This window comes from Lithobates pipiens, unplaced genomic scaffold (assembly GCF_037356315.1).
Source record: "Lithobates pipiens isolate NorthernLeopardFrog02 unplaced genomic scaffold, aLitPip1_a1.2 Scaffold_25, whole genome shotgun sequence".
NCBI classification, from domain to species: domain Eukaryota; kingdom Metazoa; phylum Chordata; class Amphibia; order Anura; family Ranidae; genus Lithobates; species Lithobates pipiens.
This window is the reverse complement of record NW_027507787.1, coordinates 138,790,596-138,862,684: the sequence shown is the minus strand read 5'-3', so window position 1 is coordinate 138,862,684 and position 72,089 is coordinate 138,790,596.

The window sequence follows — 72,089 nt, the reverse complement described above, 5'->3', positions numbered from 1 at the left end:
TCCAAGAGCGAGATATTGCCCCTCGGTCCCCTCCCACCTCCGGCCTGGTCTCACAATTCCATCTTCTCGATAGCTAAATCACATATCACTTACCTGGGTATCAAAATAGGGAAACTCCCTTCCTCACTCTACCATCTGAACTACCCTCCCCTCTTTATCAAGATCACTCTGGAACTTGAAAACTGGATGGATCTGCCCCTCTCGCTCCTGGGAAGATGTCACTTGGTAAAAATGGTCAGTTTCGCACGCCTGCTATACCCTCTCCAAACGATACCTTTACTTATCAGACACAAGGACATTCAAATTTTGAACTCTGCAATATCAAAATTTCTTTGGCGAAACAAAAGACCACGCATTGCTTTCTCGAAACTTCATCTTCCCAGGACCGAAGGCGGTATTAGTCTTCCGAACATTAGACTGTATAATTTAGCATGTCTTTTGAGGGTGAGCCTAGACTGGATTACCCAAAAGTCCCAATGTTCCAACTTTCATCTGGAAACGGCAATGGTCCATCCCTATTCCCTTACTGCCCTTCTTCACTGCAAGTGGAAATCTCTATCAACTCCGCATCAACACAACCTCCTGCTGAGGGACACTGCCATTGCCTGGAGGGAGGTAAGGAAAAGTCTCCGTCTCTCTCCTTTCATCTCTAAATTCCTCCCAATACAAGGGAACCCAAATTTTACTCCGGGCTGGGAACGACAGCCTTATGATGAATGGCGCCAAAAGGGTCTTGTTACTTTTTTCTCCATGTGTGATCCGGATTCTGGCCGGGTGGCATCATTTAGATCTCTAGCCGCAAAATTTTCTCTTCCGGATGCCTCGAACTTCCATTATGGTCAATGTGTCAGCTTTCTTCAAAAAACCTGCAGGAACGAATCCGCCAGATTCGCTACATCGTTCATGGAAACACTCATTCAGAATGACACCTGCAAAATTTCTGACATATACAAACCTTTACTTTTGAAAACTACTCCCTCTCTAGCCTCGTCTTCAGTGCTGAATTGGGCAAAGGACTTTCCAGAAGAGGACATAGTAGACAAAACCCTGCAAGGCCTCAATTCTGTGTACAATCTGGTCCCTAATGAATCGTGGAGGGAAACCCAGCTGAAAATCACTCACCGCGCCCATATTCCTTTTCTTCCAACTCCCAACCATTCTTCAGCCTCTACCTCACCCCCACTGTGCCCAATGTGCCAGCAACCCAAACCTTCTCTCGTACACCGATTCTGGACTTGCACCTATATTGCTACTTTTTGGGATCAAGTTCTGGCTTATATCTTCCGGATTACGTTGTTGAAACTCCCCAAGAACCCGCTCCTCCTCATCTTTGGGCACTGGGACCACACACTACTCCCCTGGTCAACCGCTCCCAGCCCACCGGGGAAGGACTGGTCCTTGATCTGCCTCCTATTAGCCAGAAGGGCCATACTGGCCAACTGGACCTCTACATCCACGCCCTCCATTTCCCAGGTCGAAAGGGATCTCTTACAACTCCTTTTTCGGGACAAAATTAATGCCAACCTGGACCACCAGAAAGCCTCCAAACGCTTTCACGACAGATGGGACCTTTTTATTATGACGCAGCTCTCTCCACACGACCGTACGCTCCTTGATAAACACTCCTTTGTGTACAAAGATCCCCGTCGAACATGAACTTTTCTACTACTGGATGTTTCCCTTCAATAGAGTATTGGACCTAAGCCCCCCCCCCTTCTTTTTCCTCCCCCCCCCCTCTCCCATCCTCTCTTCTGTTTTTACCATATTTGGTTAGCTCCATGAGGTTAGTTTTAGAGCCTCCTGGCCATTAGATCCATCCAGTTATAGTCTCCTCATGTCTTTCTAGTCCTACTAGGGAGTGAATTAGTGTCCGCTCTCGTTTAAGTTTTAAGTCTTTTGTTTCTTTTTTCTTTTCTTGTATACGCCTTTAAGATGATGAGAGTCTCGTCTTGTTGTTATAGTCTGCTTTGTACACTGTACTTTACACAAAAAAAAAAAAGAAAACACTTGTATCTGCTGATGCTGACTTTATGTACTGTTCTAACATTTTTCAATAAAACTTTATTCAAAAAAAAAAAAAGACAGAGCCTGGTCTATGAACGAGGCGCATCTCACCAACCAATCCTTTTGTTTTTATATTCATTATTCACAGAATACCTGCAACACAATACCACTCCTGAGATCTCCCCGGTTCTTCTTTGGGAGGCACACAAACCCGTAATTCGGGGCAGCTGTACATCAATCGCTACTCACCTCAAGAGAGATAGACTACTCAGACAGCAACAACTTGAATCAGACTACCACCTACACTTCCTCCAATTCCAAAATTCACCTACAGAATCTCATAGACTAACCTTTGAAAAAACTAAACTTGAACTAGACCTTCTGTTGGCCGAGTCAGCAGATAAGGCTTTGCGCAGATCTAGCCACACAATTTACACCAAAGCCAATAAGCCAGATACCTTTATGGCTCTGCGTCTCCGACAGTCTGATAGGATCTGCAGACCCATTCGACTTAAACTGGCTAAGAACTTCTTTACCAGTAACCCCACTAAGATACTTTCTGAATTCCGTGAGAAACTAGCCAATCTGTATGCAGCTAAAACCCAGTTCTCCCCCCAACAGGCAGAGTCCTTATTTCAGGACCTGTCCATTCCTGAACTCACACAGTATGCCTGGGAATCTGTGGACAGCCTGATCACGGTTGCAGGAGGAATCACAGCCATAAAGTCCCTTAAACCCCGTAAGCGTCCGGGCCCGGACGGTTTGCCCGCCAGCTATTACAAGAAATTCTCTGATATATTAGCCCCACTCCTAGCGAGCTCATTCAATGCCCTACGGCGGCAGCAGGCCTTTGGCAGAGACACTCTGGCAGCCACCATAGCCATGATACCCAAACCTAATACTGATAACACCCTATGGTCTAATTTTCGCCCTATATCTCTGCTCAATGTGGATATAAAAATCTTGTCCAAAATTCTAGCGCTGCGACTTAACCCACTCATCGGCAAGCTAATCCACAAGGACCAAGTGGGGTTTATTCCTCATAGACAGGCTAGCGATAATATTCGCTGTGTTATCCTGTTACAGCACCTAGCAAAATCGCGCTCCATACCCATGCATCTTCTGTCCTTGGACATAAGAAAGGCTTTTGATACTGTCTCTTGGCCCTACCTACATTTTGTTGTGCAGCGCTGGGGTTTTGGACCACATTTCCTTCAATGGGTTACTTCGCTATATAATGACCCCCAGGCTTCAGTCAAATACTCCGGATTTAGCTCCCAGAGCTTCCCGATACGGAGGGGGACCCGGCAAGGTTGCCCTCTATCTCCACTGCTCTTTGCCTTGGCAATTGAGCCTTTGGCAGCATTAATTCGGGCAAACCCCGATATCCAGGGCCTGGAGATAGCGTCAGCTGCCCATAAACTATGTCTATTTGCAGATGACGCTTTGTTGTTCGTCACCTCACCCCACACCACTATCCCTAACCTACTTCATTTTCTAGACAAGTTTGCTCAGGTCTCCGGTCTGGAAGTCAACCAGACCAAATCAAGGGCTCTTAATGTGTCTCTGCCGAAGGATACTGTCGCTCTCCTCCAGGGAAACTTTCCATTTCTATGGTCTGATACCTCCATCCCGTATCTTGGCATTAAATTAACTAGCGACCCATTGGATCTGTTTCGCATGAATTATATCCCGATGTTGAAACACCTTTCCTCCCTACTTCATGACTGGTGTCCCCTTCGTATCTCCTGGTTGGGGCGTATCGCTGCTGTTAAAATGTCCCTACTCCCCAAGCTACTGTACCTTTATAGGGTTCTTCCCGTACCAGTGCCCTCCTATTTTCACTGTATTATCCAGAGTCGGGTTTTTAGCTATATCTGGGGACCCATTAGGCCTAGGATAACACGATCTGTGCTACTCCGTCATCACAAGAGGGGGGGGGACTGGGGGTTCCTAATTTCTGCCATTATTATCACGCAGCCCAACTGGCTCAAATGACCCTATACCATGCTAAATTCGAAACTCCTATGTGGGTGAGCCTTGAGGCAATAGATCTACACCCTACGCCCTTGGAAAATCTCTTATGGCTCCCCCATACGGCACGGGCCCCATAACTAACCCCTTAACCCAACACACACTGAAGCTCTGGGATAAATTACGCAGACAGTTCAAATTAATGTCCCCGCACTCCCCGCTTCTCTCCTTCCTGGGCCACGCACAATTTTATCCTGCTTATGCTGAGCCCGCCTCATTCCGGGCATGGGTTCAGGCGGGCTTAACTCGTATCTGTGACCTAGTGGCTGGTGGTGCCGTCAAAACGTTCCTGTCTCTCCAAGCCCAAGCCAAGCTTCCTAACAAGGAATGCTTTCGCTACCTTCAAATCTCTCATTTTGTGCAGGGGGTCATTGGCTCCGCTTCAAACTCAGACACACTCTCGCTATTCGAGAAAGTATGTGATTCGGACCCACACGCCCCTGGCATTATATCCCAACTTTATGTACATCTCACCTCCCAGTCTACGACGCTCCCAACTTATGCACAACAGTGGGCCAGAGACCTATCGCTAACCCTAGATGAGGAGGTCTGGTCTAGTGTTTGGCATAATACTAAAATTTCTTCACAAAATATTGTTGCCCTCGAATCGAGCTACAAGGTTCTCATGAGATGGTACCTAGTGCCAGACAAGATCACAAAATTCCTGCCATCCTACTCGCCAAACTGCTTCCGCAATTGCGGTGAAAAAGGTACCCATAAGCATATCTGGTGGACCTGCCCGGTAGTGCAAAGTTTCTGGGCAACAATATTTCAAATGCTATCCACTCTGACCCGGGAACCAATAGATCCAGACCCTACTCTAGCCCTTTTGAACTCCTACCCTAATTCCTACACTAGAGCGCAGATACGCCTCTCCCTACAACTCATTACGGCAGCCAAGCAAACGATAGCCAAAGCCTGGAAAACCTCAGCCCTGCATATTACCGAAGTGAAAAATCGGGTCACGCAAGCCATGATTCATAGCAGAATTGAAGCAACTGTTCTAGACACTATCCCCCGACACTCTAAAATATGGCAAACATGGATTGACCATTTCCTACCACCGAATTTTGATAGACACCTGTTAGATCCATAGGTACACATATTCCCCTGTACAGTCGCCGGGCGATGGTCCCTGTTTATTTGGTGTGAGTCGGCCGACCTCCCCCCCTTCCCTCCCTCTTATCCATCTCCCTCGCTCTCTTTCCCCTCTTCTTTCATCTAGTTCTTTATCCCTATCTCTTTCCCCGTTTTCCTCTTTCCCCCTGTCTCCCCACTCTCTCTCTCTACTGTTTTCTTGTTTGTGTATTCTCCTGCTACCTTTGATACCTACTGAGGTAACATATGACTTTACTAGCCACGGTTTGGCCCCCATGATGTCCTCTGTACTTTGAAACATAACTTACCTTGATTATTAAATGTGCCAAAGTCCCCGCCCCGCCACGCATTGCGCTTCTTTTGGAGCCCGTTGCGGTGCTGGGGCCTAATATCTGGTTGTTATCAGGAATATGTACTCTGTATCACTAGGCTAACATACTGTATTTTGATCGGTTCTGTTTTGTAGCACATTCTGCTCTCATTTCTTATATCCCACATGTGCTAAACTGTTGATACTTCTGTATTCTTTGCACTTGTTGCCAATAAATTTTTTTGAAAGAAAACAGAAGTGGAGCTGTACACCATATCAGGGGGGCAGGCCTTCTTTGACCTTTTTGGTTTTAGGCTTCTGCCATAAATATGTGAGTGGGCTGGATGGTAGTGGTCACCCCCAAATCACTGGGGAAGCGGAGAGAAACCAGACATACCTCTTATAGAGGTATTACTCAAGGCAGGTGCCTGCACAGAGACTGGAGCAGCAGCAGGGATGGTGTGCAACTCAGGTTGTACCAGAGCAGCCACAGTGGGAGATTCCAGGTAAGCCATGTGACTAGTGGACTGACTGTATCTTCTGAATTCATGGCCTTAGTCTACTGTCAGAAACTATGAAATCCAACTAAGACAGAAGTACATTAAATCACACTTGTTTAATAATAAAAGTAAATAAAACAAATGTAGTCAAAACATAGCCAGAGTTCAGGAACGGAATGGATAGCAAACAAGCCAAATGTCAGGGAAGCGGAGATGAGCGTAGCAAAACAGCAAGCAGGATCTGAAGCCAGAAGGGATGTCAGCCAAGCAAGTCTTAACAGGAATGCAGGAGAGTGTCTCTTTGATGTTGACTAAGGCAGAGCTCCTCTGGGCTAGACAGCTTAATTAGGTAGGACTGAAGAGCAGAATATCAGCAACAGCTGAGTAACTGTGGAGAGATAGGAGTTGGCAATTAGCTGACAGCTGAGCGGCCAGCTCAGAGAAGGAAGGGCTGAGCCCAGCCCTGGCACCCGAAAAGCAGGTGATCATTCTTACCCCCGCCTCTGGTTTAGGGTATTTCTTGCCATAAATGAGCTGAAGTCTATCTTGATATTTTGCTTGGTTGTAAGCCGTTTAAAGAGATTTCTTATTGTAGCCCCTTTCAAGTAGGCGCAGTTGTAGAGCCTTGGCCTCTTTTTCAAAATCAGCATCTCTGCTGCAATTTCGCCTTTTTCACCAAATTCGAAGGAATTGATCTATCCTCTTATTCTCTGTCCAGTGAACAAATCCAAGTATTAAGTTTAGGCTTAACTTTTTCCCCACTTGAAAATAGACCAATTCGTACTTCTCAAAGATCTTAACCTATGCTCACGGAAACAAATGTTCAAGGTTAACTATGATAAAATGCAAACAGCACCTTAACCTTTAGACAACCCTCTATGAAACAAAATCACAATCAATGGTATCAAAGCCCTTAATGTCCTAATGGAACTTTGGGAGGAGGGACATACCAATAAGACTGAGCCTTTTGGGGAATTCTCCATCCCAGTCGTTTGATGCTCCCCCTGCTTTCGCTCCATTTATTCCTTTCTTTGCCAAAGAATATAAGCCAAAGACCCAAACATTTCCTGCCCTCCAAGCCAATCCAAATATTTGGGCTTTTACAAAAAAAAAGTTACCAATAAAATACACCAAACAAAATGGAAAGGTATTTCCCTTTCAAACTTAACACCTCATCAACAGGAGGCTGTTCGCGAATTGGAAAGAGAACTCCAATTTGGTCATTAAACCCTCAAATAAAAGGGGGCAATTTAGTGGTAATGGATCAAACCCAATACGAAGCCATGGTTATGGATCTTCTTAATAACTGTGATTGGTATAAAAGGGTATTTATTAGACATTTGCACACTGAAATATTTTGTTTTGGAATTTAGTTTTAGTCTGAAAAATACATTTAGTTACTCCCGAAATGTGTTTTTATTCATTTAGTTTTTCGTAAAAAATTGCATTCGTCCAAAAATCTAAATTAATTAAGGTCAAATCTGTCATTGAAGGCTTATGGTGTCTGTCGAATGTTCAAAGAAGACTCGACGGAACAGCTAAACTGTATGACTCAATATACTTTAGCTGCTCCGTCGAATCTTCTTAGAACTTTCAACAGACACCATAAGCCAAAGATTTAATATTTGTATGTTTTTCGCTGCTTTGTCGAATCTTTGTCATTCATGTTGTCAACACTAGCAACACTAGTATCACAACAGGTTCACAACACTAACACTATAGCAGCAGATTATTATGAAAAAGTTAAGTTGAACTGTAGCTTGCTTAACTATTGTTCTCCTTCTGTGCTTATGCTTAATTGCTAAATAATTCAGACAAACGGACCAGCTAAGATTGACTGTCTTCTGAAATGATTGAGTGTGTGTCTCTCTCTCTGCTAGCAATCATAAGTGAAAGTAAGTTGGCTGTACTTGTGTACTTAGTTCTAGCTATTTTACTGTTCATCCTCTTTGGTTACAATCAGCCAATAATATTCATCATCATCATTATTTTTATTTTACTTCCCCCACCCAATTCCTGCAGCGATCTTTTCTCTCTCTGCCGAATCTTTTCTCTCTGTCGAATCTTTTCTCTGTGTCAAATATTTTCTCTCTATGTAGAATAATCCTGGACTAATAGAGTTAAGGTTAGGCACATTCGACCACAGGTTATATAGACACAGATTGTTATTGTCAGTGTCATGTCGAATCTCCTATCTATATCGAACTGTTGTCACAACGAAAACGAAAAAAATATTTTTTTTTTTATGCCGGATCTTTAATTTTTCGGATTCTGCACTTTCATTATCGTTTGTTAAGATGATAGCGAAAATACCTGAAATTTCGGATGAAAATGCATGCGGATGAAAACGAATGCACATGTCTAGTATTTATGGGCTTTGTTGAAAACATTGATATACAATACAGGAAACGAACAAGCTCTGCCTATCATGATGGCCTAATCAACAAAAAGACGTGGGAATTTCTGAATACCGTATATACTCGAGTATAAGCCGAGATTTTCAGCCTCTTTTTTGAGGCTGAAAGTGCCCCCCTCGGCTTATACTCGAGTCATCGCTGTCTGCCCGCTCGATCAGCGTGTCGAGCAGACAGACAGCGGCCATTCTATTCAAAAGCCGCGCCTCCGGCTCCGCCTTCGCCTGTGATAGGCGGAACACTGAATTTCCCAGCAGCCTGTGTTCCGCCTATCACGGACATCGTATCATCCTCGTACTACGGACGAGGATGATACGACGTCTGTGATAGGCGGAACACAGGCTGCTGGGAAATTCAGTGTTCCGCCTATCACAGGCGAAGGCGGCGGCGCAGCTTTTGAATTTTACAATGGCCGCCGACGAAGAGGGCACGGGACGGAGGCAAGGCAAGGCACGGCACGGCACGGGATGGGACGGGACGGGGGCAAGGCAAGGCACGACACGGGACGGATGCAAGGCAAGGCACGGCACGGGACGGAGGCAAGGAGGCAAGGCACGGGACGGAGGCTCGGGACAAAGGTAGGCTGGACACACACACACACACACACACACACACAGGGATGGATGGAGACACACACAGGGATGGATGGATGGATGGATGGATGGAGACACACACACAGGGATGGATGGATGGATGGATGGAGACACACACACACAGGGATGGATGGATGGATGGATGGAGACACACACACACAGGGATGGATGGATGGATGGACACACACACACACAGGGATGGATGGACGGACACACAGGGATGGACGGACACACAGGGATGGACGGACACACAGGGATGGACGGACACACAGGGATGGACGGACACACACACAGGGATGGACAGGCATGTCTCACCCTCGGCTTATACACGAGTCAATAAGTTTGCCAGTTTTTTGGGGGGTAAATTGGGGGCCTCGGCTTATATTCGGGTCGGCCTATACTCGAGTATATACGGTACTCAATCACCAAAAACACTGACACTTTATGCATTGCCCAAAATTCACAAGAGTTTAACCCACGCCCCGGGGGGGTGACCAATTGTCTCTGGGAATGGGTGTCTCACTGAGGCGGCTAGCCAGATGGCTATCTTCATTCCCATGTGGGGATGCTGACCTTCTACATTAACCAGTTAAGGACCGCCGCATTTAAATCTACATTGTCACAATGGCACGGACAGGCACAAGCATGTACCCGTACGTGCATGCCTTCCAGCGGGTGGGGGGTCCGATCGGAACCCCTCCCACTGGCTGCGGCTGTCCGTTTCACTTCAGTAGCGTTCTGGGATGAGCCAATGGCCAATGGCCATCCCCTCGCGATCGCTCCTGGCGAATGAGAAGCTTCCCTTGCCTGTGTAAGTGTAAACACAGGCAGGAGGAAGTGATGTCACTCTCCTCGTGGCGGTCTTTTTTGACCGGACGGCGAGGAGAGAAGACATCCAAGTACCACCAACAGTACACTGACACGTAGGTACATATAGGTACACAAATCACCCCAGTCACTCCCCCATCACCCCCCCGATCACCCCCTGCCCCCCCCCCAGTCACAGTGTCACTGATTGCAGTGATCATTTATTTACTGATCACTGCATTTAGTGTCAGTTGTGACTTTAAAAAGTGTCAGGGCAGTTAGTGTTAGGCCCCTTTAAGTCCAGGGCAGCTCCCTACCCCCCTAATAAATGTTTAACCCCTTGATTGCCCCACCCCAGTTAACCCTTTCACCCCCTTTTGCCAGTGTCACTAATGCTGCGTACACACGGGCGGACTGTATGGCGTACTTAGTTCGTCATACAATCCGACGGACAGTCCGTCGTACTTTCGACTGAACGGACTTGACCACACACGGATGCACAAACAGTCCGTCGAAAGCTTGCGCAATGACGTGTACAGCACGTACGACGGGACTAGAAATAGGAAGTCCAATACACAGCAAAGCACCCTTCCGCCGTGTAAATCCTTTCTGGGCATGCGCCATTCTTAGTCCGTCGAACTAGCCTACTGACGAGCGGATTGTCCACTGAAACCAAAGTACGACGGACAGAATTTTGAAAAATCCGAAATACTTAGTACGCCAGACTGCACGCTGAAAAAGTCAGCTGAAGCCCACACACGAGCGGACTGTCCGCTGAAATGTGTTTCGACGGACTAAGTATACCATACAGTCCGCCCGTGTGTACGCGGCATAAGCGATAGTTTTTCTGATCGCTGCATTAGTGTCACTGGTGCCGCTAGGTAGTTATTTTTTAGGTTTTTACAGTGTTAGGTACCCCCATATACAACCTAATAAAGGTTTTAACCCCCTGATTGCCCCTAGAGTTAACCCTTTCACCAGCGATCACCGTATAAGGGTCACTGGTGACGCTGGTTAGCCATTTAGGTTCCCCGTCAGGTTTTTATATAGCGTCAGGTACCCCTATATACTACCTAATAAAGGTTTTAACCCCCTGATTGCCCCTAGTTAACCCTTTCACCAGTGATCACCATATAAGTGTTACGGGTGACGCTGATTAGTTAGTTTGCTTTTTATAGCATCAGGTCCCCCGCCATTTATTCTCCAATATAGGTTTAACCCCCTGATCACCCGGCGGGTGATATCAATTAGGTTTTAGGGTCAGATAGGGTCTGCGTCGCCCCAGGCAGCGCTAGGTTAGTGCCATTACCGCTAACACCCACGCGCAAAGCATATACCTCCCTTAGTGGTATAGGATCTGAACAGATCAATATCTGATCAGATCTATACTAGCGTCCCAGCAGTTTAGGGTTCCAAAAAAACGCATTGTTAGTGGGATCAGTCCAGATACCTGCTAGCAGCTGCATTTTGCCCCTCCGCCCAGCCCAGCCCACCCAAGTGCAGTATCGATCGATCACTGTCACTTACAAAACACAACACACATAACTTCAGCGTTCGCAGAGTCAGGCTTGATCTCTGCGATCGCTAACAGTTTTTTTTGGTAGCGTTTTATACAGTCACTCACAGCCTAGGTGCTTTTTTACCTGTGAGTCTCACTAGTGTACCACTAAATTTAGAGCCCAAAATGGCAAAGCGAAGGCACACTAGTGAAGAGGCCTACACGTTTCTGAGCATGACAGATAGTGAAGAGGAAGTCACTTATCTGTCAGATTCAGGCTCAAAATACGATCCTGTAGAGGAACCAATTACAGTTTCCGAATTTAAGACCTTTCTGGGCCTTTCCCTCAACATGGGCACACATAAATTCATGACGTTGCGGACATATTGGTCAATGCATCCGACTGACCATATGCCCATGTTCTCTAACTCCATGTCCAGGAAACGATACAAGCAGATCTTGCGGTTCATGCACTTCAATGAGAATGAACTTTGTTGTCCTCGTGGAGACCCTGAATACGATCGGCTCTACAAAATTCGGCCCCTCATAAACCACTTCAAACAACATTTTGCAGCCTTGTTTATTCCCCATCAAGTTGTCTGCGTTGATGAGTCCCTGATTAAATTTTCTGACCGCTTGTCATTCAAAAAGTACATTCCCAACAAGCATTCCAGATACGGGGTCAAGCTCTATAAGTTCTGTGACAAGGGCAACAGGCTATACATGGAGCTTTACGGTTTATGAGGGAAAAGATAGTTACGTAGAGCCGGAGAACTGCCCTGACTACATAGGAAGCACTGGCAAGAAGGTGTGAAACTTGGTGTCACCCTTATTCAGAAAGGGGTACCACTTGTACGTGGACAATTATTACATGAGCGTGCCACTGTTTAGTCATTTATTTGATCATCAGATTGGAGCATGTGGCACCGTGCGACCTAATCGCCGGGGCATTCCCCAGGGGCTTGTAGATTCCCATCTTAGGCTAGGGGAGAGAGCCTGATTGCAGTTTAATAACTTGCTCGCTATGAAGTGGAGGCATAATAAGAATTTTTTCTTTCTTACCTCCCTTCATGCAGACACGGCGGTCCAAATTCCTACGGCAACTGGTGTTGTGGAGAAACCCCTCTGTGTGCACGAATATAACCAAAATATGGGAGGAGTGGACCTCAATGACCAGTTGTTGGCACTGTATCTAGTTGCGAACTCTGCCATTTTGGCACGGGACATGAAGGGACCCTCGAGCCCGGGGCGGTCGCGGATGGTCGCAGCCAGTGACTGCCAGCAACCACTTGGTCCCAGGCCGGCCCCGAGCGTAAGGCCAGACGCTGGTACAAAAAAGTGTCTGTTTACTTATTTCAATTGGCTTTGCTGAATGTTCATGTGCTATACAGAGCTTCAGGCGAGACTTTATCCTTTCTTTTTTTCCAGAGAGAGGTTGTCACAGACCTTCTGTAGCCAGACGGTTCTGCACCTCACCATTCCCAACCAAATGCAGTAAGCCGGCTGCATGAGAGGCATTTTCCGTGTGTCTTAGTGAGTACCCCTACCCAACGAACCCCCCAAAGAAGATGTCGTGTCTGTACCAAGCACGGATATAGGCGTGACACCCGTTGTTATTGTCCACGCTGTCCTCGCAATCCTGGTCTTCGCATTGGTGAATGTGTTCAACGCTACCACATACTAGTGAAGTTTTAGCGTAGGGTACAGCATTTCACAGGCTAGTACACACTAACACAGGGTCTCCCAAGATGCCATCGCATTTTGAGAGACCCGAACCGTTACATTTGTTACAGTTCAAAAAAAAAGTGTAAAAATAAAAAAAAAGTAAAAAAAAAAATAATAATAATATATATAAAATATAAAAACCAAAAATAGTTGTCGTTTTATTGTTCTCAGTCTCTCTCTCTCTCTCTCTCTCTCTCTCTCTCTCTCTCTCTCTCTATTGTTGCTCTTTTTTACTGTATTCTATTCTGCAATATTTTATTATGTTTTATCATGCTTGCTTTCCAAGTATGTCATTTTTTATACTTTACTGTTAGGGATGAGCCAAACACCCCCCTGTTCGGTTCGCACCAGAACCTGCGAACAGACCTAAACTTCGTGTGAACTTTAGAACCCTATTAAAGTCTATGGGACTCGAACGTTCACAATCTAAAGTGCTCATTTTAAAGGGTAATATGCAGGTTACTGTCCTAAAAAGTGTTTGGGGACCTGGGTCCTGCCCCAGGGGACAAGGATCAATGCAAAAAAAAGTTTTAAAAACGGCCGTTTTTTCAGGAGCAGTGATTTTAATAATGATTAAAGTGAAACAATAAAAGTGTAATATTCCTTTAAATTTCGTAGCTGGGGGGGTATCTATAGTATGCCTGTGAAGGGGCACATGTTTCTGGTGCTTAGAACTGTCCCTGCACAAAGTGTCATTTGTGCAGGAAAAAAAGTCTTTTAAAATCACTTGCGGCTAAATTGTCGGGTCTCCGTAATACAGAGAACACTCAATGAGTGTTCTCTGCATTAGCCGACAATTCATTCATTCATTGATTAAAAAAAAAAAAAAAAAAAAAGCGTGGGGGTTCCCCTGAATTCAATTACCAGGCCCTTCAGGTCTGACATGGATATTAAGGGGAACCCCGTGTCAAATTAAAAAAAAAAATTGACGTGGGGGTCCCCCCAAATATCAATACCAGACCCTTTATCCGAGCACGCAACCTGGCAGGCCGCAGGAAAAGAGGGGGGGACGAGAGAGTGGCCCCCTCCCTCCTGAACCGTACCAGGCCACATACCCTCAACATTGGGAGGATGCTTTGGGGGTCTGTGACCCCTCAAAGCACCTTGTCCCCATGTTGATAAGGACAAGGGCCTCATCCTCACAACCCTGGCCGTTGGTTGTGAGGGTCTGCGGGCGGGGGGCTTATCAGAATCTGGAAGCCCCCTTTAACAAGGGGACCCCCAGATCCCGGCCCCCCCCCCTGTTTGAAATGGTAAGGGGGTACAAAAGTACCCCTACCATTTCACAAAGAAAATGTCAAAATGGTTAAATAAGACAAACACACTTTTGAAAAATTCCTTTATTAAAAATGAAAAAAATAAAAAAAAGATTCCAGCGGTGCTAATCCACTCTTGCTATCCAGCGACGGATCTCCGGGGTCCAGCGATGGATGATCATATCCAGCGATGGGGATCTCTCAGTCCAGCGCTGTCCATACATCCTTCTTCTGTCTCCACTCCGGAGACACTGCAGAGAGCCCAACGCTGACGTTTCTTATATTAGGAGGGCGGGGCCACCCGTCACCTGACCCCGCCCCTCTGACGCTGGAGAGGGAAGCCAGGGGTTCCCCAGTGACGTGTGGGTGACCCCGCCCCCTCTGATGTAACGCAGGTTTCCGTTACATCAGAGGGGGCGGGGTCACCCACACGTCACTGGGGAACCCCTGGCTCCCTTCACCAGCGTCAGAGGGGGCGTGGTCAGGTGACGGGTGGCCCCGCCCTCCTAATATAAGAAACGTCAGCGCTGGGCTCTCTGCAGTGTCTCCGGAGTGGAGACAGAAGGATGTATGGACAGCGCTGGACTGAGAGATCCCCCGTCGCTGGATATGATCATCCATCGCTGGACCCCGGAGATCCGTCGCTGGATAGCAAGAGTGGATTAGCACCGCTGGAATCTTTTTTTTATTTTTTTCATTTTTAATAAAGGAATTTTTCAAAAGTGTGTTTGTCTTATTTAACCATTTTGACACTTTCTTTGTGAAATGGTAGGGGTACTTTTGTACCCCCTTACCATTTCAAACAGGGGGGGCCGGGATCTGGGGGTCCCCTTGTTAAAGGGGGCTTCCAGATTCTGATAAGCCCCCCGCCCGCAGACCCTCACAACCAACGGCCAGGGTTGTGAGGATGAGGCCCTTGTCCTTATCAACATGGGGACAAGGTGCTTTGAGGGGTCACAGACCCCCAAAGCATCCTCCCAATGTTGAGGGTATGTGGCCTGGTATGGTTCAGGAGGGAGGGGGGGCCGCTCTCTCGTCCCCCCCTCTTTTGCTGCAGCCTGCTAGGTTGCGTGCTCGGATAAAGGGTCTGATATGGATTTTTAGGGGGACCCCCACGTCAATTTTTTTTTTAATTTGATGCGGGGTTCCCCTTAATATCCATATCAGACCTGAAGGGTCTGGTATGGATATTTGGGGGGACCCCCACGTCAATTTTTTTTTTTAATTTGACGCGGGGTTCCCCTTAATATCCATGTCAGACCTGAAGGGCCTGGTAATTGAATTTAGGGGAACCCCCACGCTTTTTTTTTTTTTTTTTTTAATCAATGAATGAATGAATTGTCGGCTAATACAGAGAACACTCATTGAGTGTTCTCTGTATTACGGAGACCCGACAATTTAGCCGCAAGTGATTTTAAAAGACTTTTTTTCCTGCACAAATGACACTTTGTGCAGGGACAGTTCTAAGCACCAGAAACATGCGCCCCTTCACAGGCATACTATAGATACCCCCCAGCTACGAAATTTAAAGGAATATTACACTTTTATTGTTTCACTTTAATCATTATTAAAATCACGGCTCCTGAAAAAACAGCCGTTTTTAAAACTTTTTTTTGCATTGATCCATGTCCCCTGGGGCAGGACCCGGGTCCCCAAACACTTTTTAGGACAGTAACCTGCATATTACCCTTTAAAATGAGCACTTTAGATTTCTCCCATAGACTTGTATAGGGTGTTCCGGCTTTTCGAATTTGCTGCGAACAGCCCAAATTGTTCACTGTTCGCTGAACAGGCGAACAGGCAATGTTTGAGTAGAACATGAGTTCGACTCGAACTCGAAGCTCATCCCTATTTACTGTGTTTTATTGTTAACCATTTTTTTTTTGTTTTAAGGTGCGCCATTCAGCTGCAGCGCGGATTTATTTATCTTGACAGCAATAGCGTTTGCTCCCACGATACATAAAGCTGTGACTCCAGTGCTGTAGGATGTGATTTCACCACAGTTAAAAAAAAAAGAGCATATATGCCGAAGCATGGGGGCATCAGGGGCGGAGGAGCGATTTTGCTCCTAGTGCCGCGTACATACGGTCGAAATTCCAACGGAGGGCTTGCCCGTGGAAAACTTTGACCGTGTGTACGCGGCATAACTTTTTTGCGGGAGGACGCCCCCATGCTTCGGCATATATAAATTGTGCTTGTATGCCCATCATTAGAAGTGGGTGGATGAAGGGAGGTATTCTAATGGTGGGCATACCCACCGATCAATCTCTTTTTTTCGTTCAGCCAACAGGCTGCATGAAAAAAAAAAGGTTACTATAATAATAATATTTGTCCAACAAGGACCAATAATGTACTGGTATGTTGCTGGAATTTGAATGGTTATACCAGAATGATGCCTGTGGGTTTAGGTATCATCTTGGTATCATTCTTTTCAGCCAGTGATCGGCTTTCATGTAAAAGCAATCCTAGTGGCTAATTAGCCTCTAGACTGCCTTTACAAGCAGTGGAAGGGAATGTCCCCCCTCCCAGATATAAACAGTGCCATTGGGAAATTGGGAAAGCATTTTATCACACCGAACGGTGTAGTCAGATGCTTTGAGGGCAGATGAAAGATCTAGGGTCTAATAGACCCCAATTTTTTTTTAAAAAGAGTACCCGTCACTACCTATTGCTATCATAGGTGATATTTAAATTCCCTAAGATAACAATAAAATGATAAAAAAAAAAAAATGGAAGGAACTGTTTAAAAAAAAAAAAAAGCAAAAAAAAGAAAAGAAAAGCACCTCAAGAAACGAGATAGGCAGTCAAATTAAAAGCTGTGTAAATTACAGAAAATGTAGCTTGTAGACGCTATAACTTTTGCGCAAACCAATAAATATACGCTTATTGAGTTTATCCGATTTTTCTTATAACAAAAAGTAGAAAATATATTTTTTTTCTCAAAATTTTCGGTCTTTTTCCATTTATATCGCAAAAAATAAAAATCGCAGAGGCAATCAAATACCATCAAAAGAAAGCTCTATTTGTGGGAAGAAAAGGACGCACATTTTGTTTGGGTACAACATTGCATGACCGCGCAATTAACAGTTAAAGCAGTGCAGTGCGAAATTGTAAAAAGACCTCTGGTCCTTAGGCTGACAATTGGTCCGGGGCTTAAGTGGTTAAGGAAACTATGAATTGGTTGAGGGCTCTTGATGGAATGCATATCCCCAAGGGTGCCCTACTGATGGCTATTGATGTGGAGTTCCTCTACAGCTCCATCCCCCACAAGTGGGGGGTTGGGGTTGACGGGGGCTTTATCCAAGAATGAGACTGAACAGCAGGACCCTATAACAAATTCATCCCAGAGCTGGTACATTTAATTTAACCAATAATGTTTTTCTTTTTGAGCTCTCCCACTACCTCCAGGTGCAGGGGGTTGTGATGGGGACCAGATGTGTCTCTGTCAGGGCTGGCTTAGCCCTTCCTTCTCTGGGCTGGCCGCTCAGCTGTCGGCTAATTGCCAGCTCTCTTCTCTCTCCACAGTTACCAGCTGTTTCCGATGATGCTTGTCTGACTTGCCTACTTAAAGCCTTCCAGCTCACTTCACCTCTGCCTTCGCGTTGGTCACATCACAAGAAACCATCTCCTGCAGTTTGTTTCAAGACTGGCTTGCTGACATCCCTCCTGGCTCCTTATCCTGCTTGCAGTTGCTCTACTTGGATCCCTGACTTCAGACCTGGCTGATTACCCGATCTGGTTATTGAACTTTGGACTGGCTGAATACCCGATCTGGTTACTGGACTCTATGCTATTCTTGACTACGCTTTTTCTATTTACCTTTTTATTTTTATTAATAAACAAGTGTGATTTAATTGTACTTCTGTCTCAGTCTGATTCATGGTTTCTGACAGCCTCGTTGTATGCCAACCTGTACCTGGGGGGGTGGGAGCGTGAACTTTTTTTCATGGAGGATATGCAGTAATTTTTTAGCATTGTTCTAATATGGCATTATTTTATCAATTACATTTTCTTGATATGGACAGGAACAAAGAATGTGTTACTCACCTTCTTTGAAACCTTGAAATGTAACAACTTCAATTTAAAATTCACCATTAACTATCATGAACATATACTGAGTTTTCTAGGTGTTCGGATCTTTGTCAATTGCCTTGGCTCCACCTTATTTTGAAAATCCTCTGCAGAAAACTCAGTTTTACATGCCGACAGTTCCCATCCATCACCCTTAGTGATGAGTACAGTCAGTATTTAAGAATAAGGTGAAATTGCAGCAGAGATACTGATTTTGAAAAAGAGGCCAAGGCTCTACAACTCCAGCTATGTGAAAGGGGCTACAGTAAAAAAAAAAAATTAAAAAGGCTTACAACAAAGTGAAATATCAAGATAGAGTGCAGCTCATTTTGGCAAGAAATCCCCTAAACCAAAGGCACGGGGGTAAGAATGATCACCCGCTTTTCGGGAAAACAAAAACAAGTCCGTAGCATAATGCAAAAGTATTGATATCTGTTACTTGCAGATGAAACTATCTAAATATCTAAAAGCCTACCCTGAAATATTTTTCAGAAGATCAAGGTCTCTAATTGATAGTTTGGTCCATAGCCACCACCAAGTCAAGATGGCAGGTCATAACAAATGCAAGGGAACCTTTCCCTGCAAAAAATGCAACTTTTGTAGGTACCTCCATGGAGCCCAGCAGATGGACATATCTACAGACTGTGTTTTCTGGCCAATTGTCAATCAGTGGGGGTGGTTTATATAATGATATGCGACTGCGGCGCATATTATGTGGGGAAAACAGAGAGGCCCCTTTTCCATCTTATTCGTGACCATGTTAGTCTAGTCTCCAAATCCAAAACGGAAACACCCATTAGTAGACACATGGGTCTTTTCCATGGGTTCGACCTATCCAAAATGCATTTTTTTGCCTTGGAATATTTACCAGTAAGAGAGAGGAGGTGACATTGACAAGCTGTTCTTACAGTGAGAAGCTAGATGGATTCATATTCATATATCAGCCCTCAAACCCCCTGTGACTGAATTATGCTTTTAGCTATAAACCCTTTCTATTATTGATTTTATTGCTATAGAATTCAAATCCCTTCCTCTGGGGATACTGGTGTCACTTATCACCGTTCCCCCCGCTGAGGAGGAGAGGGGGCTTTTTTCATCTTCCACTTGCAAATGATTTGCCGGTGATGCCCATTTTCAACTGTTTTGCTCAGCTCCAGGGCGATTTGGGACCCCTGGCCCTCCCAAAACAGGGACATTGTTCTTTAAAGAGACCCCAATATAGGATGATACATATATATACTCTTTTGTTTTGTCTTTTTTTTGCCCTTTAGGATTACGCTGGTTGACTCTTTGGGAAAACAGATTCTTACAGCAGGACTGCTGTGAGCTCTTGTCTGGGCCTTTGTATAGCCCCACCAAGCATCATCTGCTGTTTTTCCTCATTGTCTATCCCAGCAGAAAACTGTATCCTTAATCAGGGGATCAAGGAACTCATTGGTTCTAGTTTTAAAATCTATCTATGAAAAGCCACTGTGATTAAGGTAAATTTGTTTTACCCAAAGTCAAATCTCAGACCATCCTTTTGACCAACACTCGATTAGTAATGACTATACAGTCAAACTGATATGTTAATTTTATGTATGAGAATACTGTCCTCTCCCTATGATTGTACATTTGCCCCTTTGACTTAGGCTCCAGAAGGAATCAAAATTGTTAAATTGATCCAAGTATTCTTGTGGTTTTAAAGCATCTTATAGGCATACATTCTCAGTTCATCATTTGTTGAAATGTTTGTAATTATGTTTAAATGCTACATTTATGTAATTCTCCTGACATGACTGTCACAATATCTTAAAATATATGTATTTACAAATATCTGTTTTTCTTGTAGTATCAACTTCATGCAGCACTTTCAATAGCTCCTGAGGAAGCTCTTATGACGGGCCCCGCCACCCCAAAGCACCTTTTCCCCATGTTGATGATGACAAGGGACTCTTCCCGACGACCCTGGCCGTTGGTTGCCAGGGTCTGCCGGGGGGGCTTATCGGAATCTGGGAGCCCCCTTTAATAAGGGGGCCCCCACATCCCGGCCCCCCACCCTATGTGAATAAGTATGGGGTACATCGTACCCCCACCCATTCACCTGGGAGAAAAATAAAAAAAACACACTAGACAGGTTTTTAAAGTAGTTTATTAGGCAGCTCCGGGGGTCTATTCCATTTTCGGGGGTCTCTTCTGACTCCTCCGCTCTCTCCGGCCTCTTCTCCCGGGCTCCTCCGCTATCATCTGCTCTTTTGCCGGCTCTTCCATCTTCTTCTTTCCTCTTCTCTTCTTCTGATGTTGACACAACGCTCTCTCCCGCTGTAATGCTATGTACACGGTGCGCTACGACTTATATAGGCATGGGGCGAGATCACCCGGTGACCCCGCCCCTTATCATGGCACAGCCCCAGCATGCCCCGGGCGGTGACATCATAAGGGGTGGGGTCCCGGGGCATGCTGGGACTGTGCCGTCATAAGGGGCAGGGTTACCAGGTGACATCACCAGATGACCCTGTCCCATGCCTATATAAGTCGTTGCACACTGTGTGCACAGCATTACAGCGGGAGAGAGCATAGTGTCAACATCAGAAGAAGAGAAGAGGGAAGAAGACGATGGAAGAGACTGGACCACTGCTAGGAAAAGAGAGGCAAAAAAGCAGAAGATAGTGAGAGGAGTCGGAAGAGACCCCGAAGACGGAAGAGACCCCGGAGCTGCCTAATAAACTACTTTAGAAACCTGTTTAGTGTGTTTTTTTATTGATTTTCTTTCCCCCAGGTGAATGGGTAGGGGTACGATGTACCCCATACTTATTCACATAGGGTGGGGGGCCAGGATCTGGGGGCCCTCTTATTAAAAAGGGCTTCTGGATTCCGTTAAGCCCCCCCGCCCGCAGACCCCGACAACCAATGGACAGGGTTGTCGGGAAGATGCCCTTGTCCTCATCAACATGGGAACAAGGTGCTTTGGGGTGGGGGGCCCGCAGATAGCCCCTTCCCCAAAGCACCCACTCCCCATGTTGAGGGCATGTGGCCTGGTACGGTTCGGTGGGGGGGGGCTCTCGCTCGTCCCCCTTTCCTGACCGGCCGGGCTGCGTGCTCAGATAAGGGTCTGGTATGGACCTTGGAGGGGACCCCCATGCCATTTTTTCGGCGTAGGGGGTTCCCCTTAAAATCCATACCAGACCTAAGGGACATTTTCACCTCTCTCTCGTTCTCGTGCTCACTGCAATAGGAAAATGTGTTTCTCCTATTGCAGTGAGCGTGAGATGTACAGTACCCTGCAGTGCCTTGTGTCGTATTTGGTCCGTCGGACCAGCATACAGACGAACGGGTTTCTCGCTAGGAACTGGGTCTGACGGAGTTCCGGTGGGAAGATTTAAAACATGTTCTATTTCTAAAGTCCATCAGATTTTTGGACAGCAAAGGTCCGATGGAGCCCACACACGATCGAATTGTCCCACGGATTTGTTTCATCGGACCTTTGCTGTCAAAAAGTCTGGTCATGTGTACGTGGCATAATACACATTTATTATGTGAATAGTTATATGTCTCCTACAGAGACATCAGAAAAGAATAATCACAAAACAAAAACAAAAGTGATGCTAAAATTACATTTACCCAAACCCTTTATACATACTTGCATTAAAGTGGTTGTAAACCCTTACAACCAACTTTGACCTGCAGGTAAGCCTAGATTAAGGTTTATCTGTAGGTCCAAGAAATATCTCCTAAACCTATACGGTTTAGGAGATATTTACCCGAAGACAGCCACCGCTGTCTACAGCGCATGCGCCGTAGACAGCGGCATGCAGGCGCACTGGGGTAGGCCACAGATCGCAGCGATATGCCGCGAGTGTCGGCTCCCGTGCGCATGCGCGGGAGTGACGTCATCGCGGCTCTGGTGAATCACAGTGTCGGAGCCGCGAGACCCGGAAGTCGCTCCGGGATCCATGGCAGCGGCGAAGAGGAAGACGGAGGACTGCTTCGGGGGCTTCATTCTCAGGTAAATTATTCATAATGAGCTAGTATGCTATGCATACTAGCTCATTATGCCTTTGCTTTACAGGGTGTGCTTTTTGAAAAAAAAAAGAAATTGCCTTTACTTCCTCTTTAAGGGTTTATGTATGAATAAGGTTTTGTCATTTAATGATTATATCACTTTGCCTTGAAAAAGGGAACCTGCAAAATTACAAAGTGGTGATTGGTGATAATACTTCTCTGAGGTCTCAGTAAAAGACCAATACCTTTACAAATAAATAAAGGTGTACTTGTGAGAATTTTTCACATGTTTAACAGACGGATGGCGCCAAAATTCCTGTTCACTTTAGATCATTTAATACATTGCTCATTGCCAGTAAAGTGTGACGTGAACTTCACCTTTTTCAAGTGGCCTACCACTCAGAAAATGAACCTTTGATAGAGAAAGCAGTTAAAACCAAAAAGAAAAGAAAATGGATCCTGCTCCTTTAAAGTATGTTATATGACACAGTGCTTGGACTGCATAGAAATTCTTTCTATGCAAAGAATTCTCTCTGCTCTACTGAAGCCACAGCCCTCAGAAGAAAGAAAGAGAAAAACTGGGCAGTCTGCCACAAATCACAACATTCTTTATCAGCTGAACTTAAGTATAAACATTGTAACAATCTGTCAATGGAATAGACTTTGTGTGCAAGTCAAAAAGGTTTAACCACTTAAAGCGGGGTTCCACCCTAAAGTGGAACTTCCGCTCGTCGGATACCCTCCCCCCTCCGGTGTCACAGTTAGCACCTTTCAGGGGGGAGGGGGGTGCAGATACCCGTCTAAGACAGGTATTTACACCCACTTCCGGGCATAGACTCCCTATATGTCTCTTCCTGTCCCGACGCGCTGTCTGCTGGGACACACACGGGTCCTAGAGACAGCGCGGACCATTCCTATTGGGCTGTACGACTTGCGCATGCACAGTAGGGAACCGGAAAGTGAAGCCGCAGCGCTTCACTTCCCGATTCCCTCACCTAGAATGGCGGTGGCAGCAGCCGAGAGCCGAGCGATCGATTGGCCTTGGCTGCAGGCATTGCTGGACCCTGGGACAGGTGAATGTCCATTTATTAAAAGTCAGCAGCTGCAGTATTTGTAGCTGCTGGCTTTTAATATATATATATATATTTTTTTTACAGTGAAATCCCTCTTTAAACACTAAACCTTTTTGTGGCATTTGCTGGTTTCAAGTAAAACATTTTTTTTTTGCTACAAAATTACTTAGAACCCCCAAACATTATATAGTCTATGGCTAGTGTAGGACCCACTAATCGTGGGGTACTTTTTCGCAGTAAGTGGGCTTAAGCACCGTATAGCAATATGGTGTGACCAAATCCTCATATTTTTTGATAATGTTTTTTGAAAATGTCTAGGTGTTTTTAAAAAGCCTTGCTGGAGGTAAATGTTAGTTTTGCATGCGTGCGGTGTAATATTTTTGTTCTGTTGTATGGTCTTATGGCAGCACCATCTTTATGCATTGTTTTAGGGTGTGTCCCCCAAATATCTTGTATATATATATATATATATATATATATATATATATATATATATATATTTAGTAGACACCCTACAGAATAAAATGGTGGTTTTGCAATATTTTATGTCACACTGTATTTGCGCAGTGGTCTTTCAAATTGAATTTTTTTTTTTATTACTTTAATTAAAAAAAAAAAAACAGTAAAGTTAGTCCATTTTCTCTTTGTATAATGTGAAAGATTTTACGTCACAAGAATCGTGAGAGAACCGTGAGAGAATCATGATATTCTCATTTTGGCCAGAATCGTGCAGCTCTAATACAAAATGAATACTTTATCCAAGGTGATAAGTGCCAATGCAATCCCAGCCTGTGCACCCCCCCTAGGTAAGGTCTACATTTATACTGAGTTTGGGTGGGGGTATTGCCAATTAGTCAGGATTGCACAGGAGGAACACATGGCTAACAAAATGAACTTCTCACTCCAAGGCTCACTACAAGACCCACTACAAGACACAGCAAGAGAGCAGAAAGGTCAGAGCCGTAAATATAGGAACAGCTCATAATTTAGGTATAGACAATAAGAAAGTAAAATAAACATCACTGTGATATGGACAGAGGTAAAGAATTTGAAGTCAGCATAGATCACCAAAAGCACACACACAGAATTAGCAAGCAGATCCCAGTTTCACTTAAAGGTGGAAGATGTGGTTGAGCTGACAGATACCTTTAGGAGAGGTAGAGAAGAGTTGTGTTAGATAGTGCTGAGCGGAAGTGTAATACTTAAACCATTATGCATACCGTATATACTCGAGTATAAGCCGAGATTTTCAGCCTCTTTTTTGAGGCTGAAAGTGCGCCCCTCGGCTTATACTCGAGTCATCGCTGTCTGCCTGCTCGATCAGCGTGTCGAGCAGACAGACAGCGGACATTCTACCATTCAAACGCCGCGCCTCCGCCTCCGCCTTCGCCTGTGATAGGCGGAACACTGAATTTCCCAGCAGCCTGTGTTCCGCCTATCACGGACATCGTCTCATCCTCGTACTACGGACGAGGATGAGACGATGTCCGTGATAGGCGGAACACAGGCTGCTGGGAAATTCAGTGTTCCGCCTATCACAGGCGAAGGCGGAGGCGGAGGCGCGGCGTTTGAATGGTAGAATGTCCGCCGAGGCGCCGACGAAGAGCGGCGATCCTGGCAAGGCACGGGACGGAGGCAAGGCAAGGCACGGCACGGGACGGGACGGAGGCAAGGCACGACACGGGACGGAGGCAAGGCACGGCACGGGACAGAGGCAAGGAGGCAAGGCACGGGACGGAGGCAAGGAGGCAAGGCACGGGACACAGGCTCGGGACACAGGTAGGCTGGACACACACACACACACACACACACACACACACACACACACACACATGGACACACACACACAGGGATGGATGGATACACACACACACAGGGATGGATGGATGGATGGAGACACACACACACAGGGATGGATGGATGGAGACACACACACACAGGGATGGATGGATGGATGGAGACACACAGGGATGGATGGATGGATGGACACACACACACACAGGGATGGATGGATGGATGGACACACACACACACAGGGATGGATGGACGGACACACAGGGATGGACGGACACACAGGGATGGACGGACACACACACAGGGATGGACGGACACACAGGGATGGACGGACACACAGGGATGGACGGACACACAGGGATGGACGGACACACACACAGGGATGGACAGGCATGTCTCACCCTCGGCTTATACACGAGTCAATAAGTTTGCCAGTTTTTTTGGGGGTAAATTGGGGGCCTCGGCTTATATTCGGGTCGGCCTATACTCGAGTATATACGGTACTTTATCCAAGATGATAGTTGCCAATGCAATCCCAGCCTGTGCAAATCCCTGCCTTAGCTAGGTCACTTTGAATGCTAGAGCATGCATTCTTTTTTTAACATTTAAATATTATTAAGAAATAAAGATCATACAAAGAATATAAGACAAAGAATTTAAGACATGCGTATCAGTGAAAATTATTCTTGAAGGAAACAGCTGACCAGCCAAGACATGGCTGAGATAATACATTGATATAGTACAGGGGTCTCCAAACTTTCTAAACAAAGGGCCAGTTTATTGTTCTTCAGACTTTAGGTGGCCGAATTGTGCACAGCGGAATTGGAAATTTTCTTGGCATCCGTGAGAGTAAATGTTTGGTAATAGTTGGAGGAATAGTGTCCCATTGTTGGTGTCAGTTGGCAGAAATTGTCTTATATCAGTGGGAGGAATGGTGCCCCAAGGGCCAGATAAAGGCAAGCAAATGGCCACATCTGGTCCCTGGGCCGCAGTTTGGAGACCACTGATATAGCACAAAGTGGCATGAAACACATTACGCTTCTAGTATTTCTCTAACAGTAACAGGCTTAAAGATCTCTCCTTGATGGCATGACCGGTTAACTGTCCCAGCATAAATCATAAGTATATAGTAGGAATAAGGTCTTAAACTGCACTGTATATGACAAGGCCAGATCCACCTTAGGTAGAAAAATGTAACCGATAGACAAGTGTAGACAGGATTGCTAACCATATAGAAGTATCAAAATGAAAAGTAAAGAAGAGAAGTAAAAGCAGAACCTCACGATTCTCCACGGTAAGGAAGAAAATTGAGTGTATCTAAGAGTACTCCATAAAACCCTCCAATTGGGCATCACAGAGGTACAAAATTGTTAGTCTCCTTTTGAAGTATGTAAATATAAATGTAAATAAAATCTCATATTTTGGGTTGTTCCCACAAAATGATAGAGGGGTAATCTTCCATTGGGGACACCAGTTCTGGTGATTTGGGAGTCCCCAAAGAATTCCCTTAATTTCCAGGAATTTCATCTTACTTTCTGTTTGGCTATGGGACAAGAAATAAAGGTAAAATCTCCCCAATGGGACACAAATGGCAAAAAAAAAAAAAAAATCTGACAGAGGTTAGAACCATCCCCTACTCTATCCAAAATGAAAAAAACAAAACAAAAAACTTTTGCCTATGGTTCATAGTTCTACTTAAATTGTCAAAATCCCTTGAGAATCTGAAATCAAACCAAAGAGACCATATATTTTCTGAAATCGCTCAATCCTGTCATTCACTTATGTTTACTCCGCGTCATACAAGGTATCAACTTTAAGGAGCCATTCCTGTACGGAAGGTACTCATGTAGATTTCCAGTATAAGGGAGTGAGTGGTTTGACTGCATTCAATAAATGTTTTGACAGTGAATGCTGAGGCAAGGAGGAAACATGCAGCAAATAGAGTATACATTCTACAGTAATGCATACTGCTTAAGAAATTTCACTTATGCTCACTGTAACCTGTATGTAAATCAATAACATAGCTCATAAACACCATAGATTTTGCTCACCCTGGTGTAATTGTTCATGTTTGCATATAAATTAGTAGATCAGGCCAATTATACCAAACAAAAAGGATACTTATCAATATTATTGGTTTACTGTTATTTAACAAATACCAACTAGTGTGTTTACAGAATAAAAATAAAAATAAATCACTACATTGTGATATACAAGCTTCAAATCTTTTCAGCAGGATTCTCCAGTGTCTCTGGTGGAAACTGTAAATGCTGCAACTTTTTATTTTGTTAACAATTAAAAAATTGCAGTAAAGGGATGTGGCTAGCCATGGAAAGGGGTGGCTGCTTGAGACCCGTATTATACCGCAACCAACAGCAAAAAGCTCTCCTCCAACCCATTGATCTGTGGGGAGAGAGCAGTGGGACTCCCTCCGGCATGTAAAGAAGGCAGAATCCACCAACACCTCCACGCCGCCTGACACAATATTTGGGCCCCATGGAGCCGTGATCCAGGAAAGATTGCACTGGCCGCTCGTCCTCCTTAGCTAAACCATGAGGCCAGCTGCAAAATGAACAGCAACGATTGCAGCTAACACAAACAGACCTTTCTGGGGTGAATGATCTAGAGGAGATGGATGGTCTCTCCTCTCTAGACACAGATCCAACAGCAGTATAGGCAGACATAGTTACAGTTACATAGTTAGTAAGGTTGAATAAAGACACCAGTCCATCCTGAGTGAGTGTCTACAATTGTCCCTATCCCTATACATTGCACACTCACATCGGTCCCTACCCTCAAGGAGCCCACAATCCAAGGTCCCCATTCATATACTAGGGCCAATTTGGGACAGAAGCCAATTAACCTACCTGCATGTCTTTGGAGTGTGGGAGGAAACCGGAGTACCCGGAGGAAACCCACACAGGCACAGAGAGATCATGCAAACTCCAGGCAGGTAGTGTCGTGGTTGGGATTCAAACCAGCAACCTTTTTTACTGCTAGGTAAGAGTGCTAACCACTACACCATTGTGCTGCCCATACGGAGGCGGTAAGAGAAATGCTTCATCACCAATAAACTTCCCCAGTAAAACCCCTCTGGCCAAAAAACTTCCCGGGCTGTGTCTGATCCCTCAAATCAAGGCATCTCTCCTAAATCTACATTGGCCTCTATGCCATTAACTGATAACCCAGTGTCAGAAAGCATGTTGAAATCCATGCTGCTCAACTTACAGACTGATCTGCACAGTGAGCTGCAAATGCCTCTTTCCCAAATGCATGCCAGGCTTAACTGCTTGGAGGAGAGAACAGATGCAGAGTAGAGGAACACATAAGTGAAATGAGTAAAGCACACAATGAAATTATTGATGCACATGACTACCACTCTGATAAGATAGAAAAAATTCAACTAAACTTAGCAGACCTCAAAGATAGGTTGAGACAAAATAACATTAAACTCAGGGGTATCTCGGAGTCTATACCACCCAATGAAAAGAAAAAAAATATCTACAACAGCTATTCGTCACTCTAATCCCTAACCTATCTTCATTGTGACATGCTTATAGATTGTGTGCATAGAATCGCAAAACCTGACCATTTACCTGCAGATGTCCTGGCCAGGATACATTTCTTCCATGTAAAGGAGCAAATTCTGTATATCACCAGATCCATCAGACCTCTACCCACACCATACTCCAAGTTATCCCTATTTGTGGATTTATCTCCCGCCACAATGGAGTTACACAGAGCATACACTCTAGTTACATCAATCCTACAAGAGCGCTAAATTACATACTGTTGGGGATACCCCACCAAATTACTGGTCACGTAACAGAAAATCGTTCCCATCTTGACACCTAAAGATGGATACAAAAAGCTAATTGGGGCGTGTTACCTATGCCTGCTGCTTCTAAAACATCACGCAACCATTTCATCGCCTCCCCACCTCCACAACTGCCATCAAATCAGGTGGACAAAGGATAACCACCTTCTCAAAAGCATATGTCCAAAGCATAGTAACACCTTGCGTGGTTGAATTGTTCGATTTCCACTTCACCCCCAGCTGAATAGTGTGCTAAGAACACTCAGATGAACATTGTTCTACAGCAAATATAATAAAAAAGCTGCGCTAAAAAGTTTCAATGTGATGAGTCCACAGAAACAAATATAAAAAAGTCTATATTGAGCCACTTGGAAGCTTGTAACCACCACAGTGTGCACACACAAAAAAAAAGAAAAAGAGTGCCAGACCACAGTAGCTGTAAATTCTGCTTACCAGACGGCAAGCTTAAAGGGCAAATGGCTTTAGCCCAGCCTAGGCCTTTAAGCTCGCTGATGACCACAATAGGAACGGTAAATCGGATGATGCAGAACGCTTCCTCTGTTCCACTAAGATATCTGTATACACTCAAAAAGGTGCTCAGAGAGAAAGGAAGCTGGCCATAGTGTAATATAGTCTAGATTCCAAATGTATTAAAATAACATGTTCCCCATTGACAATGTATGCTGATGACGAAACGCGCCTGGAGAAAGAAGGCACGTAGTGGTATCACCACGCGATTAGAGTAGGAGGACAGGCTCTGTTTGTTTCAGCTGGTCGGCATTCTTATACGCATTACTACTTTTTTTTAAATGTAAGTGCAATATGCGATTATTAAAGCAAGAGAAAATCAACTGAGATAGGGGGTTATTTACGAAAGGCAAATCCACTTTGCATTGAAAGTGCACTTGGAAGTGCAGTCACTCTAAATCTAAGGGGTAGATCTGAAAGTGGCAGCTCTGCTGATTTTATCATCCAATCATGTGCAAGCTAAAATGCTTTTTTTTATTTTCCTTGCATTTCCCCCTCGGATCTACAGTGACTTTACTTCCAAGTGCACTTTCAACTGCACTTGTAGAGCAAAGTGGATTTTCCTTTAGTAAATAACCCCCATAGACTCATTACTACATCAGATTAAAACCTTAGAACAAACTAACAAAGTCTACCCCACTCAGACTACCTCTAACATACTCAGAGAACACAAACAAATCCTACATCGAATATTTGACTTTTATGTCAAACGATTTAAGCTAACTTCGTATTCCCTAAGCAATACAACTGGAGCATTTGTAGCCAGACAAATTAAACAACACATCTGCGCTAAAATCCCCTTCCTCCTAAATTCACAAGGAGCATGCATGACTAATCCCAATACCTTCATAACATTCTATGCCAAATTATACAATTTTCAGAAATCTGAAGATATTAACCATCCCTGTTACAACACCTTTCTGTCATTCATACAGCTCCCTCCTTTATCCCCTACACAACTAAAATCTTTGGCGACCCCATTCACCCAAGATGAGGTCCACAGGACTATCAAATCTAGAGATGAGCCCAACACCTCTCCCCCGGTTCCATTCCCACCAGAACATACCGAACAGGCAAAAAATTGGGCAGAACACATTTTAAAGGCTTATATTTATAATTTACATTTTGGTTCAGGGTTCCGCTTAATATTCATACCAGACCCAAAGGGCCTGGTAATGAACTGGAAAGGGGGAGGGGGATCCCATGCGCTTTTTTTAAATTCATTTTATCTATATTGCCTAGACCCGACACCACTTCAGCCCAGGAAGAATTTACCCCCTTCCTGACCAGAGCACTTTTTGCGATTCGGCACTGCGTCGCTTTAACTGACTGTTTTTTTTCCACAAATAGAGCTTTCTTTTGGTGGTATTTGATCACCTGTCAGGGAACTCACCGTGTGAATGCCCGTCCCCGTATAGCAGCGGTTCATCTTCGTTCTAGGCACCATGTGCGGTGTCCCCGTCAGAAGTGTACGAGTTCCGGAACGAACGGACGCACGCTAATCCGAACATGTAGACGTACGCCAATCCGAACACGCGGAGGCACCCGTGCAAACTGAACGTATGTACGTACTCACGCACGGACGGTCACTTCCACCAATCCTGGCACACTTCTCCCTATATAAACGGGATCCTGGCCTGATACCAGTGCTGGATCGTCTTCAGCTACTCCTGAGACACCTGATCGTTGTTCCTGTGATCTTGTTCCTGAGACCTTGTTCCTGATACCCATTCCTTTGGATACTCCTTGTTACGATCTCCTGGACTACCACTGACCTCGGCTTGGACTTACAAATTTGGCTTGCTTCCTGATTTTGTACCTCATTGCTAGCACGTTACCAGACCCTTGCTCGTCCTTGACTACGCACCTGCCTCTCGTTCCTGTACCACATTGCCTGCCAGTTGCCGACCCCGCTTGTTCCAGACGTGCAGTGTTTCCTGTATACCTGCTGAGCTTCCACTGTCTACCTCCATGATCAACCTACACCTCTTCCTCCGTGAGGACCCAGCGTCTCCAGGTCTTCAACTTCCACCTGCAGGCACCTGCACCCTTTCGCTGTCTTCACGCTCACTGTTACCACCTCCAGGGGTGTGGAGACCGGAACCGTGCCAGAGGCCACCCTCAACAGTCTGACTCCGCTGTAAGGTACGTGACAGTATGATCCAGTAAGAAAAATGGAGTCTGACAGGGGGGGCCTCACCTTTGGAAGCCTTGTGCCAACAGATCTCTGCCCTTACCCAGGCAGTTCAGGGCCTGCAAGATGGTTATCACCAACTTGAGCAGAGAGTGAAGTCATTAACACCAAGCACCGCTGCTTCCCAAGGGGCCACATCATCACATTCTGCCAGTCCGCCAACTTCAGCATATGTACCTGCAGTAGTGGTGCCACCCCCCAAGCCTCGAGTTCCCACTCCAGAGAGGTTTTCCGGAGATCGCAGCAAATTCCGTGCTTTCCGAAATGCATGCCAATTATATTTTCTGCTACAGCCTCGTACCTTCTCCTTGGAGAGCACAAAAGTGGGATTCATTGTCTCCTTGCTTCAGGGGGAACCTCAAACCTGGGCCCACTGCCTATTAGAACAGGCCAGCCCTCTGCTTGATACAATGGACTCTTTCTTGAACGAGATGGCTAAATTATATGATGACCCTCAGCGTGCCACAACTGCTGAGGCCAGTCTCCATGCTCTGCAGCAGGGTCGCAGACCCGTGGAGGATTATGTAATGGACTTCAGGCGGTGGAGTTCTGATACTCAATGGAACGACGCCACCCTACGTTACCAGTTCCGCATTGGACTTTCCGAGCCACTAAAAGATGAGTTGGCCCGTATCGGAGTTCCCAGTTCTTTGGAGGACCTAATACAAGTATCAATTCAAATCGATCGCCGTCTCAGGGAACGGAGATCTGAGAGAATTGGCCAGATCCGTCCCACATGGATGTTACCTAAGGTCCCGAATCATCCTCCCATTCCCACACCGGCTACCACTTCCGAAGCTCCAGAGCCAATGCAAATAGGATTGCTTCGTTCACCGTCATCTCCGGAAGAAAAGCAACGCCGACGTCAGAACAATCTCTGTCTCTATTGTGGGGAAGCTGGTCATTATGCAAATATGTGTCCAAATAAGATCCGTAAATTCAAAAACTCATCTCTTAAACCCAATACATTACCTTTGACAAAATCAATTCATATTGCTGTTCCCCTTTCCTTACAGCTTCCAAAAGGAACACTCCAGGTTCAAGCTATAGTTGATTCTAGCGCCTTTAGCTGCTTCATTGATCATGCTCTCGTTCTGAAACACAATATTCCCTTGATACCCAAGCAACGTCAACTCTTCATACGGTTAGCGGATGGATCAAACATCAGATCGAGCCCCATTACCCATGAGACTCAACCACTATCCGCCAACATCCTATCCGATCATCAAGAATTACTCCGCCTGGATGTCATTTCTTCACCACTATTTCCAATCATTTTGGGAATGCCCTGGTTACAAGCCCATAGTCCCCAAATAAACTGGGTGACTGGTGAGGTGGTTTTTCAGTCCACTTACTGCCTCCAGAATTGCTTCAAGATCTCACACCACCTGGTCCCAGTCATTGCCTGTTCAAGCCCTACATCTGAGGCCCAGAGACTGGTCCCAACCACATATCATAGTTTCCTAGACGTTTTTGACAAACGAAAGGCGGATACTCTCCCTCCTCATCCGGTCTACGATTGCCCAATCTATTTATTGCTAGGAGCTGAAATTCCTTATCGGAACCTGAACTTCTGGTCCTCAAAGAATATATCGATGGGAATCTCAAGAAAGGGTTTATCCGACATTCCTCTTCTCCAGCTGGTGCTGGAATATTCTTTGTTGAAAAGAAGGACCATTCACTCCGCCCGTGTGTCGATTACAGGGATTTGAATAAGGTAACGATTAAAAATCGCTATCCCCTTCCATTGATTCTGGAATTATTCCAGAGACTTCGATCAGTGAAAATATTTACAAAGCTGGATTTACAAGGGGCCTATAATTTGATCAGAATCCGTGAAGGGGACGAATGGAAAACGGCTTTTCGGACACGCTTTGGCCACTTTGAGTACCTGGTCATGCCATTCGGACTCTGCAACGCACCAGCTACTTTTCAGCATTTTGTTAATGATATTTTCAGGGACTTTTTGGATTTGTTCGTAATTGTTTATTTGGATGACATCTTGGTATTTTCAAACTCTCTAGAAACCCATCGTGACCATGTAAAACAGGTTCTTCTCAGACTAAGACAAAACGGTCTCTATGCTAAAGCCGAGAAGTGTGAGTTTGAACGTCAGACCATTCACTTCCTTGGCCTGGTGATATCAACTGAGGGAGTAGAAAAGGATCCTCAGAAGGTTTCAGCCATTTTCTCCTGGCCACCTCAAACTGACAAGAAAGGGGTACAACGCTTCATTGGATTCTCCAATTTCTACAGGAAATTTATCAGAAACTTTTCCAGTGTTATAGTGCCTATCACACAACTCACTAGCAAACAAAACCGGTTTCAATGGACTGTTGCAGCCCAAGGTGCATTCGATAAACTGAAAGGACTTTTCACATCTGCCCCAATACTTAAACATCCTGACCCTGCTCTACCTTACACTCTGGAAGTGGATGCTTCAGAGAATGCTGTAGGCACCATTCTGTCCCAACGCCAAGGGCCTAAGTCATTAATGCACCCTGTAGCTTTCTTTTCCAAAAAACTAGGTGCGTCGGAAAGGAACTATGATGTGGGAGATCGGGAACTTCTGGCAATCAAATTGGCCTTAGAAGAATGGTGGTATCTCCTGGAGGGGGCAACACATCCAATATTGATCTACACAGATCATAAAAATCTGGAATACCTCAGAACGGCCAAACGCCACAGGCCCCGGCAAGCAAGATGGGCTCTTTTCTTCTCCCGCTTTAGTTTCCATATAACCTACAGAACAGGATCCAAGAACAGTAAACCTGATGCATTGTCCCGTATGTTCACAGAAACTGAAGCCTCATCCCCTCCGGACACTATTCTGCAAGCTGGAAACTTTTTACTAACACAAACTAGTTTTCTATCACAGGTTCGTCAGTCGTCCCGAGGAGCATCAGTCTCTCCAGATACTAACCTCCAAGAGAAAGATGGTCTCCTCTGGCAAGGAGATAAACTATTCATCCCTCAAAATCTCCGCACCTCTGTTCTACAGGCTTGTCATGACTATCCCCTGGCAGGTAACTTTGGGGGTCACAAGACTATGAATTTAGTTCAAAGACACTTCTGGTGGCCAAATCTTGCAAAGGACTGTAGGAACTATGTCAGCTCTTGTCCAACCTGTCTCCAGAATAAAAGTAGCAAGAATAAAGCCTGGGGATTGTTGAGACCATTACCCATCCCTGAAAGACCATGGGATAAAATCGCAATGGACTTTATTGTTGAGCTCCCTCCATCTGAAGGATTCTCCTCTATCTTTGTGGTGGTGGATGGTTTTTCCAAAATGGCACACTTCATTCCCATGAAGGGAACTCCATCTGCAACTAAGACAGCCAGAATATTCATTAAAGAAATTGTTAGGCTCCATGGTATTCCCAGTGATATTGTCTCTGACCGTGGAGTCCAGTTCACGTCAAAATTCTGGTCATTGTGTGAAGCTCTGGGTATCAAATAAAATTTTTCTTCGGCCTATCATCCCCAAACAAACGGGCAGACCGAACGTACTAATCAGACGTTGGAGCAGTATTTACGTTGTTTCACTTCCTTTTCCCAGGAGGATTGGGCCTCATTATTACCCTTGGCAGAATTTGCATTCAATAATTCTACTCACTCTGCCACAAACCAGTCACCATTCTATTCTAATTATGGTTTTCATCCTTCTTTTCTGCCCACATCTATACTAGATTCTACTGTACCAGTCATCCAGGATAGGCTAAATTTCTTTGCTACCAACAATCAGGTACTTAAAGAAACCATTTCCAAGGCACAGGAAGACAATAAAAGATTTTTTTGACAAGAAAAGAAGGGGGGAGTTGGACTTAAAGGTCGGTGATCGTGCATGGCTTTCAACCGCAAACCTGAAACTGGCATGCCCCTCTAAAAAATTGGGACCCAGATATTTGGGACCTTTTCCAATCAAAAAGAAAATTAATTCAGTGACCTATGAACTTAAACTTCCCGGCTCATTCAAAATCCATCCTGTATTCCATACTTCTGTACTTAAGCCTGATGTACCCAATTCCTTTCCAGATCGGGAGTTAGGCCCTCCAGAAGCTGTATTGATAGATGGGGAGGAGGAGTTAGAGATTGAAGCCATTTTGGATTACAGGAAACGTCAAGGACAAAACCAATACTTGATCAAATGGAAAGGCTTTGGTCCTGAAGAGAATTCCTGGGAACCTGAAGCGAATCTTCATGCCCAGAGGCTCATATGGGCTTTTCATCGCTCTCAAAGGTTGGTTCAAAAGGGCACCCAGAGGCTGCCCTTAAGGGGGGGCACTGTCAGGGAACTCACCGTGTGAATGCCCGTCCCCATATAGCAGCGGTTCATCTTCGTTCTAGGCGCCATGCGCGGTGTCCCCATCAGAGGAGTACGAGTTCCGGAACGAACGGACGCACGCTAATCCGAACACGTGGAGGCACCCGCGCAAACTGAACGTATGTACGTACTCACGCACGGACGGTCACTTCCACCAATCCTGGCACACTTCTCCCTATATAAACGGGATCCTGGCCTGATACCAGTGCTGGATCGTCTTCAGCTACTCCTGAGACACCTGATTGTTGTTCCTGTGATCTTGTTCCTGAGACCTTGTTCCTGATACCCATTCCTTTGGATACTCCTTGTTACAATCTCCTGGACTACCACTGACCTCAGCTTGGACTTACGACTTTGGCTTGCTTCCTGATTTTGTACCTCATTGCTAGCACGTTACCAGACCCTTGCTCGTCCTTGACTACGCACCTGCCTCTTGTTCCTGTACCGCATTGCCTGCCAGTTGCCGACCCCACTTGTTCCAGACGTGCAGTGTTTCCTCTATACCTGCTGAGCTTCCGCTGTCTACCTCAATGATCAACCTACACCTCTTCCTCCGTGAGGACCCAGCGTCTCCAGGTCTTCAACTTCCACCTGCAGGCACCTGCACCCTTTTGCTGTCTTCATGCTCCCTGTTACCACCTCCAGGGGTGTGGAGACTGGAACCGTGCAAGAGGCCACCCTCAACAGTCTGACTCCGCTGTAAGGTACGTGACATCACCTCTGCGGTTTTTATTTGTTGCACTATAAACAAAAAAAAAACGACAATTTTGAAAAAAAAAAAAAATTTTTTTTTTACTTTTTGCTATAATAAATATCCTCAAAAAAATAAAAAAAATCAATTTTTCCACAGTTTAGGTTGATACATATTCTTCTACATATTTTTGGTGAAAAAAAAATTACAATAAGTGATTGATTGGTGTGCGCAAATGTTATAGCGTTTAAAAAAACAGGGGATAGTTTTATGGCATTTTTTTTTTTTTTTTTTTTTCAAATGGCGGTGATGAGTGATTTTTATCATGACTGCGACATTATGGAGGACACATCGGACATTTTTGACACATTTTTTGGGACCATTGTCATTTATACAGCAATCAGTGCTATATGCAGATTCCTGTGTAAATGACACTGGCAATGTAGGACTTAAGTGGGTCTTAGGGGCATGTTTCTAACTGTGGGGGGGGGGTGTGGCTGTGTATGACATGTCACTGCAGAGATCAGTGACACTGACAATAGGCAGAACGTGGGAGATGCTTGTTTACATTAGCATCTCCCCGGTCTTTCTCCCCATGAGGTGATCGCGGGTATCCCCCCAGCGATCGAGTTCATGGGACCTACGGCGATTGAGTCAGCGGGACCCATGACCAGACAGACGGAGCTTGCCGCAGGCACGCTCGCATGCCGCCGTGTGCGCGCACGCCGGCCGCCTCTTAAAGGGCAAAGTACAGGTATGTGAATCTGCCTGTACGAGCCCTTCTGCCGACGTATATCGGCGTGAGGTGGTCGACAAGCGTTTAGATGACAATTTTTCCTTTAGAAATGTTATTTTGCTGTGGTACTGTTCTAAACACGGGGAAAATGTGCCACTTTGCATGCATACAATAGACCCCCCCCCCCCCGGCATGATATTTAAAGGAATATTTCATTTTTATTGTTTCACTTTCAGCATTACTTTTTTTTTTTTTTTTTTTAAAGCCTCAGAGGGTTCTTTGCCATGAGGTGCCATGTTGACTGCCAGTGACCAGTATGAGAGAGTGAGAGCGATAACACCAAATTTAGCACACCTGCTCCCCATTCACACCTAAGACCTTGTAACACTAATGAGTCACATGATTCCTGGGAGGGAAAATGGCTAATTGGGCTCAATTTGGATACTTAGGGGTCTACTCACTTTTGTTGCTAGCGGTTTAGACATTAATGGCTGTGTGTCGAGTTATTTTGAGGGGATAGAAAATTTACACTGTTATACAAGCTGTACACCAGGGGTGAGCAACCTTTTCAAGAGCGAGGGCCACTTAAGCGACTTAGTAACCAGTCACGGGCCACAATCAGCAGATGACAGTTCTGCGTACAATCTGCATATGCAAAGCGGTCACAAACACAGCCCACTCTACTCTATGGGCTCTCTCATCTGATCAAATGGAAGGGGATGGATCTACTTTCTGTTTTTTTAGCAGATCGGATTGGAAGGAGGCAGGTGTAAACGGACACAAGTCTGTTTACATCTGCTGCTCCATAGAGGTGAATAGAGGGTCTGATTGGGTCAAACAGATCATGTTAAAGGGGCCTAAGGCTACTTTTACACTGATGTTCTGCGGTCTACCTTTGCCTGTGGCTTTTTTGCAGGTTAGCTGCACTTTGCCATAGAATTTCTTTCTGAAAGTGCACCAAACCCACAGGATAAGTCTATGGCTCAGTGCAGCTGCAGGTACACTGTGCTATAACTGCAAATCAGTTACCGCTGCAGAACAGATATGTCCATATATACACTGTGATTTTTGTAATAAACTTGCTGTCCTAGGCAGAGTGTATTTATCACTCCACCTATGACAGTAGCCTGTGCTATAAAGGAAGCATTGGCTTATGCAGCTCTGCTCCACAGCTGCTTGCTTCCTGACTGCTGGCTTCATTCACAAAACACTGATGCTCTGGCATGGCGGGGCAGACAACCTGCAATCTGGGCTTGCCAACCCACCGTTCCAGAGCAGGAGGTCGCGGGCCACATCAGGGGGCTCCGCGGGCCACATGTGGCCCCCGGGCCACTGGTTGGGCACCCCTGCTGTACACTCACTACTTTACATCATTCCACTTCACAATTGTGTCCCACTTGTTGGTGATTCTTCACAAAAAATTAAAATGTTATATCTTTATGTTTGAAGCCTGAAATGTGGCAAAAGGTTGAAAAGTTCAAGGGGGCCGAATACTTTCGCAAGGCACTGTATATATGCACACACACACACACACACAACATAGCAGCTTACCTATCAATGCTTATTGTGTTACATATATCAACTGACAATCTTTGTACTATATAATGTACACACATATTACCTTTTGAGATTGTATTATTTATTTGTCTTTGTTGTTTCCTGTACTTCTTTAAAATGTAAAGAATAAAAAAGAAAAATTTGCAGTAAAAATTACATACATGTTTTCTCTTTTTTTTGTTATTGTGACTGCAGTGCTGCTCTACTAATATTTGTTGAGCAGCAAGTGTAATTATCTTTGATAGTCACATACTTCTACATTTAAATATATGCTGACAAATAAAATAAATAAATCCATCAGCAACACAACTGCAGAAATGTTATTTAGCTGGGCAACTGATGTTGTTTTTAGCTCCCTCTGCTGGGTCCTTCTGCACTGCAGACACATAAATCCCTGTTGCCTTTGTGAATTCAGGTATCCTGTCCACCAGGGATTGGCTGAGAATGCCTACATTTCAGAAGGTGTCAGGAGGCATCATAACTAATCCAATTTTCTTTCAATTGATACTTATATTGGACTTTGCCTGTCCTGACCACTTTTGTATTCTTGGACTATATATTTGTTAATTTCTCTTGTTATCCCTGGAAACTGCCTCTGGTTACATTTACAGACTCTGTATCCCTCTTGCTCTTTGGCATTGACTCAGCACAGTTGTTTGATCCTTGGCCAGACCCCAACCTTAAATGAATCTAGGAATAGGTACTTTGCCTTGCAATGTGTCACTAAGTTCAAAGCTGATGTAAATGAACTGAGAGGCAGGATTGACCATGTTGAACATAAAATGGGCGAATTTGCATCTTCACATGTTAATAGATTCACACAACGAGCATGATGACCAAATAGAGTTCCTTAAAGCTAAAATCACAGATATCGAGGATCGCTCTAGATGGCACAATCTAAAGATCAGAGGTGTTCCTGAATCTGTGCAAACGGCACAACTCAATCAATACGCATGTGACCTGATCCGATCAGCCCTACCTTCTATACCAGCATCTGAAGTGGTAATAGATAGAATTCACTGATTGCCAAAATCTCCCTTCCTCCACGAGGATGTCCCTAGGGATGTGATAACGAGGGTGCATTTTTATCATGTGAAGGATCAGTTTATGACCACCTTTCGCAAAAATGAGCAATTGCCTGAGAGATTCTCTCGGCTGCAGCTCTTTGCAGATCTCTCCCAATACACTCTGAGGAAAAAGGAGATTGCTCTTACCAATTACAAAAGCCCTCAGGAACCGCTGGGGATACCCAACAAAACTAACTATCACCCAGATTAACACTTCCTCCGTGATCACAACTCTGGAAGAAGGGCTTGCACTCCTTTGTGAATGGGACATTATACCAGAACAAGAACTTACCACTCTGTTGTGCTTTTTAAGGACATTTTCCCGCACAATATTTATTAAGTAATTTTTAACAAAGATATTTTTAAGATACAGAGTCAATCTATATGACACAGTCTATACATGTGAAACTTATTCACGGAGACAAGTGATCATAAAAATAGTTACATTTATTGGTTGACAAAAGACAAATATCTACATGAAATTAAAATACAGATTGCATTACGTGATCATTTTGACAATTAATGGAAACACCCACAAAATGGGAGTGTCGTACTTTGGACTTAATTATCACCATTATCACTTCTCGGTAGAATCAATACCCTTTTTATAATTGACAATTAAACAGAATGTCTGTATTTCACACGTCCAACCGTTAATATACTGCAGGTAAGTAAGTGGTTAACAATGTGAAATAGATTAGACATTAGTTTGTCAATAAAATTGGCATCTATGCAAAAAGAAATTTATAATGAAAAATAGAATTTAGAGAAAAATCTAAAAGGCGGTTATTGATTCGGGAGAAAGATTTTCAATAATAGAATATTCAAAAACATCAATATTTAAAAGAACATAGAAGATATAATAAACAAAAATATTTACCCATTCCACAGGCTATTAGTGTGGATTGTTGGTTACCAGGAATTTTAAGATGCCTGCCGTGGCTTTCAACATGGATCCTTTTACAGAGGAATTACTTTGTGTGACCTCCGAGTTCCAAGGAGCAGGGATCTTCATGAATGTAAAAATGTGTATTCATGCATGGTGCATGAGTGTCAGTTTGTCTGGGAGTCTTCCAGTGTCCCTTCTCAGGGGGGGTCCCTAAGCTTCCCCCTAAGCTCTCTCCTTCATGGCATCTTTCTAGTTTCTTAAATATCCTCTTAAACAAAAAGATCATAAAATTATACTGAGTTCTGCCCAGAGGGTATGTGTCCCTTTCCTATTGGCAGGCAGACTTAATGATCACCTTTCCCAGTAGTCTCGTGATTTTAAGGTAATAGCACCTTCAACCACCAGGTGTCTCACATGTGTTTAGTGTTTTATCTCTTTAAAGTGGAGGGCCACCCTGAAAACAAAAAAAATATTAAAAATTACAAAAAAAAAAAAAAATGAAAAAAATTTTTTTTTGTACTTACCAGAAATGCCTGTTGCTAGGCACTTTCTCCTAATCTTCCTCTTCCTCCTCCGCGGAGATCTTCTGTCTTCGTCGCGGCGTCTTCTGGGTAATGAGTCGCGCTGTGTTCTGGGAACTGTGTGTTCCAGAACACAGCGCGTCCCATTCAGAAAGCGCTGCGGGACTCGCGCATGCGCAGTAGCTGCGGGACTCGCGCATGCGCAGTAGGAAACGGGCAGTGAAGCCGTAAGACTCCACTGCCTGTTTCCCTTACAAGGAATGGCAGCACCGGGACCCGAGAGCCGAGGGACGGGTCGGCCTCGGGCGGCCGACATCGCGGGCACCCTGGACAGGTGAGTGTGCTGACTTTTTTTTTTTTTTTTTTGTATAACCGGCCCTCCTCTTTAAGTTAATATTTTTATTTCTATAATATGCTTTAGTTTTTTATATATGTTCTAACGAATATATCTCGAGTGTTCAGGAATGATAGTATAATATAAAATACGCTTAACATAATTTTGAATAATCCCTATTGTATAAAATCTATTAAATCTTTAGTCCATTTAGAAAGGACACGGGTTAGATATATATCAAACAATATCACATACAATAATAGAATATATGGATACATGTATAATTCGAGTATCCAATCAATATTTGTTTATCTAAACATAGGTTAAATTCTTATACAGTTATAATCACGATTATATGTTTTTCATAATGCTAATTCGTTGCTAAAACACTTCTATTTATAATCACACTTTCATATATAATTTCTTTATGACAAAGTTCTTTAGATCATTAGATACTAAAATTATAATATCTCTTTGGTGACCTACACATATCACATATAGTTTGAATTACTTGAAGTACTTTTGAAATATGTCTGACTTGTATATCCCTCTCACACCATGTTTTGAGATGAACTTTCAGCTTCCAATAAATGATTAAATGGCTTAGTTGTGTCCTACAATAGGTGTTGTTGGACAAGGTGTCAGCTATCTGCATGGTTGTATATTGTCCAAACAGTCTTTTACTTACGCACAATGGGGTTTTCTAGTTAAGGATTATTTCCATGTGATAAATACTTATTTTGTTGGTTAGATTGAGAAGACCAAACTTGCATAAGTAAACAGCTTTTTGTGTGGTGACAGAAACTACCATTGATCCAGTCTCTTGTTTCAACACAGGTTTTGTAAAAGTTTAAAAAGAACTAATCCCTTGAACATTTGGAAAAACCTGTGAGATCCTGTATTTTGCTTCAAAGTTCTCCAAGAGGTCACAGTTCAATAATATCAACATTATAGTTTATCCACTTTTTTTTAGGCCTACTGAAATCTCTCATCTCTGCCAGTGAATATTAAATGTATTTCTTCATGAATTCACAACAACTCACTCATCACTCCCCAAAATGAACACCCAGGAAGAGTGGCAAACTGTTTCCCATAAGCAGAAGCATGAAAAAACATGCAACATGGTCGCCTCTGGATCACCAGCTTAAATACAAAATGTCAGCACGACTCCCCTGGTTAATCAGAATCTTTCCACGAAATCCCCCTCACGAGTTCTGTGCAGTGTTACTGCAATCAGGCCCCATCTGGGATCGCTTTCTCCTTTTTACTAAATGGTTATAGTTATGTTTTTCTGTTTCTTTCTTTGTTATGGTTTATCTCGCTAGCTGTACTGAGTCTCATCCTCCTGCCCGACTGGAATCTTTCTTTGGACTATGAGAAGGAGTACCACTCACATCTTCGATGGTCTACACAGACCCGGGTGCTGCTGGTATACAAACTTGAGAGGCAACACACACAAGGTATTTTTTCTCTGTTATGGCATTTAAAGTAACATCTTTTAATGTACGAGGACTCCACCCCGCTAAAAGAGCCTCTCTGTGGAAAGAGGCACTTAAAGAGGAAGTAAACCCTGATGAGTTTACTTCCTCTTTCATTCCCTGCAAAGGCAAAGCATAATGGACTTCTATGCATCGCATAGTAGTCCATTATGTGTCACTTACCTGACACAGGAGCCAGCGAAGTCATCGCTGTCCCCTGTAGTCCGGCGCATCCATCTTCTCGGTGGGGTCTCGCAGCTCCGCTGCTGTCATTCGGCGAAGCTGCGATGACGTCACTCCCGCACATGCGCACGGGAGCCGACACGCCGTTGTTGGAAATGTCACGCTCAGTGCGCCTGCGCAACCGCATGCGCCGTAGACAGCGGTGCCTGTCTTAGGGCAAATATCTCCTAACCCGTATAGGTTTAGAAGATATTTCTTGGACCTACAGGTAAGCCTTAATCTAGGCTTACCTGTAGGTCAAAGTGTGTTGTAAGGGTTTACAACCACTTTAAGCTAGGAAGCGACTTAATTTGTATACAGGAAACGCACTTTCAGCCTTTCCTACATAAAAAATCCCTGCATATCTTCACCGCCTCAGCATCCCACAAGAGGAAAGGAGTGCTTATAGTGATTAAGAACACAGTAGCTTTTAAATTGCATACCTCTATTCATGACCCAGAAGGCAGGTTTTTGACCGACTGTAATTACTGCAGCTGCCTGCCTGTGTTACAGAAACAGAACAACACCAGCAATAAGGGGTAGCATCATACCCAATTTAACTCCTGCAGATGCCTGTATTAGAGAACACCAGCAATAAAGGGTAGCTACAGGTGTATACTTTGCTGGAAGCACACAACACCCACTCTAACTGCTGCAGATTTACAAGAAAAGAACACACTGTCCCTGCTCTCTCCCTGCATGCCGGAACACACTACACAAAGCCGCCATGCTGGCGGCCTTATATAGTGTGGCGCGTCTACTAAACCCCTGAGCTATAATTGGGCACAGGCATCCTGCCTTTGGCCAATTATGGCTCTCCTCCCTGCCGGCGCTGTGATTGGCCAAGCATGCGGGGTCACAGTGCATGCTTGGCCAATGATGAGCCAGCGATGCACTGCTATGGTGCAGTGCATTGTGGGCCGTGAGCACCACACGAATATGGTGCAAATGGCCCACAGAGCTCTGGCTTTGCCGAACGGCGAACAGCCGGTGCTCGAGTCGAACATGCGTTCGACTCAAACACCAAGCTCATCCCTATCTGTGACATAGGAATGATGATGTCTGTATAAAGTTGGCCTTGAGAGGAATGGAAGTCCTCCTCTTCCTACTGCTGCTTTGTCTCCAGTGCCCTGTCCATAATGCCACGCAGAGTCTGCTCCAGCAGGAACACAACAGAGATTGTGCCACTGATGGATGCACTGTCACAGCTCACCATCCTTGTGGCCTCCTCAAAATGGTGACAATACAGTCCATGCTTCTTTAATGATCAGCCATTGGCGTGGGAAAAAAAAGCTGAGGCGGCATGAGCCTGTCGTTGTGCCATATTTGCACAGGTACTTGTTAACGACCCTCTGCTGCATGTATAGCCGCTGCAGCATTGAACAAAGTCGAGTTTCACCTGGTGGGTATGTCACAAATCAGGTGGTTTATGGGCAGGTGGATTTCCCGCTGAATTTCAGCCAACCGAGCAATGGCTGTGTATGACCGCCTGAAATGGCTACAGACTCTTCTGGCCAACTTTAGCACCTCTTATAGCCCTGGGTACGTATTTAGCAAATGCTGCACCAACAAATTGAGGACATGTGCCAGTCCTGTCTAAGGGCAGACAGGAGGTTTCAGCCATTATCGCACACCATTTCTGGCTCCAGCTGGCATGGTGAACTACCTCTGGGCCTGTTCCTGCAGAGCTGCAAGAATCTTTGCTCCGGTGTTGTTCCTGTCCCCTAAATACACCAGCTGAAGCACTGCATGGGACCTTTTAACCTTACTCTGGGAATAACCCTTTGAACGCTTAGGGGTACCTGATATTCATAGGACAATTCTGCAGAGGAGGGCATGGAGGTGGCAGAGGAGGGGGAAAAGGAGGGGGTAGAGCTCACAGGTCTGGCATCATCACCACCAGCTGTATGGAGACGTGGGAGCACAACAAGTTGCAGCACCGAACCCTGTCCTGCATTCTTTCAAGTTACAAGCAGCATTACCCAGTGTGCTGTGAACAAAATATATTGTCCCTGTCCATGCTTGCTGGACCACGTGTCAGCAGTAAGGTGGATTTTACCAGTGACTGCCTTGCCAAATGATACCAGAACATTCCCTTCCACGAGATGGTAGAGAGATGGAACGGCCTCAATGACTCAGTATAGCAGTGGCAGACTGAAGTGGGTAAGGAGGAAGATGGACAGTTTGGTGCCCCTTTTGTGTGACTTTTAGTGGTTGGACATTAAATGCCTTGCTAAGCATGTGGTACCCAAATGGCTGGTGTTTTTGTGACGTTTGATGTGCCTGAGACAGAGTTTACAGATAGAAACAGTGCAATCTGCTGAAGATGTGCTGAAAAAGGCCCAGGCAGCTGAGCTTTGGGGAGGGAGTCGGGAGATAATAGCTGCAGAATGTGATGGAATAGGGTGACTGCACTCTAATCTAACTTTATGTCTGCTTTCGTGGGGTTGTGACCCCCACCTCCAGTTTCCTCCTCTGCTCTATCTGGCATCCAAGTTGCATCAGTGATCTCATCATCATCTCCATCTCCATCATCTTCATCATTACCACTGGAGACAACTTGGCAACAAATTGCAGCTGGGGGGAACATGAATGCCATTTTGTTCTTGTCATCCTCAACCTCCCCACCAACATCTGAATGACTGAGCCTCATCAAGAATCAAGTGGCTGATGCTGTGGTCAAATAACTCAGCTGACTCCTCCATGGCTGATGTTATGGCTATGGCAGGAACAGATGTGGACAAGGAGGCAGGTTTATCCACTCTGGCAACTGCAAGGGACTGCACACTTGTCTCTGCTTGTGTGACAGAGAATGAGCAGGATTAGGAAGGTGTAGTAAGCCAATTCACAACCTTCTCCCCATGCTGTGGCTGGATAGCATGGGCAAACACACTAAACAGAGGAAATTATGCCCTGCCTGAGGACTGACCACCACGTCCACATTTGCCTGTGGACACATTTGTTACTGGCCCCCTTTGCGGTGCCAAGAAAACGTCTGTCTTTCCTTGTTGTCCTCCCAGACATTATTTGGAGGGAGGGGCGGTGCTTATAAGAAAATGTAAAGAAGAAGTCGAAATCTGTACGTAGATGCACTTTAATCAATGTAAAGTGGTGTTTGGTGCACTTTCATTTCAGTACTCACACTACACAGACACATTCCACGGATACGCTATAACGTTAGTGGTGCAACAGATCGTCACCGATCCATGATCCGAATGGGTCAACCTGTTCGGATCGGCACACCACGCGATCCGTGGAGCACCCTGCTGCCTCAGCCTTAAGAAAGGCTGGACCTTCAGCCTAGTTCTGGAGTGGCGGCCATCTTGGTACACCCGGTGGCGCATCACGAATAACAGTAAATACCCGCTGATCACAGCCGTTTACCACATGATTGCGCTGTCAAATGGGGGCGCGATCACTTGTAAACATGTCATTTCATGTCATGACGCCGGTTCCTCTCTCCCCTCTGTGTACTGATCTGTACAGTGGAGGGTAGTGATCGGATGGCAGCAGTGCTGTGGGCTGGATCTGTACTGCCCAAAGCACTGCTCTGTGACAATTGCAGTCACATCTATGGATCCATCCATCCATGCTCAGCCATCCCGCCATATTCTGCAATAACCTGCCATACTCTGCCATATCCTTCCAATACGCTGCCATATCCTGCCAATACGCTGCAATGCTCTGCCGTACCCTGCCATACTCTACAATACCCTGCCATACTCTGCAATACCCTGCCATACTCTGCAATACCCTGCCATACTCTGCAATACCCTGCCATACTCTGTGTTCTGTTCTCACTACACATTTGCCCCTGGCGTTTATGTAGCTCAACATACAGTTTAAACCTTGAATCCTACAATAACCAGACTGTCTGAAGCTTTAGATCTTTATTAGGATGAACAAGTGGTGGTGGTCATATAAGAATAGGATGATATGATATGATTCGATATGATAGGGTGAAACTAGAAATAAACAGGCAAATGAACATATATAAGAATTACATGAACATAAACAAATGTCTACTAGGTATATAAGCAAACAGTCTTTAGCATACCAGCAATGCTGCCTCGAAGGATTGGGAATTCCTGTGAACATGCAGTGGAGGCTTAGTTGAATCCATTGCAGTCTGTCCTCATGGAGAGGATGAAAGTGTTGTAATAGGAAGTGGGCTAGTTCCTGGTGATATGGCAGGAAATGTCTATTAACCATAGAACACTACCCATCAATAGTCTTCTGTTAAGAGTGACATCTAGTGGGCAATGTTGATAGTGCAAGTCCAGAAGATATTCTTTTTTCTTTATAGGCTGAAGGCATGACACTCTGCAATGCCCAGCCACACCCTGCCATACTCTGCTACCCAGCCATACGCTGCAATACTCAGCCATATCCAGTGTGACAGAACGTATCCCCCAAACTCTGCTTGAGTGGTTCCATCAGTATACAGCTTCCTAAGTCCTGGAACACAAGTCCAATGAATCTGGCTAAAGGAACCCCCAAGAACTAGACAACACCAGTCTTGGAGTACATCAAGAATAGTCTTTTATTTGAGATCTCCCACAAATATATACAGCAGGATGACTAAAACCTAACCTAATTAGCATGAGCTAATTATCAAAAGTTATCTCTCAGACAACAAGTCTGGGTCAATAGACTTTTCAGGGTAAGACTTACGCCTCCTAGCTCACTGACTGACTATTCAATAGACATTACCATAAACATCAACACAGGGTTAATTAGCACAAACATCAATGTGTGAAATATTCTTATAAGCCAGACTAGACTCATTTACACAGCAGACAGGTGGCTGGAGTTGATTACATTAGCATCTAACAGTTTGCGTCCCAACAGTATGATTCAGTCACTATTGCAAATATGGCAAATACATATCCAGAGTCTGTGTGTCTTGGGGGGGGGGGGGGGGGGAGGCACGGACCTGAATCCAAATAACACCACCTCAGGGGTCCCCAGGCATACAGCTCACAAAGAGCACCATTCCCCCAAATGCCAGGGCCCATAATCGGTGGACAAGAGGATCGCATTCAGTCCCTTCCAAAAGCCTTGGTCCCAGCTAGGTCTGTCACACCCAGCCATATCCTGCCATAGCCAGCCATACTCTGCAATACTCAATGATACCCAGCCATACTCTGCAATACTCAGTGATACCCAGCCATACTCTGCAATACTCAGTGATACCCAGCCATACTCTGCAAAACTCGGTTATACCCAGCCATGCTCGGCCGTACCCAGCCATGCTCGGCCGTACCCAGCCACACTTAGCCATTAGTGGTGCAATGGATCGTATCTGAATGGGTCATCCTGTTCGGATTGGCACACCACGCGATCCGCGCAGTGCTCCGCTGCCTCGGCCTTAGGTCATATGCTTGAAGGCACATGTGCACTGTCCAGCTAAACCCCGAGAGGCTGACAGCTGCTGGGGCTGTGTACGTGCATTGAGCTGTACAAATGTTTAGGGCAGTATGTGCTCAGGGACGGATGTCCACAATGCAGCATTCTTGCATTCTGGGCATTTGTCCCTGGGCACATAATACTGCCTTAAACAGCAGCAATGGGTGCAAGGTCTAGTTGCAGCAAATTCACTTATTATTCGCTGATCCGAAAAATGATCTGATCCGTGATTCTGATCCGAGGAACGATCTGAACCATGAGTTTTTTGATCTGTTGCACCCCTATATAAGGTACTGCAATATAATGCGCCAAACATACAGTGGCGCACAGAACTATATGGCAATAAACTTGCAGTAACACATGGAAGTAAATGATGTTAAAATTGCAGTAATGCACACAGAAGTAAATGGCATTAAACTTGCAGTAACGCTCACAAAATTATATGGCGTTAAACTGGCAGTAATGCACACATAACTATATAGCGTTAAACTGGTAGTAATGCACACAGTACTATATGGCATTGAACTGGCAGTAACACACACAAAACTATACGGCTTTAAACTGGCAGTAATGCACACAGAAGTAAATTGCGTTAAACTTGCAGTAACGCACGTAACTATATGGCGTTAAACTGGCAGTAACGCACTCAAAATTATACGGCTTTAAACTGGCAGTAATCCACACAGAAGTAAATTGCGTTAAACTTGCAGTAACGCAATCAAATAGACAGTGCCCCTACTCTAGCTATACACTAATGTCAAGGTTAGTGACACGGTCTCACTACACTACAATGAACCTATCTGAGCTGTCCCTATTCTAGCTGCACACTATGCAAGCTGAATGATGGTCCTCCTCACTACACTCACACTATCCTTAGACTGACACTAAACAAATATTCTACACTGACAATTGAAGCAAAATAGCACAGCATAGCACACTAACTAATAGCCCTGAACAGAGCCCTGTTCTATCTCTCTCCATGCCAAAATAATACTGAAAATGGTGGCCATCGAAAGAATACTTTGATATTGTGGGGTGGGAATGAGCCATGATTGGATAAAGTCATAATGAAAGTGCACAATCATGACTCTGACAGTGCTCTGTGCCCTAATTGGCTGAAGTTTCCCCTGTTTCAGACAATCTTGGGCTTGCAATGCAATGTTCAGCACCGCAATGCATTGTGGTTGGTTGGGGGGGGGGGGGGAACAACTTGTTTGTTCGGTGCATGTCTGAACAACGAATGTTCGGCCAGAACTTATGCTCAGACTGAATCATTTGTCCATACCTAATCAGCGCACATCAGTGAAGGGGAAAAGTTACCAAATTACAAAATCTACTGACAGAAATTAAGAAAAACTTTTTTTTCCAGATTATGTAAAAAATAAAAATCCCAGCAGTGATTAAATACACACCAAAAGAAAGCTCTATTTGTTTGAAGAAAAAGATAAAGAACTTAATTTGGGTACAGTGTTTCATGACCGTGCAATTGTCATTCAAAGTATGCTAAAAGCAAAAAAAAATGGTCTGGGCAGGAAGGGGGTGAAAGTGACTAGTATTGAGGTGGTTAATATATTGTAGCTGCAAGACACATGGGACATACTGTACATTACCCTGAGGGAACAGGATGCAACTGCACAAAAAATGATAAAATGCAGCAAACATACATAAAACTGTGCACATACAGTATAGTCTCAAATACTTTTGAATAACATTCCAGTAATGGATTGCAAAAAGCACACGTCCTGCACACTAGGAACATATAAAAAGTACAATACAAATCACACAGTTTGTTCTCAAATTAAACTGTGGAATCATTTACTTGTCACAGGAACATACACTAGGTGATTTTAGTGCTAGTTATGGCCTGGAATTGATTTTTCTTACCTGCAAGATACATGGGACATACATTACCCTGAGTGAACAGGGTGCAACTGAAGGAAGTTCCCACCAGAAACTGCTTTTTTCTTTCCTTTTACTGTGCAGGTAGTGTTCTAGGAAACGTGTCCCCCTTTTAAGAGCAAGATTTTGGTTTGAGGCTTCTGCAGCTGGTCATACTGTATATAAACGATATAATATAAACATTATTTTTGAGGGGTGTCTATTTTTATACATCCTTTACATACACAAAAAGCAAAAAGCTATAGTTCAAATCCTTCTCTGCTCTGTCCATAACTTGAAAAAAAATGTTTAGTCTTTAGACATACTTTGATGATGTGCATTACCGCACATACAATAATGTACCTTATTTACATTTTTAATGGTCGGCTAACATGCCATAACAAACTTTTTTAATGCACTTGTACCTTTTTCCAGGTTCAAGCGATTTGTTATTTCAGTGGTGTGTATGTTGGTTCCATCTGAAGTAAATGTCACTGCAATGCACTGTGGTTTTCATTAGGGCTGTTACTGATAACATTTTCGTGTTCGATTAATCACATTTTTTTAAATTAATTAATCGACTAATTTTTATTAATTATAATGCACATACAGATCCAACTACTTTTAGCTGATCTCCTTGTATTGCAACTCTGCATTAGTAAGTGGTAAATGTGGTATACACTATATACAATCCCCCAACACTAGTTAGTTTCCACAGTCCATGACTTAACTTCATAGTTCACACAAATGCGTTCTAAATTCAGACTGTAGCACTGACATAAGTAATTTTGTTTTCCACAGTATTGTGACAATCCCTCCACCTCCGGTCTAACTAATCACTCCCACCTTATGGCATGGACCCCGTGCAAACAGGTGGTCATGCAAGCGGGTATCAAAAGGGTTAACACAGACCGTAAACTTCTCTCATGTCTCCTTAGATCTCAGCAATTACGCCAGGTCATGGGTAGAAAGAAAAGATCTAAGTGCTCACCGCTTAAGTATAAGATTACATTTTTGTGTTCAAACACAAACTACTCACATAAAGATGATAAAAACACAACATGTAAAGCAGACAATCGTGTTAGTTCCGTAGGGCAGCAGCAGGTGACGTCATGTGTAGCTCCTCCTCTGTAGGCGTTACGTTCAATCAGAACTTCAACGTCACCGGACTCCTTCCCTTCATTAGCAGACGGAGGCACTTTGGGAAGGGGGGAGGAGTCCGGTGACGTCGATGTCACCAGATCTCCGAAGGAACTCCCTGAAGATCCGAAAGCCGGCAGAGAGGCGAGTACCAATCAAAAGAATTTTGATTGATCAAAAAAATGTATGATTAATCGAGGAATTAATCATTAATTTCCGCAACCCTAGTTTTCATGTTACTGTAACAAGAGCTAAAACACAGTGTTTTTTACCTCCATGTAATATGTGTACTATGGTTAAATTGAGCTGTGACACTCTAAATTTCCTATACTGTGTAAGAGCCCTGCCTTAAGCTGTAATGTTCATATATAGATCTAGTATTGCCTTTGAAGCTAGACTGTAACCAGCTGAGCTTTGTTTACATTTTCTATGCTTGATAGGTTTCTCCTAAGCTCAAGACATTGATTATTTCTGACTGTTGCTTTTGGGTGTTCTCCAGTATTTAGTATGAGGTAGTGATTTAAAGTGTAAATTATGAATATTTATCTTCCCAGCCAATCAGAGGGTTTTAGTTCAATGGTTTGAGCTGAAGTAAGGTGGGAAATATTTGAAGAAACCTTTTTAAATAGCTTTTTTTCTTCTGGTTCTTGCCTGGTCTGGGTCTGGGAGAGGGGAGGCAGCAGCAATATGATTTGGCTGATTTTCAGATGAAAAGTGATGCTGTATATTGTGTGTGTACAGTGAGTGTATACTGTATGGTCATAATCTAATTGATTATGTATTGTGCTTTATGGTCTTGAGGTGTTTATCATGTCTACAACCATCTCCTGTATCATATCCGCAGCCTATGACCGTCTCCTGTATCATGTCCACGGCCTATAACCGTCTCCTGTATCATATCCGCAGCCTATGACTGTCTCCTGTATCATGTCCACAGCCTATGACCGTCTCCTGTATCATGTCCGCAGCCTATGACCATCTCCAGTATCATATCCGTAGCCTATGACCATCTCCTGTATCAGGTCTGCAGCCTATGACCGTCTCCTTTATCACATCCACAGCCTATGACTGTCTCCTGTAGGATAAAACCATAGCCACCATGCTGGAGCCATCTGACTGAGCCCTGGACGGTCTACTTGAATGGAGGTCAGTGACAGCACCGTCAGGCCAGTCTGGGGGGGGGGGGGGGGCACTGATATAAAAGTTTCTCCCTTGTGTTAGTAACCCCCCCTTACCTTAGTGTATGCACTCTACAGAAGGTGGTCTCTGGTCACCAGAGTCCCCCCCACATCAGAGTTCATGGTGTTCCCCTTTACGTCAGAGTCTGCAGGATTCCCCCTTACAGTGCAAGGGGGAGCTCAAGCTACGGACTCTGATGTAATTGGGAACTCTGATGTAAATGGAACACAGTGGACTCTGATATAAGGTGGTCTCTGGTCACCAGAGCTCCCCTCTGCATCAGACTTCCCCCTTAGATCAAGATTTGCAGTGTTCCCCTTTACATAGGAATTGTGCTTCACTGTAAGGGGGAATCCTGCAGACTCTGATGTAAGGGGGAACTTTGTGCTAGCTGGGTTATAGTATGAGGTGACCAGATTTTTAAAATGAAATCCGGGGACATATTTTTTTTTCTAGTAAAGGCAGCAATCAGCGACTCATAGCGGGACTGCGATATTGTGGTGGACAAATCGGACACTAAGTGACACTTTTGACACTTTGTGGAAACCAGTGACACTAATAGAATGATCAGTGTTAAAAAATATGTACTGTCACTGTACTAATGACACTGGCTGGGAAGAGGATAACATCTAGGGCAATCAATGGGTTAAATGTGTGCCTAATAAGTGTTTTCTCACTGTGGGGGAGGTGCTTTTACAAAGGGAAGTCATAGATCCCTGTACTTGCTTTACAGTAACAGAGGATCAATGTGTTCCACACTGACAGAATGGCGAACTGCCTTGTTTACATAGGCAGACCACTAGGCAAGTCCACCAGATCCGCTGATTGGCTCTGACACCCAGAAATGCAGGCTCACGTATATAAGTGATCCTGTGCAGAGCGACCCCCCTATGGCAGTAAATCTGCTATCAAGCGATCGGAAACTGGTCAAGATCCTCAGCATTATGATAACTCACAGGCAGCAGGAACTCTATCATGGCTCTGGCTGGCACTGCCACAGTGTGTCACATGACATGGCTGCTGGGTGCTGATTTTGTTAACTTATGACCAACAAGTGCCTGCTGCCTGTGAGTTCTGATACCATCCATTATGCCAGAGAGACAGACACACTGAAATGTAGTCTATTCACAGACACCCCTAAAGCCCACCTGTGTTGAAGCCTTGAAGCCACTGGCAGCCCCAAGATTGGATCTGCTTCCCCTCTATTCCTGCTGCTGGACATCATCTGAGCTCAGCTGCCTCTCTCTGCCCACCACCACCACCTCCCTCACAGCCTCTCAGATCTCGCTCTCTGGGCCCCGGCTACTACTGGGTGGAGAGTGGAGGAAAATGACTCTGCCGGGTAAGGCAAGGAGATAAGCAGGCAGTAGGCTGGCCGGGATTTGAGCCAAGGCAGAAGATCATGTGAGCTCCGCATCCTCTGCGACCAGCACATCATCAGAAAGGGACACAGATAATGCCACCCCCACATCAAATCATTCTCTGCAGCTATTACCTTTTGTACGACCACCCCCTCCCTTTAGAATGTAAGCTCTATGAGCCGGGCCCTCCTGTACCTTTTGTACTGAACTGTACTGTAATTGTTTTGTCCCCCCTATACATTGTAAAGCGATGCGTAAACTGTTGGCGCTATATAAATCGTGTATAATAATAAATAATAATAATGGAAAAATACACCCCCCTAAGCTATTAGGATTTTTTTTTTATTCTGCACTGTCTTTAAAAATTGCCCAAGCTCCTGTTGAAGTCAAATCCGGGGACAAAACCGGGGACAGACTTGGTCCGGGGACAGTGTCCTCAATCCGGGGACTGCCCCCTGAAACCGGGGACATCTGGTCACCCTATTATAGTAACCTGACCTTCATGTCAATGCAGAAATATGTTTTTTTACTTTTGTTTAACCTAAACACATTGCTAATAGCACTAGATACATTTTTATAGTTTAAATATTGATGTGTGCACTGTTTAGCGCTGAAAACTGTAATGTTAGGTATTTTTTGCAGTGCCAGGAAAAAATTGGTGCCGTTTGTAAATTTTTCTCATCCTGCCAGTAAATTTAACTTCAGTGAAAGGCAGCACACTCATTCTGTTCACATTAGCTTAAATTTCAATTAATCACAGAATAATATATAAAAAAAAATAAAAAATCAATCAACTGAAAAATTACCAGCCTTGAATACACTGATTTTTCTTTAGGCTAGGCTGACATCTAAGCAGGTGCGAGAAGGTGTGTAATTGCATACCTTCCAGTGCTGGCAAAGGAAAAACACACTACTGCTTAGGAGATACGCAAAGGTTCACTACAATGCAGGAAACCCTCAATCCACGCACGTTTCATGCACCTCATTCAAATCGCACCCTGTTTGCAATCTGCAGTGGGTGTCAATGCTTAACTTACTAACTAACTGCTTGATTGAAGCCACCAACCTTACAGCGCTTCGGCTGGGGACATCGCTCCCGGAGTTAGTTCCAGGTATCGCGGGCTCTGGCGTTGTGATTGGCCAGAGCCGCAATGATGTCTCTCCCACGCATGCGAGCTTCCGGTAATGGCACACTAGCTGAAGCAACGACACGGATGTGCTATTGCTTCAGTGCACATGTGCTGATTAGGGATGAGCCGAACACCCCCCGGTTCGGTTCGCACCAGAACTTGCGAACGACCCCCGCGTTCGTTACGAACGTTCGAACCCCATTGAAGTCTATGGGACTCGAACGTTCGAAATGGAAAGTGCTAATTTTAACGGCTAATATGCAAGATAGTGTCCTAAAAAGGGTTTGGGGACCTGCCTCCTGCCTCAGGGGACATGGGTCACTGCAAAAAAAAGTTTTAAAAACTGCCGTTTTGGCGGGAGCACTGATTTTAATGACGATTAAAGTGAAAAAAAAGGTGAAATATTCCTTTAAATATGGTGCCTGGGGGGTGTCTGTAGTATGCCTGTGAAGTGCCACGTGTTTCCCGTGTTTAGAACAGTCCCTGCACCAAATGACATTAAACGGAAATAACACCATTTAAAACTGCTTGCGGTTTTAATGTTATATCTGGTTCCTGCAATATGGTTGAAAATCATTGAGAAAAATGGCATGGGTAGCCCTCCCTGCCCATTACCAGCCTATTTGGGTCTTGTACGCATATTAAGGGGAACCCCGTACCCATATTAAAAAAAGGAAATGCGTGTGGCCCCCAGGCCCTATATACTCAGAACAGCAGTATACAGGCGGTGCAAACAAGACAGGGACTGTGTAGGTTTGTTGTGTTAAGTTGAATCTGTTTGTAATTTTCAACCGGTACATTTTTAAAGTGTAGCTCCAGTCAAAAAAAACTATTTTTAAGCTTTTTGGAAAACATAGGGAAGGGTTATCACCCCTGTATAATTTGTTTTGTCGTCCATCTTTTTTCATCTCACTTGCTGCTGTCTCCTTGCGTTTGCAAGTAGGAGATGTTTGTAAGTTGGATGTTTGAAAGTAGGGGCCTGCCCTATATTATAGCGGTATGTACTGGGTACAGGTATCTCACTTGCTGCTGTCTCCTTGCGTTTGCAAGTAGGAGATGTTTGTAAGTTGGATGTTTGAAAGTAGGGGCCTGCCCTATATTATAGCGGTATGTACTGGGTACAGGTATCTCACTTGCTGCTGTCTCCTTGCGTTTGCAAGTAGGAGATGTTTGTAAGTTGGATGTTTGAAAGTAGGGGCCTGTCCTATATTATAGCGGTATGTACTGGGTACAGAGCACGCAGACAGCACGCACTATCTCCTAACACTACTGACTGCAAGCTCTATTATTAACCACTTGCCCACTGGGCACTTAAACACCCTTAATAACCAGACCAATTTTCAGCTTTCGGTGCCCTCACATTTTGAATGACAATTACTCAGTCATGCAACACTGGACCTATAGGAAATGTTTGTCCTTTTTTTCACACAAATAGAGCTTTCTTTTGGTGGTATTTAATCACCTCTCAGTTTTTTATTTTTTGTGCTATAAAAGAAAAAAGACTGAAAATTCTGCGAAAAAATGAATTTTTCTTTGTTTCTGTTATAAAATTTAGCAGATTAGTAATTTTTTCTTCATAAATTTTGGCCAAAATTCATACTACTACATATCTTTGGTAAAAATAAGTACAAATTGGTGGATATTATTTGGTCTTTGTGAAAGTTATAGAGTCCACAAGCTATGGTGCCAATATCTGAAAATTGATCACACCTGAAGTACTGACGGCCTATTTCCTTTTTTTTTTTCCACAAAATTGTCATATTATCAGGTTATTTCACACACACAGCATATGCATACCACAAATTACACCCCAAAACACATTCTGCTATTACTCCCGAGTACGGCGATACCACATGTGTGAGACTTTTACACAGCGTGGCCACATACAGAGGCCCAACATGCAGGGAGCGCCATCAGGCGTTCTGGAGCACCCAGGCCAATTCTGACATTTCTCTCCTACATGTAAAAATCATCATTTATTTGCTAGAAAATTACAGAGAACCCCAAAACATTATATATATATATTTTTTTTTAGCAAAGACCCTGGAGAATACAATGGTGGTCGTTGCAAATTTTTATCTCACACGGTATTTGCACAGCAATTTTTCAAACGCGTTTTTTTGGGGGAAAAAACAGTTTTGTGCTTAAAAAACAAACAAAAAAACAGTAAAGTTAGCCCAATGTTTGCATAAAGTGAAAGATGAAGTTATGCTGAGTAAATAGATATCAAACATGTCACTCTTCAAAATTGCACATGCCCGTGGAATGGCGCCAAACGTCGCTACTTAAAAAATCCCCATAGGCGACACTTTAAATTTTTTTTTACTGGTTACATGTTTTGAGTTGCAGAGGAGGTCTAGGACTAGAATTATTGCTCTCGCTCTAACGTTCTCGGCGATACCTCACATGTGTGGTTTGAACACCGTTTTCATATGTGGGCGGGGCTTACGCATGCGTTCGCTTCTGCATGCGAGCACATGGGGACATGGGCGCTTTAAAAAAAAAAAAAATGTTATTGTTCATTTTACTTTATTTATTTTAGTTTGACATTTTTTTCCCCAAAAATATATTTTTGATCACTTTTATTCCTATTACAAGGAATGTAAACATCCCTTGTAATAGGAATATGGGGTGACAGGTCCTCTTTACAGTGAAATCTGGGGGTCAATATGACCCCACATCTCACCTCTAGGCTGGGAAGCCTGAAATAAAAAATAAAAAAAGATTCTGGCTTTGATCGTACTGGCAAGTTGGTAGAAGCACCGGAGGGCGGTGAGGGGTGGGGGGCGTCTATGGCTGGGTATTTCAGGGCATCACCGAGCATGGCTGGGTATCTCTGAGTATGGCTGGGTATGGCAATTTATGGCAGGATTTTGCTGAGTATTGGCGGGGTACTACAGAGTAATAGCAGGGTACTGCAGAGTATTGGGGGGTACTCCAGAGTAATGGCAGGGTATTGCAGAGTAATGGGGGTTACTGCAGAGTAATGGGGGATACTGCAGAGTAATGGCAGGGTACTGCAGAGTAATGGCAGGGTACTGCACTGCAGAGTAATGGCGGGGTACTGCAGAGTAATGGCGGGTACTGCAGAGTAATGGCGGGTGCTGCAGAGTATTGGGGGGTACTGCAGAGTATTGGGGGGTACTGCAGAGTAATGGGGGGTACTGCAGAGTAATGGCAGGGTACTGCAGAGTAATGGGGGGTACTGCAGAGTAATGGCGGGGTACTGCAGAGTAATGGCAGGGTACTGCACTGCAGAGTAATGGCGGGGTACTGCAGAGTAATGGCGGGGTACTGCAGAGTAATGGCGGGGTACTGCAGAGTAATGGCAGGGTACTGCAGAGTATGCACTGGTATTGCAGAGTATTGGCAGGGAATTGAGGGGTTAAATTCGGTGAGCAGTGATGTGGGCACTGCAGATGCAGCCCACATCGCTGCTGACACCGATCTCTTTCCCCTCCGCTGTACCGATCGGTACAGAGAGGGGAGGGAGGAACCGGCGTCATAACATGACGCCGGTTTGTTTACAAGTGATCACTCCGTCATTTGACGGAGCGATCACGTGGTAAACGGCCGCGACGAGCCGTTTACCGTGATCCATGATGCGCCGGGTCCTGTGGACCCGGCGGTCACGGATGCTCTCGAGTGCGCGCCCCAGGGGGCGCGCGAGAGCAGAATTCTGGGAGGCCGTTAATTAACGGCCTCTCAGAGTTAAACAACCGCCCTGAAGCCGTTAATCGGCAATGGGCAGTTGTTAAGTGGTTAAAGCTAGATCACTAGCTATATAGGTGAGGTGAATATAGTGGTGTATACTGCGGTCAGGGCACAGACAACAACCACTACACAGCAGCAAGATAGGAAATCAGCCAAAAACGATCGGTGTGTATTGTGTTGAAGGTACACAGAACACCCACTGCTTCAGATGCTAACACACTACACGAGGCCGCCTCAAAGGCGGCCTTATATAGTGTGGGGCGTGCACTACACAGCCTGAGCTATGATTGGCCACAGGCAGGATGCCTGTGGCCAATCATGGCTCTCCTCGCTGCTGGCGCTACGATTGGCCAAGCATGCGGGGTCACCGTGCATGCTTGGCCAATCATGAGCCAGCAATGCACTGCGCCACCGCAGTGCATTGTGGTCCGCGCGCGCCACTCGAATTTTGACGCGGACGGCCCAAACGTTCGTAATTCGCCGAATGGCCGAACAGCCAATGTTCGAGTCGAACGTACGTTCGACTCGAACACGAATCTCATCCCTAGTGCTGATGACATCAGCACATGCTGATACAGGGGATGTCTCCTAAACTATGCAGGTTTAGGAGATATCCCAGGTAGCTACAGGTAAGCTTTATTATAGGCTTACTTACTATAGGCTACAGGTAAGCTTTATTATAGGAAACCTGCGTTACATCAGAGGGGGCGGGGTCACCCACACGTCACTGGGGAACCCCTGGCTTCCCTCTGCAGCGTCAGAGGGGCGGGGTCAGGTGACGGGTGGCCCCGCCCTCCCAATATAAGAAACGTCAGCGCTGTGCTCTCTGCAGTGTCTCCGGAGAGGAGACAGAAGAACGATGTATGGACAGCGCTGGACTGAGAGATTCCCCCGTCGCTGGATATGATCATCCATCGCTGGACCCCGGAGATCCGTCGCTGGATAGCAAGAGTGGATTAGCACCGCTGGAATCTTTTTTTTTTTTTTTTCATTTTTAATAAAGGAATTTTTCAAAAGTGTGTTTGTCTTATTTAACCATTTTGACACTTTCTTTGTGAAATGGTAGGGGTACTTTTCTACCCCCTTACCATTTCAAACGGGGGGGGCCGGAATCTGGGGGTCCCCTTGTTAAAGGGGGCTTCCAGATTCTGATAAGCCCCCCGCACGCAGACCCTCACAACCAACGGCCAGGGTTGTGAGGAGGAGGCCCTTGTCCTTATCAACATGGGGACAAGGTGCTTTGAGGGGTCACAGACCCCCAAAGCATCCTCCCAATGTTGAGAGTATGTGGCCTGGTACGGTTCAGGAGGGAGGGGGGGCCGCTCTCTCGTCCCCCCCTCTTTTCCTGCGGCCTGCCAGGTTGCGTGCTCGGATAAAGGGTCTGATATGGATTTTTAGGGGGACCCCCACGTCAATTTTTTTTTAAATTTGATGCGGGGTTCCCCTTAATATCCATATCAGACCTGAAGGGTCTGGTATGGATATTTGGGGGGACCCCCACGTCAATTATTTTTTAAATTTGACACGGGGTTCCCCTTAATATCCATGTCAGACCTGAAGGGCCTGGTAATTGAATTTAGGGGAACCCCCACGCTTTTTTTTTTTTTTTTTTTTAATCAATGAATGAATGAATTGTCGGCTAATACAGAGAACACACATTGAGTGTTCTCTGTATTACGGAGACCCGACAATTTAGCCGCAAGTGATTTTAAAAGACTTTTTTTCCTGCACAAATGACACTTTGTGCAGCGACAGTTCTAAGCACCAGGTACATGTGCCCCTTCACAGGCATACTATAGATACCCCCCAGCTACGAAATTTAAAGGAATATTACACTTTTATTGTTTCACTTTAATCATTATTAAAATCACTGCTCCTGAAAAAACGGCCGTTTTTAAAACTTTTTTTTGCATTGATCCATGTCCCCTGGGGCAGGACCCGGGTCCCCAAACACTTTTTAGGACAGTAACTTGCATATTACCCTTTAAAATGAGCACTTTAGATTGTGAACGTTCGAGTCCCATAGACTTTAATAGGGTTCTAAAGTTCACACGAAGTTTAGGTCTGTTCGCAGGTTCTGGTGCGAACCGAACAGGGGGGTGTTCGGCTCATCCCTAGTCATGAACTAGAAGTGACCAGAACTATGTGACTGCGACAGAGTGAACCAGACATAAATAGGTGAAAGTATGTTTATTAAAGTAAATACATATAAATGTGAATACACTACCAATACAAACTGCGTGAACAAACCAAACAACCCAACAGTGAAGATAAACAAACAAACCAGCATATATAGCAAAAGGGAGTACCAGAATCATAGTCAAGCCAGGCCAGGGTCATAAATAGGAGGTCAGCAGATGGGGGGGGGGGACGGACAAGGAGAAGAAAGGGATCAGGTAGCAGGATAAGGTTCCAGGGATTCAGGAATAGATAGGATCAGGTTCAGGAGGCAGGAGGCAGGATGCAGGAATCAAGGTTCAGGATCAGGTATCAGGTAAACAGCCTGCAGGTCAGGGCACAAGGACAATACCAGGGCAAGGTGTGTGTGCACTTGCCGGGTATTTATACAATGGCTGCTATCAGTCATGTGATGCCTGACTGCAGAAGGTAATACCTGCTCCACACTGCCAAGATCCCTCCGCTGGTGGACGCCAGTACTGCGGACCAAAGATTACATAATTCCAGCAGGAGACACCTGCTGGTGGATCTCAGTACTGCACGCCAAATGATTGATATTACCAGTGGAGGGAACCTTTCTTGACAGTACCCCCCTTCGAAGGAGCGACCTCCAGATGCTCCAACTAGCGGTTGCTGGGGAAAGTCCATTGCGTCAAGCTGGGCCAAGAGCAAAGTCACATCAGGTTGGGTAATAAGTATGTCAAGCTGGATAGAAGGCACAGGAACCTCAAGCTGAGTAGAAGGCACATCGAACTGGGCAACAGGCACATTAAGCTGGGCAGCCAGCATGGGCACATCAAGCTGGGAAGCAGGTACGGGCACATCAGGTTGGGAAGTGGGCACTTCAAGCTGGGCAGGGGACAGGAACACCTCAGGCTGGACAGCAGACAGAAGCACATCAGACCAGGAAGCTGGCACATTGGACCGGAAGGCAGGCAGTGGCACGTCAGGCTGGAAGGCAGGCAGTGGCACGTCAGGCTGGAAGGCAGGCAGCGGCACATCAGGCTGGAAGGCAGGCAGCGGCACGTTAGGCTGGAAGGCAGGCAGCGGCACGTCCGGTTGGAAGGCAGGCAGCGGCACGTCAGGCTGGAAGGCAGGCACGTCAGGCTGGAAGGCATCGGACTGGAAGGCCGGTACATCAGACTGGAAGGCATCGGACTGGAAGGCAGGACATCAGACTGGAAGGCATCAGACTGGAAGGCTGGCACATCAGACTTGAAGGCATCAGACTGGAAGGCCGGGACATCAGACTGGAAGGCATCAGACTGGAAGGCCGGGACATCAGACTGGAAGGAATCAGACTGGAAGGCTGGGACATCAGACTGGAAGGCATCAGACTGGAAGGCCGGGACATCAGACTGGAAGGCATCAGACTGGAAGGCCGGGACATCAGACTGGAAGGCATCAGACTGGAAGGCCGGGACATCAGACTGGAAGGCCTCAGACTGGAAGGCATCAGGCTGGAAAGTCGGGGCATCAGACTGCAAGGCATCAGGCTGGAAGGCCGGGACATCAGACTGGAAGGCATCAGGCTGGAAGGCCAGGACATCAGACTGGAAGGCATCAGGCTGGAAGGCCGGGACAACAGACTGGAAGGCATCAGGCTGGAAGGCAGGGACATCAGACTGGAAGGCATCAGGCTGGAAGGCCAGAACATCAGACTGGAAGGCATCAGGCTGTGAGGCCGGGACATCCGACTGGAAGGCATCAGGCTGGAAGGCCGGAACATCAGACTGGAAGGCATCAGGCTGGAAGGCCGGACATCAGACTGGAAGGCATCAGGCTGGAAGGCCGGGACATCAGACTGGAAGGCATCAGGCTGGAAGGCCGGAACATCAGACTGGAAAGCATCAGGCTGGAAGGCCGGGACATCAGACTGGAAAGCATCAGGCTGGAAGGCCGGGACATCAGACTGGAAAGCATCAGGCTGGAAGGCCGGGACATCAGCCTGGAAGGCATCAGACTGGAAGGCCGGGACATCAGACTGGAAGGCATCAGGCTGGAAGGCATCAGACTGGAAGGCATCAGACTGGAAAGTTGGCTCTGGCACTCCGGGCTGGAACTCTGGCTCTGGCACTCCGGGCTGGAACTCTGGCTCTGGCACTCCGGGCTGGAACTCTGGCTCTGGCACTTCGGGTTGGAACAGATTGGTGGGTGTGGAGGCAGGTTGGGTTAATGGTAAGATCATTTTGGTTGGGAAAAACTTTTGTTTTTTCTTTGGCTTAGCCACTGAAGCTCTGTAGGTGACTGCAGGATTGTAGGTAAGGGGTGCAGCAGACTGGAAAGGAGGATTGTGATATGGCAGAGAAGAGGTACCAGTAGCTGGGGGAAGATCTTGTGGGTTTGTAGGCAGCGGAGATGAGGCAGGTGGGTCGAATGCAGGATAAGTACAGGGAGCAGAGACTGAATATGAGTATTTGGTTGGAAGCAGCGTGTACTGGGCTGCAAATGAGGTTGACATGGCTGATGGGGAAACATACATTTGGGTAGGGAGGGGGCATGGCCGGAAGCTGAACAGGACAGACGTGTGGGAGAAGAGCTCCGCTGGTGCCTCTCAACAGCCATCGCCATCCTCGCTCGAGACACCTTTCCGAGCCCGCCGGGCCACCCATCCTGCGCACGGGACACATTTCCCTTAGGCTGGGACTGTTTTTGGCCGGCCTCAGCACCTCGAAACGGCCTGCGGCCGCGGACTTTACATCAGGCCGGACGCCGCCATCTTGCGGCCTACTCTACCTCCGTGACCACTGGACAGCGGAACCGCGGTCAATCCACGGCCATCTCGGCTCCACCCGGCACTACACAGACGGCGGGACCCTCCCGCTGAAGGACAAAAGCCCACAGCAAGATAGCGGACACCGGAGGGGAATGCGGATCATAAATTATTAAGGTGAGCTCCGGCCGCCATCTTGCTACACCCAGAGCCAGCCTTCTGGCTCTCCCTCAGCCCCAGTGCTGCTGCTCCCTTGGGACAGGCCATAATCCCCCGCCACAGAGGGGTCTGGACACTCTGGGAAGATTCCCTACCCGCTCCGCAGCCTCTTCTCCACTTTGGGACTGTGAGCTCGGCCTAGCTGGCGGCCATCTTGGAACACCCAAACCTCTTCCTCTACATTTAAAAACTTTCCTTTGCCCTTCTCCTGCTCCGGTCCACATCCTGAACCTCTCAGCCAGCTGGTATCTCTGGACATGTTGTAGGGTCCTTACATTTTCCGTGCCGCTGCTGTCCACCTGCCGCTCCCCTCTCAACCCCCTCCCTACTGTCTTGTGATCTGCATGTTACAGATATCTATATTGGGGACACATCCCGGGTCTCCCAAGTTGACAGCTATGTAATCATTCTACGTTGACCTTTGCCACCTTCCTATGCTCCCCCTCAACGCACAACCAATACCTCCGCATGGGGGGCACTGCATGTAACTAATATATACCTAGTCCCAACGCCTCATGGTGAAATACCGGCCAAAGCACCTTCCTCAGTCTCTGTCTCCGGATCTACGGCCCTCACAGACTCTAGACCGCTTTATGAGCAGGTCAGCATCCCCGTCCCCTTCTTCAGGTTCTTCCACATACGCACAGGTGGCCTCCCAATTGACAGTACAAGTCAGTCCACAAACCCTGATGGGCAACCACCCAGACATAATGTCTGCCCCCGTGACAGTAGAAGTTCTGGACGACAAATTGCGAGTTCTCCTGCAAGACCTAACCAGCAATGTTTCTAAGGAAATGGGTAAACTTGCTCACGAGTTGCGGGGGGAGCTTGCTCAAATAGGTGAACGGAGTGATGTCCTTGAAACTAAATTTGATGACTTGATACAATATGTGCATGTTTTAGAAGAAGACAATGCCGGTTTGAAGCAATCTGTCTCTCAGCTTCAGTCCCAACAAGAAGACCTGGAGAACAGTGAACGCCGTCAAAATCTACGCATCAGAGGGGTCCCTGAGGCCGTCAGCGAGGTAGAGATCAGACTGTATCTACTCAGTCTCTTCAATGTCGTCGCTCCTCGAATTCCGGATATAGACTGGAGACTAGATAGAGCACACAGATCCTTATCCCCAAAACCCCCTGCTGGAGCTAACCCTAGAGACATCATAGTATGCTTTCATTACTATGATAGCAAGGAAGCTTTGACCATGGCCACTCGCAATAAATCTCGATTGGAATTTAAGGGGGCCAAGATTCAAATTTTCAGTGACTTATCTCCAATCACCCTTGCCAAACGTCGCAGCTCCTGCCCTGTGACTACACACCTGCAGAACCACCAGTTCCCATATCGCTGGGGTTTCCCCTTTCGTCTTTCGGCCACTAAAGATGGGATTTAATACTCCATGAGGGACCTCCAGGAAAGTGAAGCATTCATCCGCAACCTGGGTCTACTGCTGTTACCTGACGAAGATCCCACTCCACTCCCGATGACACCCAGACCCGCGTCTATTCCAGGCCGGATTTGGACCCCTGCTCGTCAAAAGTCACAGAAATCCTTCTCTACTCCCCAGCGGAGTCTGTTCCCTAGACTCCCTCCTTGAAGAGAACTTCCATATCTTCCATATCTGGTCAGATCCGGCCTTGGCCCTTATGTCACCATGTTGTCTTTTTTTTTTTTCCTATTTTTGATCTTTGGGACTATAGTATAACATTTCTGTTACTTGTTATTGTTACTGGAAGGTGGCGGAGGTCACTCCAGATGAGCTGGAACCCCTGATGTGCCTCCCTATGTTCCACAGCTGTGGCTGTGGACTCCTGGGTGGTTTTTACCTCCCGGGGCTCTTTTTCTACAGTTTTTTTTTAGGCCTTTTTTGGCCTTTTTTTAATTTTTGGCTCCTTTTGGTCGCATTATTTTTCACTCTCTAACTGCATTGTTGTTGTTATATGCTATTACTTGCTTTCCTTTCCCAGGATACACCACGGAGCCCAGTACTTCCTTGGTTTGTATGGATATTTTTTGCTAATGTTTGTTTATTATGATTACCTTGAGCTAAATCTATTTTATAAACACTGGCTTTAAGGGCCCGTTCACACTACCGCGACACGACTTGCGCGCGACTTATCGACGCGACTTTGATGCGACTTTGACGCGACTTTCGACGCGACTTCGACGCGACTTAGCGCGACTTCGACGCGACTTAGCGCGACTTACAAGTCGCCTCAAGCACAGGCGACTTTGCCTATGGCCAATCAGCGCTACTCAGCTCTTGTGACATCATTGTTGTTCCTGTCGCTTCCTGCTTCCTGTCGTGTGTCTTGTCCTGTCACCACAATGTTGTCATTGCCTTATTTGATGAGAGCTGTAGTAACTGCTGGTGTGGCAGTGTTAATGGAAGAGGAGGAAGAGAGGAAGCGAAGGATGAGGATGAGAAGACGACGCCGCTACTGGATCCATCCAATTATTGCAAGTAGAGACAGTAGAGGCCAATTTTGGGCCATCTATGAAAATTTGCGTGTTTTTGAGGACAAGTTTCACAACTATACCCGGATGTCAATTGCAAGGCAAGTACATATGCTAATAGACTATTTTGTCCCATTTCTTTTTTATTTTTTGAAAGATATATTTTGTAGCATTTAACGTAGAGAATAAAATGGCGAAGATTGATATTCAGCAGAATTGTTTGTCATCTACCTATGCTAAACATCAACTGGGGTGATCGGCAAGCTTGCATGTATCACATTAAAGCGGTGCGCTGGCTGGCTGGCTGGAAGGTGAAAAAAGTCCTGCTAGCCGCATCTTTGGAGCAGTGAAGGAGCGGTGTATTCACCACTCCTAACCACTCCTACCCATCAAAATCAATGGGACAGGGCCGCACAACCGCTGGCAAAGCGCCTCTGCATCGGCACTACCCTTTTTCGGGCGCTAGTGGGTGTTAAAACCACCCCGCAAGTGCCCCCAGACCACCGCTAAAACGACGGTAAAACGCAGCTAAAAATAGCAGCCTTTTACCGCCGATGGCCGCACCAGCCCAGTGTGAAAGGGGTCCTAGAGTGATCAGATTTGCATATGTTATTACATCGGTAATAGTGTAGCTACAAATGTCAGATATTTCTCATGTAGAATATATCAAATTACATTTTTTATCCATTTTACAGTTTTGATGAATTGCTTTGTCTAGTTTACAACCATCTGGAGCGACAGAACACCTCATATAGGAGGAGCATCTCACCTACTGAAAGATTGATTATTACGCTCAGGTAAACTATCTATTTTTTTGATGCACATTACCATTATCACATTGTTATTATATGTGCAACAATCTAGCCTGAGCTCATTTGTCTTGGCTTCTCCTACGGGTCATATGAGTGCAATTATTTTGCAATCCTGTGCCCCTTTTCAGTGCAGAGTGAACAGAAGTCCACTTTGTGCAGATATCACGAAGATTAGTTGAGACAGCGCATCATCCTTCATTTGCCAGCAGCTGGCTGGACTGATGACAGTGGCAGCCTCTCAGCAAGCTGCTATCCACCCCTCCACATTGAGCGTGGGGGAGCAGAGCAGCTGAGAGACAGCACCTCCCATCTTGGGGAGAGGACAGAACAGAGACATAGACGATGTATGTTGACTCAGTTCTGTGTGAAGAAACAGCAGTGGACAGTTGCATCATTGCTGCGATGTTGCATCCACCTAGGTACGTAATTCTTCCAAATAAAAATATTGTTGAAGAAATATTGCAAAATTTATCACACCAACATCCTTTTTTTTTTTAAAAAAACTTTAATTATTAGAACAATATATAACCATATATCAACAAAACTGAACATATGTTTATTTTTAAAATCTTACAGGTTATGGTACACTGGCTCATATGGTGAGGAGCTGGTGGAAGGCCTTGGGGATGGTGTTGGTGTAACATTAGCTGAAGTTGCTGATGTCAGTGGGGATGGAGAGGGATAGGGTATAGGTGGATGGGCAGGATTAAGGGCATGTCCATACTCATTGGAGTAGGGACAGAAGTGAGGGGGATAGTAGGGATGGGTTCTGGGTGGTGGTGGGGTTGAGTATGTGTAGTAGGGTCCGGATGGTGGTGGTGGTCCAAACATGGAAGCGGATGGAACAGGATCATTTGTAATGCTCGCTTCTATGAGATCCATCACTGACTTCTTTACGTCATTTTTCCTCTCCGGCGGTACTCTTTTTAGCATTTCGGTGACCATGAGTCCAAAACCATGGTCTTCCGAATGCAGCTCGTCCAATTTCTGGTTCATACGATCAACCAGTTCGGAAAATCGTTCTATGTTTTGTGAGTTACTGCCCCTTGCTGGTCTACTTCGTTGTTGACGGAGTCGGATAGGCTCAGCCGGCTGCTGACTAGTGGAAGCCTCTCCCTGGTTGCGGTCCGCTTCTTCACCTTGCTGTTGTTCCAGCAGCAAAGGATGATCCAGGGAAAGCGACAACGAGCCTTCCACTTCTTGAGATGCTGCCCCCTCCTGTGCTGCATCCTGCCGTTCACCAGCAACTGCCCAACTTGATTGTGTTCTGCAATAAACATATAAAAGAACAGTTACCAGTTAACAGTTCTTAGTAGAATTGTATAGTATCACTTTACAACTATGTAAGATTTTATCTTACTCTCTCAGCTCCAGGAAAGGCCGCAGAAACTCTAGTTCGTCTGCGTGGACATAGGGGACGATACGCTTTCCTCCAGACCCACTCCTGGCCTCATTCAATTTGCGAACGTAGCGAGAAAAACAGTCGCGCAAACCCTTCCAACGGATTTGTAATATTGATACTGCAAAACATAAATAGGAACATAAAATGGTTTATGTCTTTTGTCTTTCAGATACCTGGCAACCGGTCATTCCCTAGTTAGTCTACATTATGAGTTCATGTTGGGCAGATCAACAATCAGCTACATTATCCAAGACACCTGCCAAGTCATATGGGATGTGCTTAACAGCATGGTTATGAAACGGCCTACACAAGATAATTGGCGTGATATAGCAGAAATATTTTGGCGTCGGTGCAATTTCCCAAATTGCCTTGGAGCTATAGATGGGAAGCATGTGCGTGTCGTTAAGCCTGTTGGTAGTGGAAGTATGTTCTACAATTACAAAAAATATTGTTCTTTTGTACTTCTTGCTGTTGTCGATGCAAACTACTGCTTCACCTATATCGATATAGGATCCTACGGAAGTAGCTGCGATTCGCGTATTTTTGCAAATTCCTCATTTGGTGAAAGGCTACGATCTAATCAGCTAGATATTCCTGAGAACTGTCCTCTTCCGGGCACAACTGAACCCCCAATACCCTATGTGTTTGTCGCAGATGAGGCTTTTGCATTGTCGCAACACCTAATGAGGCCTTACTCCAATAGAAATCTGACAACCCCCAAGAAAGTCTTTAATTACCGGCTGACAAGGGCAAGAAGGATGGTTGAGTGCACGTTTGGAATTCTTGCCAATAAATGGCGTTTGTTACATACGCCTATCGCATTAAACATTGAAAATGCAATTACTGCTGTCAAAGCAGCTTGCGTGCTGCACAATTTTGTACGGGTACGTGACGGGTACCGTTTTGAGGATTCCCTTATGCATGACTTGGAAAGTGCACATATCACTGCTGCAAGGGGATCCTGCGATGGTGCCACTGTTCGTGAAAAGTTTGCATCATACTTTATTTCACCGGCCGGTGACTTAGAATGGCAATTGGATGCCATTTCCTAACTGTATTGCTCACTGCTTTGCATCTAGAATTTGCTAATGTGTTATTACGGTTATAATGTTTTCCTGCTATGTAATCTTTATTTCATGTAATAAAAATGATATGTTGGTTATTTTTTTTTCTATAATGTAATAATAAAAGAATCATTCATTCACGATCATTCATTATTAACATTTATTAACACTAGCAGTTAGCATCAGTGAAATAATACACAAAAGTGACGTGGCAGGTGACGTGGCAGGTGACGTGGCAGGTGACGTGGCAGGTGACGTGGCAGGTGACGTGGCAGGTGACGTGGCAAGTGACGTGGCAAGTGACGTGGCAGGTGACGTGGCAGGTGACGTGGCAAGTGACGTGGCAGGTGACGTGGCAGGTGACGTGGCAGGTGACGTGGCAGGTGACGTGGCAAGTGACGTGGCAGGTGACGTGGCAGGTGACGTGGCAGGTGACGTGGCAGGTGACGTGGCAAGTGACGTGGCAGGTGACGTGGCAAGTGACGTGGCAGGTGACGTGGCAAGTGACGTGGCAGGTGACGTGGCAGGTGACGTGGCAGGTGACGTGGCAGGTGACGTGGCAGGTGACGTGGCAGGTGACGTGGCAAGTGACGTGGCAGGTGACGTGGTAGGTGACGTGGCAAGTGACGTGGCAAGTAATAACACCATGAATTTAATAAAAGGTTAAACTTACATTTGTCACTACGATCGGTCGGCAGCATTGTTTTCCAATCTTCGAAAGTCACTCTACATATTTCTAACCAAGCACTATCCCTCTTGGATTGATCCTTGTAGTCAGGATCTTGCTTGTTATATATGCAGGGTCGCTGCCTCACATGTCTGATGAGGGATTCATTATCTACTGGCTCCCTGTGCTGCACTTCTCTGCGGCCTCGGGATGACATGTTATCTTCTTTCAATCTTCTTTAAATCACTTCTTTTCTTCTTCACTTCACCTACCCACACTTCACACAGGAAGTGATCAGTGTATGGGAAGGGGGAGGGATGCCATTGTGTTCTTCTTCCTGTTAAGTCGCTTGGTTACAGACAGCGATCCGACTTGTAGGCGACTTGTATTGAAATCTATGGGTACAAGTCGCCTATAAGTCGCCTTGAAGTAGTACAGGAACCTTTTTGGAAGTCGCTCCGACTTGAGTAGCGGTCATTAAGACAGCTCTCATTCACTTTAATGGAATTACTAATGTCAAGCGACTTGGGGCGACTTGCGGTCTGACAAGTCGCGTCCCAAGTCGCGGTAGTGTGAACGGGCACTAAGGGTTCTTACTTACAATGTTAAGGGCTTGAACTCTATTCATAAGCGTTGGTTAGCTCTGAAGGAGTTCAAGTCCTCAGCCGCAGACGAGGTCCTAGTCCAGGAGACCCATTTCCGCCCAGGGTGCTCTCTTAAATTTGCTGCCAAACATTTTCCAATTTCCTTCATGGCTTCTGACCCCTCTGGTAAAGCAGGGGTCGCAATCCTGAAAAAAAAAAATGTCTGCTACGGATAAAATCCTCATTTATTGACCCGCAGGGTAGATACATTCTCCTGGACTGTGACTACCTCTCCCATTCTCTTACTGTGATCAATGTTTATGCTCCCAACTCGGGTCAGATTCAATTCCTCACTGAAGTCCTTAGGAGTCTGGGCACATATGGTCAGCCCTTTATGATTATCGGAGGGGACTTCAATATGACCATGTCCTCTAGAAGGGACAGACAAACTCTGTTCTCTGATAATCCCTCCTTTAAAACGGAACGTCAATCTACTGCATTTCGCAAACTCATTAGGTCTCACAACTTATTGGATATGTGGAGGATTAAACACCCTGCACACAGGCAATTCTCTTTCTACTCCCCTCCACACAAAATGTACTCCAGACTGGACTATATCTTTGTTATGGCCCCACTACTAACGTCCGCAGTAGCATCTGAATTAAACC